A 65,570-nucleotide genomic window follows, 5' to 3' on the forward strand; every position below is an offset into this window, starting at 1 on the left:
CCACCCCCCCCCCCGCCCCCCCCCCCCCGCCTTCCCTCTGAAGTTTGATGTAACACTTCAATTTTCTATTAACAGTCACTTACAAAGGGACACTGCTGGTGAGTGGCAGGGTTGGGACGTAAATCACATTCTAAAAGCTTCTAAATCCCGTGCTCTTAATGGCACATGCACTTAAAGCAACATTCTGCGTATTCAGATACTTATAGCTATTAGGCTCCATCTAAGATCACAGAATCAATATCTCCAGGGCTGAGATATAGTTATTGGCACTTTAAAAAAACTTTCCATGGTCATTCAAATGCTGCTGTTTAAGAATTGGTATTTAGAGACCAGTCATGTAGGCTACATATTCACATAACTTGGAGTTGGGCCTATATTGTTGTTGCTTTTTTTGTCATCATGTATTCATCCATTCAATATTAATAGAATACCTACTGTGTCTAAGACTCTACACCAGATGTTAAAAGGTCATAGAAAACAATTTAGTTCAAGAGCTTTATAGATAATAGTGAAGGTCTTTTATGTAAATAAATAATTTAGATAGGAAGTGATAAAAAGAAGGTTTATTAATGCAAATGAAGTGCTGTGGGTCTTCAGTGGAAGAAGATATTATTTCCAGGGGTAGGACATTAGTGGGAAACAAATGTTGAGGTGGAAAAACTTCAGGGAGAGAGTGATGTTTGAAGTTCTGGTAAGATCTGGGAATATGAAGGGTATTTTTCACATGGTGTATATACTGATTAGTTGTCTACGGCTTTCTAACTTTGAAGAAGTAAGCTGCCATGCACAAGGGGTGATGAAGAGGGCCATGTGGCAAAGAATTGTGGATTGCCTCTAAGTGATGGGAGCAGCCCCTGCTGAGAGCCATCAGGGGGGCAGGACTCTCAGTCCTACCACTACAAGGAGATGAATTCTGACACTAACATGAGGGAGGCTGGAAGCAGGTCCACCCCAGTTGGGCCTTCAGATGAGTTCCCATCCCAATTGACACCTTGATTGTAGCATCTCAGAGGATGCAGATTCCTGCCCCATAAAACTGTAAGATAATGAGTGTGTGTGTGTGTGTGTGTGTGTGTGTGTGTGTTTTAAAGCCCCTACATTTTTGGAAATTTGTGATGCAACAATAGATACAGACTGTAGACTGGTGTAGACTGGTAACAATACAGATTTATTTTCTTATTGAGGACTATTCACTTTTTTTTGGTCTTGCCTTACTAAATAATACCATAATAAACATCTTAAATATATGTCCTTATGGACTAGAATTCTATTGTACAGATCAATTTGCAAGGCTGGAATCCTGAGTTAAAGATTATTATTATTATTTTTTTAATTTTTGCTAAAAGTATTACAAAGGGTATTACATATGTGTCCTCCCCCCCCTCCCGCCCTTGACAATCCCTTGCCCTCCCTTACCCCCCAGTGTCTTATGTCCATTGGTTATGCTTATATGCCTGCATACAAGTCCTTCGGTTGATCTCTTACCCCCCTCCCTGCTGCCCCCCAACCCTCCCTGGCCTTCCCACTGCAGTTTGACAATCAGTTTGAGGCAGCTCTGCCTCTGTATCTATTATTGTTCAAAAGTTTGTAATGGTCTTTATTATCCATGAATGAGTGAGATCATGTGGTATTTTTCCTTCATTGACTGGTAAAGATTATTTTTAAGCGGAGGTGGGAGAGGCTTCTACCACTGCCACTGTGCTCGCCAGCCATGAGCCTGGCTTATTGCGAGAAGGATGTCTGATTGTTGGCTTAGGGATCAGGCCTGAGCCAGCAGTCAGACATCTCTCAGAGGCCCCAGACTGTGAGAGAGTGCAGGCCAAGCTGAGGGACCCCTCCCACCACAGTACATGAATTTTCATGCACCAGGCCTCTAGTTATATATAATTGTATTACTAATTCACAAAATTAGCTTTTGTTATGCACACCTATACTTTGTGCATATGTTTCACTTAATAAATGAAAAGAATAATAAAAAAGATTATTTTTTAAAAAGATATTGCCAGATTCCTTCTAATGTGAAGTAACACTTCAATTTTCTATTAACAGTATGTGAGAGCATAATTTTCCTTACATCACAGCATTTAATAGGCGTTATCATTCTTTGGCAGTTTTTACCAGACATGTTGATAGAAAGCGGTTATCTCATCATGACTTTAATTTGCAGCTCAGTCTTAGTAAAAATGAGCAACTTTTCCATGTTGCTTGACTTTTTTGTTTTGATTTCTTAAAAATTAGCACTACTGGTCTTGTTGTTTCCAAGCACAGAGAATTAGAAATTGAGGATCAAACTAGAGGCACTTCTTTCCAATCCCTTTCAGAGCTTCCTTCACATCTTGGTTTCTCAGGCTGTAGATGAGCGGGTTTAACATGGGGATCACAATGCCGTAAAACACAGAAGCCATTTTTTCTTGTTCTCGAGACTCCTGGGACCCATGGTGCAGATACATGTAAGAGAGGGTCCCATAGAAAATGGTGACTGCTGTCAGGTGGGAGGCACAGGTGGAGAAGGCTTTTCTTCTCCCTGCAGCAGAAGATATCTTCAGGATGGCAGCCAGGATATATAGGTATGAAAAGATGACGACCGACACGGTGAACATCAAGTTAAACCCCACAAAGACGGTCAGGAACATGGTGTTTAAATCAATGTTGGAGCATGAGAGAGCAAGAATTGGGGGTTCATCACAGAAAAAGTGGTTAATTTTATTGGATTTGCAAAAGTTCAGTGAGAAAGTAAGACTTGTATTTATGGAGGCATTTAGGAAACCCATGAGGTATGAGCCAACTAACAGTTGAATGCAGACTCTCTGGGTCATGACTACTGGATAGTGGAGTGGGTTACAGATGGCCACATAACGGTCCACTGCCATTGCAGCAAGGATATAGCAGTCGCTTGTTGCAAAAGTACCATAGACTAGTAATTGCACCATACATCCTATGAATGAGATGGATTGTTCTGTTTCTAAAAAGTTTTGCAACATCTTGGGAGTGATAGCGGAAGTATAGCAGAGATCAACAAAGGCCAAGTGTTGGAGGAAAAAGTACATGGGGGTGTGAAGGCAGGAATTAATCTTGATGAGTAGGATCATCCCAGTATTACCCACCAGGGTGGTCACATAAATCACAAGAAATACTATGAAGAGGATATGCCAAGACGTGTGCTGCCCAGCAAATCCCAGAAGAATGAATTCAGTCACCTGAGTGCCATTGTTTTGTTCCATGACTAACAAAGACTAGGTATCACCTGAAAAGATACACAGAAGAAACGCAGAGAAAGCTAAGATCATTGTGATCCTTGAACTAATTCTATAATTGCAAATGGTATAATAATTTGGCCTCATAGTGGGGTCAGAGAATATTTTCTATGACGTAATTGACTTACATTTTAAAAGCTAAACTTTGACACCTGACTGAGATAATTTCATCTGCAGTTGGGAGAAATTGCCATGGACCAATAGCTGTATTCCCAGGGTGAAAACTGATTGGCATTTCATAAATATGTCAATTCTAGAACATACAAAACATACTTTTATTTAATTATATTTTCTTTTATGCCCTCACTATTTTTTCAATGTGCCTAAATACTAATCATTGCATCTGAGATCTTGATACACCTGTCGAGTTCCAACTTATTTCTGTAGTCTGATTTTATCTTTTTCTCCTTCTTAGTGACTCTTTTCTGCAATCAAGGGTTCATGGACACATGGAATCCTTTATGGATGTGTTTATCAAAGTTTTTATGGTAAAGGATCATTTTCTTTTTAACACTTTCTGTCTGTTTTGGACCAATATTTTGTAAAAAGCTACAAAAAGGTCTCAGCATTATTAAAAATCCTATAATAGTTTTAAATGTGCAACCTCATTTTCTATTCTTATTTCATCATAGAGTGGAAACAGAGAGTCCTAGGACTGGTGCTGGTTCATGGACCACACATTGAGTAACATGCTGTATGATGTCCATCCATTATAATTTACCTATGTGCTTTCCTAGTGATGGACAACAGATTGCCTACAACTTGTCTGCACTGCAAATACCTCAGTGTGAAAATTTTTCTATAGTATAATCCTAGAAACAAAATTTTTGGGTCTGAGGGTATGCACACATTTAACTTAACGAAGTTTTCTTAGACCATTTTCCATAATGTATGCACCAAGTATGAACTCCTACTAATCATACATGGGGGTGAGGAGGTTCCTATCTCCTAAATTCCTGTGAACATTTTCTTAAAATAATATCTCATTTTTATAAGTTTTTCTCCCTTAATTACAAGTGGACTTGACCATTATCTAGTATTCTTCTTAGAATATTGGGATTCTATTTTTTGTCAATTGCCTGTTCACATTTTTGGTCAATGTTTCTGTAAGTTGCCTCTTATTTTATTATTATATATTTTAAATTCTCACCTGATGATATTTTTTCCATTGATTTTTAGAGAGAGAGTGGAAGAGCAAGAGGGAAAGACAGAGAAATATAGATGTGAAAGAAACACATTGATTGGTTGCCTCCTGCAGGAGCCCTAACCAGGGCTGGGGCCAGGGAGGAGCCTAGCAACAGAGGTATGTGCCCTTGACCAAAACTGAACCTGGGACCCTTTGGTCCACAGGCTGACGCTATATCCACTGAGCCTAACCGGCCAGGGCTAAGTTTCTTTTTAGATGTTCTTTGTCCCAGATTTTAATCTTTATTCCAGATTTGAATTTCTTGTTACCTGTTAACGTGAGAAAGAGTTTCTTACAGTCTATCATCTGTTAATTTTGTCTATAATATGCTTTATAGAGCTGAAATCCTTAAATTTGAACTAATAATTCATCATTTTTGCTTTATTATAGATTTTTTTGAAAAAAAAATGGAATGAAGTTCATTCCATTCCCTTGTTTATTACCCCAGGAGACTAAAAAGCAATAATAAAAATTTTCCTTTCTATACTGGATTGCAGACACATTGTAATTCTTGCACTGTGAACACTTCATATCATGTACATAATTGGAAAAATATTACTATGTTTCTCAATATTTACTTTTTTTAAAAAAAGAAAGCAGGCTAACAGCACAGAGAGAGTAGTCAGTGTGTGTGTGTGTGTGTGTGTGTGTGTCTATGTTTGTGACTGTGTGTGCAAAATATTTAAATATTTTAAAAACCATTAAGTGATTTGACTTGTTATTTTAAAGCTTACTCACACAATACTTGGCTCAACTGTGCTATAGGAAAATTTTACCAAACATTTATGAAACAATTAATTCTAATATACAATCTTTTCCCATAACTGGCAAAAGAGAACATTCCCAATATATTTTGTGAGGCTAATGCAATCTTGACAACAAAGTAAAATTCGAGAAAAGAAAATGGAAACCAATGTCACTTGTGAATATAGATGCAAATAGCTTAAAAATAAACATCCACAATCAAATCCATCCCTGTATGAAAGAAATGATTGCTGGGGCCTCAAAGGAGTTTCCAGTGAACAGCTATTCACCTCTTTCTCATGATTTGAACAAGTTGAGGAATAAAGATAGTGTCTATATGGAGACCATACTATCACGTTCAGCCACTTGGGGAAAGATTTACTTAGACAAGTTCCTTGCTGTCAGTGAACAATATAACTAGACAGGCTTATTCACCTGGTTTTGGTGGCAGTGCCCGGGGGAGACCTCTTGCACATTTTGGGGAAGTGCCTCTGGAATGCAGAGTAACATCGGCTTCAGCAGGCTGGCTAATCCCAAGAGGGAAAGGGCAGAGCAGAGCATGCCAGGTTGTGCTCCAGTTTGCCAGTCTGCCATGTTACTCCACCTTGCTGGGAACTGAGGGAATAAAATGGGTAGAGGGTGCCTCAAATGACACAAATTTAGGTCCCTTTGCAAGAAAGAATCATCAGAAGCAGGAGAAAAGGTATTTTCCATCTGCAATCAAGACTAAGTTGTATACACTTTATGTTTCTTTCCAATTTAATTTATAAATTCAAGGTCATTTCAATGAAATGCTTGAAAGAATTTTATGTGCACCTTCACAAACCTACAAAGTGTATATGGAGGAGAAAAGAGCTAAAATAATTGAGAGAATTTTAAAGGAAAACAAGGTGAGAACTTGTCCTACCAGATATCGGAAGTTACCATAAAGAAGTAATGTTGATACTGTGTGGTATTAGTGTGAGGGAAGACACATTGATCAATACAACCGAGAAAAAGAAATTATAAAAAGACCCACAAATCTATAGAAGCTTAATGTCTGAACACAGTAAATGCACATCAGTGAATTATGGTCCATTAAGCTGTGGTGCTATAAATGCCTAAACATATGAAATTATAATATTGTACTCCTACTTTACATTTTACAAAAAACAATTCTAAATGGATTAATCATTTAAATTGTAAGACTTTGAGAGTAAAACAGAAGACTATATATGACTTAGATAGGCAAAAATGTTTAAACAAAACATGAATACACAAAACATAAAACACTGAAAATTCAACTATACCTAAATTTAAAACACAAACATTATATTAAAAAAAACTGGATGTTGACTGGAAATTTACTCTGGTAAATTTATTTGCAACACATATAAATGTCAATGAATCAGTAGCCAGTATATAGAAATAATTTCTATAAGTTACCCCAAGAGAAAAATTCATAAAAGATAGGATCAGGATAATTATAGAAGAGAAAACCTAAATAGTCAATAGATATGTGGAAATGTACACAACTCACTAGCAATCAGGTAATTGTATATTAATACTGTATTGAAATATAATTTTTTACTCAGTATAAAATGTAAAGTTTTGGTGAGATTGTAGGGTCACATATTAGCAGTCATGTTGGGATCAAATTTGGAATAATTAGTAAAATTAACTATATGCCTCCAGAATTTCCATTATAGGTCCATATACTAGAAAAAATTTCACCATGTAAACAATGACACATACATATAAGTATATATATGACTATAGATATACACACACAAGAATGTCCTTAGCAGCATTATTCATCATAGAAAAATATCAACAAATCACTGAAAAGTCAGTCAATTGGTGTTGTAAGATATGTGAATAAATATCACAAATGGAATGCTAAATAATAAAAATCAAGTTGCAGAAGTGAGATGAGTGGTGGTTACAGTATTTTAAGTGTGTTTTTATACACCTGAAATGTTGTGTAGTAACAGAAATTCCTCACCAAGAAAAAAACCACATCATCAGTCCATCAGTCGAGGGCTCCTTTATTCTGATGTCAGAAATGCCAGGCGGAGCAGTAGCTCCATGGACACGATGGTCAGTTTTAGAGAGGGATGTGCCTTCAGTGATGGGAAACACAGCAAATTAAACCTGTGGTTGATGTGCATAATCTGGGTCTTTCAAATATCTTGAGAAATGAACAAGAAATACCTTGTGATAATTTTGTGGTGATGAAACAAGACACATTCTGTTTAATGCAACATTTGGTGAGGGCTAAGGGCCAACGCATTTGTGCAGTTTCCTCTTCAGGACAATTTGCAAATTAAAATAGATTACATTAAGTCTTTTCAAGGAGGCTTCCATCCAGTAGGTAAAAGCACTTGTCAGAGGAAGCTAGAATTGGTCATGGGTTCACTTAAACTAGGACCTGGATAGGGTAATGATAATAAATTTGAATTGAAATAAAATGACATATTGGGATTCCTTTTTCAAGAGCTATGGAAAATCAGTACAAGGAACAACACACCACACACACACACACACACACACACAGAAGCATGCGCGCCAAGTGCCCAAGTATGTTGAACATGCTTAACTTAGCTTGAACCCGGTGCTTCTGAAGCTTTATTTATATTAAGCATTGTGCATTGGGAAGGACACAGGCTGACCTGAATTTGAATTCCGTTCCCATCACTTCATAGAAACAAAGAATGTACTTCCTTTGGCCTCAGTTCCATCCTCTATAAAATGGGATCACAGAATCACTTAGAAGGTAATGACTGTCATTGTAACACTATTTGCAATAGCAGGACTTTGTAAATAGAGTTAAATAAATCAGAGTAGGTTCTTATTATGGATCAATACATACTCCAAAAAGAATGAGATAATACTTGTACGGAAAGGAGCACATGTCATATTGTCAAATGAGCAAAGTAAGTTGCAGAATGATGCATTAAATGTGGACTCTTTTAATTGGTTAAAACTTTCACTCCCATGCTCTCTTTTTCTCATTTTCTTTATTTATCTATGAAAAAGGCCAGGAAGGGCTCACACTAAACTTTTAATGGTTATCCTTGGGGATGGGAATGGGGAGAGAATACCTTAAACTTATAAACTTCTTTGCCTTTTCTTTTAAAGTAGCTTAATTGTTTTAAAAAGGAAGAGGAAGAAGCAAAGTCTGCTTTGTAATGATATGACAAAGTGAGGTGATTTATGTAAACTTTCAGGCACAGGGCCAGGCATTGCGCGGGCACTCAAAATTGGTCATGATAACTCATGCAAATAATACACTAAAGACACATAATATCCATCCATCCATCCATCCATCCATCCATCCATCCATCCATCCATCCAATCTTTCAATCATGTGTTCATTCATATCCTTCCCAGGCAACACTCAGCCAATTTAGTTCCCTCACTCCATTTCCATTACGTCACCAGGGATAAAGTGATAATTCCTGGTCTTGTGGTGGAACTTGTTAGAACTTGGCCTCTGACCCAGTTGCTCCCCCATTTCCTGCACACCCTGGGATGACACATGGCTGCAGTTAACTTACATCAGAGTTGCCTCCAGATTCTCTTTCTGCAACTGGTGCAGGCTGACTACCCACCAAGGTCTTTCTGTGTGTTTCCTTCTAATTGGGGGAGTTTATAGCTGGGGCCTAAGGGATCAAGACTTGCTCCCTTGAGAATCTGAAGTTCCTGGGGCTGAGATGGGATTAGAATAAACAATGTTCAGTAGTTATTTTCTGCTGAAGAACATTTAAACTTCCTAGAGAGGATACATTTAATTTATGTTACTGTCATTAGGGACTGTGTGTGTGTGTTGCTTTCTTAAAGAGTAATTCCTTTTAAAATTTTCCTGGTTTTGGATCAGGTTGAGCATCTTTTGATAGGTCTAAGAATCTGTGTTTTGGTCTAGAAAATTGATCTTAGCACCATAATCAGCAAAAAGCATGCCTCTCTTAAAAAAAAGAAAAGAAATCCAAAGCTAATATAAATTTAAGGGCAGATGGTCCCTAGTGTAACAAAGAGAGTTACTACTATTTGGGCATATTTTATATTATCACTTTAACTATTGTTTATTTATTTATTTAAATAAAAAACTACTCTTGATTCTTTTTTCTAAAAATGTATATATATTTAAAAAATCATCCTTGGATAAAGACAGCTTCTTCCAGTTGTGCCTTACATTACTTTCCACATTGCACTGGAACCTTTTTAGAATGGAATAAGAGGAGAATGGACAGTGGATGAAAAAACAAGTAAGTTTTGCCACTGTTGGTGAACACACATAAGGGATGGTGTATAGATTCTTTGCCTTTCAGCTCCTGTAGGTGCTTTCTTCTCCATGTTATTCTTATTGGAATCTTTTATGATTGGTGCTATATCCGCCCCCCTCCCCCCCAGCCCCACCTTGTTTTAGACTAATATTTTCTATAAAGTCAGCCATCTTTGCTAACCTTTGATTTCAAATTTTGGTTGAAGAGTTAAGCATCTATCATAATGTCTTAGAGACAGTTGCTGGACCTAAAAAGCCCCTATAAAACATGAGCTGCTATAAGAACAGTTAGTTGAACTGGGCTGTAGCTGGTAGTTGTTTTTATTGTAGTGACCACAATCAAGTTTTCTGTGTGCATTCTCTGTTCATTCAGCAAGCATTTAATGAGGATGTAATATAGTCCTGACAATTAATAGGTGCTGATTTTACAATAATGAGCAAAATACAAATTATCATTGTGTTTGTGAAGATTAAATTTGAGAGTTTCTCATACATACACTTACAGCAGTATGAATCATATCCTGATTAGGGTGTTACTTAAAACAATTTACTCTGGGCAGGAACATGGTGTGCTCAATTATAAAAATGGCCACAAATTCTTTCCTTCAATGCATCCACACCATTATAATGTGATGTTACAGATCTTTCTGACAAGCAGTGGAGTCAATTACTCCAACTCTTTTAAACTAGGTTGGTTGTGTGACTTGCTATGGTCAATGTGATATCAGCAAATGTCACAGAACACTCACCACTTAGATACTTCTGGCACTCAGTGTTAGCAAATGATGCCCAAGCAAGACGAATTTATTCCTTATTGATTGTAGAGCTTCTTTTACTTCCTCATTTCATAGGTGGTAGATAAGAAGATTTAACATGAGAATTATAATGCCACAAAATATCGATGTTGCATTTTTCTATTCTGGAAACTCATTAGATCCATACTGTAAGTACATGAAAGAGAAGGCCTCAAAGAAAACTGAGAGCTGTTAGGCAGAAGACATCTATGGGGGAGGCCTTTTCTCTTCCTTTGTAGCACAAGGTAAGCCCAGGATGGTGGAAGATATGTTTGTACAAAAGATGAAGATCAACACAGTTGAAAATCAGTTTAACTATAGCACAGATTAACAAACATTTCCACTAAATGTATTTTCTTTTTTTTATTGCTTAAAGTATTACAAAGGGTATTACACTAAATGTATTTTCAATAAAATTGTTTATTGAGATGATTGTAACTTCATGTAAAGTTGTAAGAAATAAACTAGAGAGATCCCTTGTACACTTTTCCAAGATTCCTCCTGTGAGTAGTTCCCCCCAAATGTCCATATCCAAATCCCTGGGATCTGTGAGCATGTTAGATTGCATGGCAAAGAGGAACTAAGGTTGCTAATCAGCAGAACTTGAGATGGAGAGACCACTCTGGATTTTCCAAGAGTCCTTAGCATTAGAAGAGGAAAGCAGAAGAGTGAGGGTCACAGAGAAGTCTGATGATGCTGTGATGTTGGCTTTGAAGATAAAGAAGTAGGCTATAAACCAAGGAAGATAGGTAGCTTCTAGGAGCTAAAAAATAAAGGAAATAGATTCTTCCCTAGAACTCCCAGAAAATCAAGAGAGTAGATTTCCTCCCTAGAATTTTCCAAAGGTACATAGTCCTTCTGACATCTTGATATAGAGACCCTTTTTGGATGCTGTCTTCCAGAACTGTAAGATAACAGATTCGTGTTGTTTTAAGCTACTAAATTTGTTACAGCAGCAATGGAAAGTGAATACACCCCCAATGATAACATTTTGCAAAAGTATAGTATGATATCACAAACAGGATATTGACATTAATGCAATCTATTGATATTACTCAGGTTTCTCCAGCTTTACTTATATACTCATTTGTGTGTGTGTTTGTGTTAAGTTCTATAAAATTTTACCACCTGTGTAGGTTCCTGTGTTCATGACCACAGTAAAAATACTGAACAGCTCCCACCACCAAAACTATAGGAGTATCTTGTATTGCCATTTTATAACCATCCCAACCACATCCTTTTCCTCCTCCACCCCTCATCCCTACCTCACTCCATACCTAAACTCAGGTAATCATTGAGCAACCCTCCATTTCTAAAATATCATCATTTCAAACATGTTGTATAAATGAAATCATACAATATATAACTTTTGGGATTGGCATTTTTCACTCAGCATACTTCCCTGGGTATTTATTCAACTTGTTTGTTATGAGTATCAATAGTTTATTCATTTTTATTCTTGAGTGATTTTACTTTTTAGAAGGGTGTCCTCTTGATGGTTGAGCTTTGGGCTTCAACCATCATGGATATTTGCTTGGTCTTTATACTATGTTGGCCTCTAGCTACTCTTCCAGTTGCTTCTCTCAGACATCTGGGCTGCTATTCTGAGCTGGGAATGATCCTACATCTATATCCTTTTCTTTCCTTGGGAAAAAGGCCTCCCCTTTTTTGGGGGTGGGGGTTAGATGCCTCCTAAATCTTGTGCTAGAGATGGTATCTGATTGAGTTGTAGCTGTCCAGTGATTCTATAAATGTTTGAATTTGCAAATAAATAAATAAATAAATAAATAAATAAATAAATAAATGTGCGAAGTGCTCATTCAGCCAAGAATAGGGTCCATATCTCCCTGTTCTCGTCAGTCTAAGTTGGGCTCAAACAGCCTAAACCAGTGGTCGGCAAACTCATTAGTCAACAGAGCGGAATATCAACAGTATAACGATTGAAATTTCTTTTGAGAGCCAAATTTTTTAAACTTAAACTATATAGGCAGGCACATTGTTATTAACTTAATTAGGGTCCTCCTAAGCTGGCCTTTGCTAAAAACCTCCTCAATCTGATTGAGGTACATTCGCTGAGGTCGACCCCTTCCAACTCTCCCATCCTCAACTCGTGCATGATTCTTCAAAATAGACTCGCCCAGGCTGAAAACCAACTTCTGCGCATGGGCCACGAAGTTTCAATTGCACTGTAGGTGCGTGCCCACACGTGGTATTTTGTGAAAGAGCCACACTCAAGGGGCCAAAGAGCTGCTTGTGGCTCGTGAGCCGGGGTTTGCCTACCACTGGCCTAAACTGTAGCTGTTGATTTATGAAACAATGTACGATTATGCAACATCAGGCCGTTACTTCTCTCTATGATGTCAGAAAGGAAGATTGTCTCTTGCAGACATGATAACAAACCCAAATCATCCGTTTCTTCCTTCACATATGTCTCAGAAATGTCACTCCTTTTGTCCATTTGTCACAGAGTTTATTTCCTTTTGGGATTTCTTTCATCTCAGTATTGAATGCGGAATACTAATGTGACACTCCACTTTGTGCCCTATTTCCAATTAGCCAGATAGAGTTCCTAACTTGTACTAAATTTTTCTCTGTTTTATTATCTTTCCTCTCTGGCTATGAGATACAATTGACAAAATTTATATATCTTTAAGGTATACAAGTTGATGTTTAGATATAAGTATACATTGTGGAATGATCACCACATTGAAGCTCATTAACATATCCCTCACCTTACAGAGTCACCATTTCCTTCCTTCCTTCCTTCCTTCCTTCCTTCCTTCCTTCCTTCCTTCCTTCCTTCCTTCCTTCCTTCCTTTCTTTATGGTGACAGTGCTTAAAATTTACCCTTTGAGCAAATTTCAAACATATGATATAGAGTTTCAACTATAGTCACCATTAGTCTCCAATTTCTCCCTCTAGGGCCTCAGGATATCCTCTGTCTACCTTATGATGACCCCCCAGCTATAGTCCCTGGGCCTGATCTTTGAGATAATTGGACCTTCCTTGGACAGAAGATATCTTCCTTTAGAAAGAGAGTCTTTGCTGGGGAGATTCTGGTAATCTTACACTGACTTCAAATTATTTATCTTCTCTTAGAATTTAAGTAGGATAGCATATTTGAAAAAACGTATCTTCATCTCTTGCCCAATTCTCCTATGCTGTTATTTAACAGTACATTTTTCTCATCAGTGCATTACACTGGCTGGTGTTATTTAAACTGAAGCTTTCTCTTTCATCTTGCTAGCATGGCATCTCGAGATTCATGTGGGAGTTTCCATCATTTACCTTCAACCTATCAACTAAGGCTTTGTTTTTTTTTAAAATCAAGTCTATCTTCCTGATTCAATGGGCTCTTTGCTTCCCTTCAACTTTTCATTAAATTCCTATCGTTTAAAGTTATTCATTTGGACTAAAATGATCAGGCATGCCTTTCATAAATGAATGACCATTGTTTACATTTTTAGAACTATTTACGTTCTAGATTTTTTTAAAAATATATTTTTATTGATTTCAGTGAGGAAGAGAGAGATAGAAACATCAGTGATGGGAGGGAATCATTGATTGGCTGCCTCCTGCAAGCCCCCTACTGGGGATTGAGCCTGAAATCTGGGCATGTGCCTTTGACCGGAATTGAACCCTAGACCCTTCAGTCCATAGGCCGATGCTCTATCCACTGAGCCAAACCAGCTAGGGCCATTCTAGATTTTCTACCTCTAATGGAGACAGATATCAAAAGTGTTTCTAGAAGTTTCCTACTTTATGCAAGAAAGAGATACATTAAGAATAAAGTGGGTAACTAATATAAAAAAATAAATCATAACATCATATAAAAATGTGTTTTTAAGTACTAGAGAATGTAACTAATAGGGGATTATTAGGTAGAAAGCATAATAGCCTAACACATATGGTGTTTTCAAATCAGTTTATTTTATATTTGGATTTATGCAACAATTAGAACAGAACATATGTGAAGCCTCTTTGTAGACAAGTTAGAGAACTTGTTAAAATGAATGGGGAATAATGAAATTGAGTTTTAAAATTAATTATATACAACATTGGAGTTTTCTGGTCTTTAAGAACATAGCCAAAATATTTGAAACAACTAAGTATTTTGCAAAGTCCATACACACTTCTTAATATTTTAAATAATTTAAATAAAGCCCTTCTTCATGGGTAGTATGAAATATGTTTCTCAAACTATACTTAAGGGAAAATTAGTCTCATGAGATGTTTAGATATTTTCCATATTCTAAGAACTTATCTATTGAAAGAGGTAGCATTTTTTTAAGTTGTGAATGTGTTTCCAATTTCAGAAACATTACATGGTGGTCAAACATCTTTACTGGATGCCTTGATGTGCTGAATTGGGGTCTAATCTAGAGGATCTTTTCCCCCATCACTTTTAGAGCTTCCTTTACTTCCTTATTCCTCAAACTATAGATCAGGGGGTTCAACATGGGAATCATAATGCCATAACATATAGAAGCCACTTTCATATTCTCCTGGAAATTGCTAGAATGAGGCTGTAGGTACATGTATGATAGAGTCCCATAGAAAATGGTGACTGTTGTCAGGTGGGAGGCACACGTGGAGAAGGCTTTTTTCCTCCCTGTGGTAGAAGACATCTTTAGGATGGCAACCATGATAGAGATGTAGGAAAAGATGACAACCAGCACAGTGGACATCAAGTTAAATCCCACAAAGACAGCAAGTAGCCTAATGTTGATGTCAGTGTTGGAGCATGAAAGGGCGAGGATTGGTGGAACATCACAAAAGAAGTGATTGATGGCATTGGACTTGCAGAAGGACAATGAAAATGTAAAACCTGTGTGCACAGAGGCATTTAGGGAGCCCATGACGTATGAGCCAGCTACCAAATGGATGCAGACTCTTCGGGACATGACAATGGGATAGTGAAGTGGGTTACAGATGGCCACATAACGGTCCACTGCCATAGCCGCCAGGAGGTAACAGTCACTGGTCGCGAATGTTGCGTAAACCAGTAATTGCATAACACAGCCCCTGAATGATATTGATATATTTCCTACTATGAAGTTCTGCAGCATCTTGGGAGTGATAGCAGAGGTATAGCAGATATCAACGAAAGCCAAATGTTGTAGGAAGAAGTACATGGGTGTTCGAAGTCTGGAATCTGTCTTGATGAGCAGAATCATTCCGATATTACCCACCATAGAGGTCACATAGATGACCAGAAATACAACGAAGAGAGCATACCGAAACTTGTGTTGGGCACCAAATCCTAGAAGAAAGAACTCAGTCGCTTCAGTGCTATTTTCTTGTGTCATGGCTAGAAAGGACCCAGAGGAGAATAAAGAAAAGAAGGGAAATGTTTAGGACTTATTGAAAGAAGAAAGCCTCTTGCATTTCATGTCACATTTTTTTTTGTATTGGATTTTCAGGCAAACATTCACAATAGGATTTATTGCTTAGTAAACACTTCCTCTATTTTCTCAAGAATGAACCACCCCAATAAAAGTGATATCTGAGCCATGCATTCATTTTCTAAAGATTTCATAGAAGACGGACCTCTAATATGTGTGATTCTAAGAAACATAGATTAAAACATGTTTTTACCAAATTAAACAGATATATACATTTAATATTGTAAAGCAATGCTAAAATAGGACTTGAACCCTTTCAACAACCTATAGTTTTTCTCAGTCATTTATCAGTTTAATCCTGGTTCAAACTCTTGAAATTTGTCCATGTGGAGATAAAGCAAAATGAACAGAAAAAGAATTGGTTAATCTAGGTGAAGTGTATACCAGAATTCCTTGTACTATATTTATAATTGTTATGAAGGTTTTATATTTAAAAATCTAATGAAAAACATAGATTATAAAGATGTTTTCATACAAGACAATGAAGAGAGTTTACCATCAAGAGTTGTGCACTGAAGATGCTTCTAAAGACTGTTATTCAGAAAAGAGGAATACACTCTGAAGGAAGTCTCAGAAGCAAAAAGAAATGAGTGCAGACATTGGGAAACATATGGAAAAACAGGAATAAATAGAGTACAAAATAATAATATTGTCCATGGGGAAGTGATAAACTAAACATATCAGCAAAAACTAATATGTTAGGTTGGAGGGTTCATTAGGTTTATCGAGTTCTAAAATTCTTGTCCTTAGACTTTTACTTATATGTATATATTTTCAATAATTACAAAAGATAAAACTGAATTTTTTAGGTTTAGAAGAATAAATGAAATTTTAAAGTCAACCAATCCAGATTAACACAGTAGGGGAGAGGAAACAAATAATAGAAAATATCAAGATAAATAGAAATCACCTAAGAAGGCATAAATAAATCCAAATAAATTAGTAAGGAAAATAAATATAAATGGACTAAACTCATCATTAAAATTCAAAGATTGTCAAATTGGATTTTAAAATGATAAATTGAGCCATGTGGTTACATACTAGACAAAAATTGAAAAGAAATTAAACAACTAATGGTTAAATAAATAATGGTATAGAAAACAATAGAATATTATGCATTAGGAAAAATAAATTACAAGAACTACATTTCTTAGCCCAAAACTTAGAAACATAATGCTGAGGAAAAGAGCTATTGACTGACTGACGACATTACATATAATACCAGGACTTCAATGGTATTAGTGGCATTTTATATCTATAGCTATTTGTTGCATGTGTTTATTTATATTTCTGTGCCTTTTTATAATTGTTAACTATTTTTGTATGTATTTTACACCCTTAGATTGTTGTTAAGCACAAGTTACAGCATATCATCTCTCAGCAAGTCAAATTGCTGCCAGTTTTATTAACTCGAAGCCTTACCTTCTTGATAAGACATTAAAGAAACAAGAGTAGTACTATTTTAGGTTCTAAAGAGGTAAATTAAGTCCAAAGGGGAAAAATAAATTGAGCATCTCAGGTGTTAAAAACAATGTTCACAGACTTATGGTCTAAAATAGTGAATTAGTTATACCCACAGTCTTCAAGTTCAATTGTTATAGTGATTCTCTGTGACAAAGTCAGAGTGAATAGTGTCCAAAAGGAGATACAGATCAAATGCTGTTTGGCTTTAGAGGAAAGATCTCATATTGTTAGAAGGACCTTGCCAGAGAAACCTTCCTTGAAATAAGTAATGTTAAAATTGGGTCTAGGAATATGCTTGGGATTATATAAATTGGAGATCTATATAGCCAGGGAAGGCAACTCCAAGCAGAGAAAGTACTTTGAACGAGGTAAGGGAAAGACACAATAGGGACTTACATTATATATACTTAGGGAGTGTTGCTCTAATTAGCAGCATTTTCTCTATTAAATCACAACAGACTTTTCCTATGTCTCTTTCAGATATATTCTATTTCCCCCCAGCTTTCATATTGAGATGTAAGTGACATATAACATTGTGTAAGTATAAGGTGTGCAATGTGATAATTTGATACATGGATCTATTGCAAAATGTTTACCATGTTAAAGTTTGTTATTACAACCTTCACCTAACACAGTTGTTGTTATGATAAGAACATTTAAACTCTACTCTTACAGCAACTTTCAAGTACACAATACAGTGTTGTTAATTATAGTCACCATGCTGTACATTAGATCCCAGAACTTATACATCTTATTATTGGAAGTTTGTATCCTTTGACCAATATCTTCTTATTTTCCTCACCCTCTGACCCCTGGCCACCACTGGTCTGTCTACTCAAAGATATTCTTAAGCAAAGTAAATCCTGAGTCTAGACCTGACTTCTCCCTTTCCCAAAGTGTTAGCTGGTAACTGAGATGAATACTTTAAGTTGCAAAACCTTTACTGAGCATTGGCAATATCTGAGACATTGTTTTAGGACAGTGGTCGGCAAACTGTGGCCCCTTGAGTGTGGCTCTTCCACAAAATACCACGTGCGGGCACGCACATACAGTGCGATTGAAACTTCGTGGCCATACTCGAGGGACCAAAGAGCCGCATGTGGCTCGTGAGTCGCAGTTTGCCGACCACTGTTTTAGGACATTGTTGAATGTCCAAAGTGCTCTCCACTCACCCTTCAGCAGCTCCTGCTACTGTTTCCACTTTTGAGTTTCTGGAGGAGGATTTTCTGAAGTCTGCAAAGAACCAAAAATAAAATTCCTGGTGTATTTTCCAACTTCCAGGCATGGATTGTCTTTCCAGACACTATAGTGAATGTCTGCTTAGAAAAATATACCAAGAGTTACATTTCTAACAAAGTAATATTTATGGTATAATATCTCTTTCTACATTTGCTTCAAGGTGATGTTTTTGTTTTGGCTATAAATGAGGGATTTATTTTTGAGGGCTGTGGGATTAAGACCTATTCCCTTGAGAATCTCAGACACTGGGGCTGAGCTGAGTGTGCAGTATTGAGTGTCCCAGTTGAGACCATTAGCAAAAACAATTTTTTTTCAAGTTTCTGTCCTTTAGGGACATTTTGCCTTGTTTAATTCCACAAGCTTAGGGACCATATCGCCAACCAGGGGCAGATCTTAGATTTTGCACACTGGATCTTCCGCTTACTCCAAACCTCGGTTTCTTCATTTTATAATAGGGCTAATGAACCAGACATGGCTGCCTCAGTGGTATTGTAGACCAAATGCATATGCATGTACTCATCCTTTGACTTTTGGTTCAGAGAAATGGGCATCATTCTCTCCCCACCCCCTGTGACTTAGATCTTTTCCCTTTTCTTCCCATAGCCTATGGGCATATGTCTATCCATTATCCCATGGTCTAATACGAATTTGAATCACTTGTTTGCTTGGCATGGTGAGCTCCTTGAAGGCAAGCATACTTATTAGTATTTGTGTAGGTAGGCCATGCCTCGCATGGTGTCCGGAATTAGTTCGCATCCAAATCTTCATGGAATAAATAAATGAATGTATGTAAATGAAAGGCATGATCTCTGATAGAGAAATCTACCCCTTCTACTTTACAGTGATGACTACTCAGAGTACAAAACCAGCATCAGTAATAGTAATAATGTTTATTGAGGGTTTGCCATTCCAAGGCATTGGGCTGATAGGTTTTACATGTATTGATTGTCTTGTTTAATCTACACACAACCCGATGGAGTAAGTACTGTTAGTGTGTGAATTTTATAGAGAAAGGAGCTGAGGCTCAGAGATGTGAAGTGAGTCAGGCATGACTACATGCATAGTACAACATGGAATTCAAATAAGTCAATTTGAATACAGAATTGGAGATCTCATTCATCAGGCTGAGCCAGACCCAAAGTTTAAAAAGAACCAGAATCTTCTGTCTTCTTAAGAAAACACATAAATTCAGCGATTCTATGTTAAATGTTTTATGTCAAGGCAATAGATATTATTAGCATCTACTATGTGCCAGGCACTGTTCTAGGCACTTGAGACACATAGGAATCAAGAACATATGGACATGACTCATGGAATTTGCATCTTTGTGTGTGTGGAGAACACACTGCAAACAAAGAATTCACTAATAAGCAAGACAATTTCTGCTATAAAGAAAATACAATACTGTGAAGTGAAGGTGCCTGAGAGGAGACCACCTCAGCCAGGAAAAGCCTCCTTAAGGGATGATACAGTGGGGAAAGCAAACCCTACTGAGGGTAAAGATGGCAATTAGCTTGAGCTTGCTTGTGTGATGCCAAGGACAAGAAAGCAGCCTGGAGGGACTGAAGGGGAACCTGTTACATACACATTGGATCAGAGACCCAGCAAGGATCTTATCATATAAGGCCTCGGGGTATGATAGGAAGTCATTGTAGCTTAAGCAGAGGAAGTGACATTAGATCATTGCACTGGACAGATTGCTCTTGCTGCTGCCTGGAGTATAGATTAAAAGAGCAAGAATGAAAATCAAGAGCCCATATATGAGACTCTGTGGTTTTTTGATTGAAGGATAATAGTGGCTTGACTAGAGTAATATAAGGGAAATGGAGACAATGGTACTTTAATTATGCTATTTTGAGAAGGCAGCCTTTAAAGGAATTGATTTTGGTTTGAATTTAGGAAGTAAAAGAAAGAGAGAAATGAAGTCTGACTCCTAAATTTTGGATCTGATCAATTGTGTGAATGGTGGTGCCATTTAACTGTGATAGAGAAGACTGAATAGGTTAAAATGAAGTGCAGATAAATCAGATAAGACATTCCCCAAACCAACAGAAACAATCCTCAGTGTAATTGAAACATAAACATAAAACGAGTTTCAAAGGCATAAAGAACCTTGTCAAAACTGAAAATGCTGAAAAGCTGCTAACAGGGGTACAGAGGAGCCTAAGGAGACAAAGACTGGATTTCTTGGGCCTCTTTAGAGAACTTTTCAATAGCTGATAACACAGTAAACAATCCCATGGAGCCCCCTCAGCAGCATGGGGCACATGGTAATGCAGGGAGCTTGCTGCAAAGGCAAATGGAAACCAAACCACCACAGCTCACATTCCTTGTATTTCACTCATCATCAATGAATAAAGGGGATAATTTCTAGAGAGGAAAGGACAATCTCATGATCACATGGTTAGTTGGAAGTAGATGTGTAACTATTAAAACCCAAGTTCAGGGCTCTAGAAACACCCCACTGTGGCTTAGGGCAGCCTCACTTTCTTGTCTCTTCAGCTCTGCCCAGTTCTTTCCCCAATAAATCATGTATCAGAATGCACGTACTAGAATTCTCTTGGTGTGAGTCAATGTTTGGGTCTGTCCCAATGAGAAGGGGATCCAAATTGCTCTTGGGCAACCTTTTTCAATTGCCTGAGCAAAGGGTTTCAAGTTACAGGCCTTAACAATTCCATCCACTTAGGCATTTTTCTGGTCCCCATACTGAACAGAGAGCATCAGAATGACACTTGGCTTCTGGGCAGCAATTACCAAAAATTTTTGGAATGCTTGTCATGAGGAGGAAGATTATTTACTGTTTTCATTACTAGGTAGTGACATTTTGTGATTTCTGTTGTTGCTCTTAATTGGGAGATTTTGTAGGCCACATTGAAATCATCAAACTCAAATCAGCTGAGGCCTAGAGGTTAAATATTATTTTGTCTTTTGTAAATAAGCTGCTTTATCATTACACTGAACAGGACTTAAAAGATATAAAAAAGTCCAGCCAATGTGGCTCAGTGGTTGAGTGTCGATCTATGAAGCAGGAGGTCACGGTTCAATTCCTGGTCAGGCCAGATGCCGCGTTGTGGGCTTGATCCCCAGTAGGGGGCATGCAGGAGGTAGCCGAACAATGATTCTCTCATCATTGATGTTTCTATCTCTCGCTCCCTCTCCCTTCCTCTCTGAAATCAATAAAAAACAATTTTTAAAAAATAGGTATGAAAAAGTACCCCCTACCTACCAACCCAATTATCCCCATTCTGAGGCAGTGAAGAGGTGTGTCCTGGCAGAGGGGCTGGGCATCAGGGGGACAGGAACCTAAGGAAGAAGGTAGTGGTTATTTACTAACTGATATGGTGGATTCGTCTTTTAGTAAATGTTATAGCTGAAGTGGTTGGTTACTGTCTCTGGCTGTAGGACTAGTCTCCAGACATGTCCCTTGAGGTGGGGTAGACCAGAACTTTCCAACCTGTCTTCTGGGACATCCTGTCATGCTGAATATTGATTCCCTCATTTTTCAGTTTAGCTGGATGGGGCTTGGGCAGCCATAGTTCTGGGTGGGTCATCTTGTGGGATGAGCATCCTGTTCCATTTACCCTTACCCTTATATTTCATATAAACATTCTCATTTATGTTTGTGTCATTACAGAAATTTTTTCATGGAATTGAAATATGAAGTCTTTCTCTCTGTTTATTAAAATGATGACAAATTTTCAAACATTAGCAATAGAATGTTTTTAGAAGATGGTGATGACATGTCCAGTACATATACTCCAGCCTGGATGTTTAGTTCCTTCTTGAGATGAACCCAATTCAACTTTTGCAAACCAAACAAAGCAAAATTAAATAGACTTTGTTCCATAATGCCTTCTCTCCATACTTGACTTTGCTCATTATCCACTTTTCTAAACCTTCTCCTCTCCCACCTTCTGCCTCATATCTTCTCTTCTATTTTTTGCTAGGACTCAGCTAATCATTATTTTTTCTGGCTCACTTTCTCCCCCTACTCTACATTGGGAACATTTTTAAAATTCTCTGTCAAATCAAGTCTCTCCCTCTACTTTCTTTCTTTGTTATCTCTCTGGAGAGTATGTCCAAGTTAGTATAATTTTTCCTTTATTTCCTTTACAAGGTCCAGAAGGGATTTTCTCCAATTACTTGTTTGGCATCTCCACTTAGGTTTTCTTTCAATACTATAAACTCAAGATGTTTAAAAGCAACTCTTCCCTTTTGTTCCATCTTCTACTTTTCTGTCCTTAGTTAATGTCACCGCCTATAATATGTAAACTTTGCATTATCTTTAGGTTTCTTACAATAAAGAAAAGAAAAACACTTACCTTGAGTTACTTACCATGTTCCATAGATCCAGGCTCCACACCTGTCTCCATCTATTTCTTTCTGTTTCTTTCTATTTCTTCCAGGTTCTCATGATCTCTTACCCAGGTTGTTGCAACAGTCACCTTGCTGGTCTCCCACCTCCATGCCACCCACTTTTCAAAACTTTCTTTTGTATGATTTCAAGATGGTTCTTTCCAGAGCCCAATTCCAATCCCCCCCTCTCTCCAGCTTGAAATTCTCTGTGAACCCATCTAGTCTACTAACCAAGCATATACTTTCCAATCTAGCATTGCAGATTTGTTTTCAATATAAACCCCATTTAACTTTCCAAGCCTACCTACCATTATTCTAACTAATTAATTATTTATTAAAACATCTGTTGGACACTTACTTAATGATAAGCAATGGACTGCTTCTGGTGGTAAAATGTTGAATAACAGCATCAAGGTCATAGTCCTCATGGAGTTTTCAGTCTAGTGGGTGTGCAGGCAGAAATAAATAAAATTTGTGAGGTGCACAGGCCATAAGAGCTTATAAATGGAGAATTAACCTGTTCATTTAAATCTGAGAAGACTTCCCAGAGAAAACAATGCTCACACAAATAAGAGAAAATTACTTTTGATTGCTGCTGAAAAGCCATGGCAAAACACACTTATGAAGAAATGATGTTAATTGACAGTGAGGGAAAAACCTGCTCCTTGCAAGTTTTCCTAGTAATAAACACCTACTATTCTGTTCTTAGCACAGAATCTTGTTCCTGCCTCAGGACTTTGCTTCTAATGATCTTGCTCATCAGGATCTCAGAGCAGGCTTCTTCACATTCTTCTCAAGTTCACCTTCCCCAGATCCCTTTACCCAAACTAGTTCTCTGCTTATTATTCTCTCACAATATCATTTTATTTTCTTTACTAGAGGCCCAGTGCACGAAATTCATGCACACAGGGGGGATCCCTCAGCCCGTCCTGCACCCTCTCGCAGTCTGGGAGCCCTTGGGGGATGTCCAACTGATGGCTTAGGCAGTTGGACATCCTTAGCGCTGCCACAGAGGCAGGAGAGGCTGAGCAACGCTCCCCCTGTGGGAGCACACTGACCACCAAGGGGCAGCTTCTGCATTGAGCGTCTGCCCCCTGGTGGTCAGTGCACATCATAGCAATCATTCTGCTGTTTGGTCGATTTGCATATTAGCCTTTTATTATATAGGATATATAATAACCTTGATTTTTGTTCTATTTACTTGTTTATTGACTGTCTTCTCCATTGAAATGTAAGCTTCAAGAGGCTGGCTCCTGTCCCTCTTGTTCACATCACCAGTGTCTGACACCTGGTAAGTGCTCAATAAATGTTGCTAGATGAAAGAGAATAATGAAGATAAATATTTATATGCATAAATAAAAGATGATGAAAGATAAATGTATATATGAGAAGGTTTATTCTATTTTGAGTTAATAATTGATTTTGCAGAAAGTTAACTATGTTTTAGTCCCATAATGAAGCAAAATTTCCTAAAAATTCCCTCAAAGATGAAGCTGCTACACAATTTTCACCAATTCTTTATTGAAGAGAAGAGATATATTTTGTTGTTTGCATAATCTGAGGTTTATTTTTAAAAGTCAGCTCCTAGAAATTTATTTTCAAATGCATAAAAAATAAGGGAATTAATAAGTGGATGGATAGATAGTAAATGAAAAAAAGTTTGCTAAGGTGTTCAAGTTGAAATTTAGGCGATGGCTATACTGATGCTCACTGTAAAATTCTTTCAACATTGCTGTCTGCTTACAAACTTTCATAAATAATGTTGAGAAAGGAAAAATACCTGAGCATATTCGTGCCCTCAGTAGAGTTTAGGTTCAAGCTCCTATATTTTCTGCATCTTTAGAGTTGATGATTAGGTGATTAGCAGGGAGATAGTCAAGAAAGTTTTTTAGCCAGAACCGGTTTGGCTCAGTGGATAGAGCGTCGGCCTGCGGACTGAAAGGTCCCAGGTTCGATTCCGGTCAAGGGCATGTACCTGGGTTGCGGGCACATCCCCAGTGGGGGGTGTGCAGGAGGCAGCTGATCGATGTTTCTCTCTCATCGATGTTTCTAACTCTCTATCTCTCTCCCTTCCTCTCTGTAAAAAATCAATAAAATATATTTAAAAAAAAAAAAAGAAAGTTTTTTATAATATACTGATTATGCAATACTTATTGCTTCATTTGTATACTTATATTTGGCATAATTTCCAACCAGGATAATTGTGTACTCACTTGGTTAATCAAACGTTTGGCAACTAGAACCTTTGGCTCTCTCCTCTTCCTCCAGCCTGTGCTCTCAAAGCTGGGCCCAGGGGAGTGAATACAGTCAGACCTTGAGGGTGACTCCTGAGTCTTAGTTGTTGCAACCAGAGGAATCATTTTCTCGATTGTGACTAATGAGCCTCTCATCTGGGGAAAGTCTGTCATCCTTTCATTTTAAAAATGATTCACTACCTCTCCATCTTGTGTTTCTGTGTGACTCTAAGGCTTCTCTTGCATTGGGTGGGTCTAGGATGGGAGGAACCCTCACTATAATAACAATAACCAGTATCAGATGGGATGGGTGTTCCTGGCTTGTGAAACGATCCCATTTGCCTTGCTTCATTTGATTGTTCTGACTATGCTGTGATACATGTAGGCCAGGTAATATGCACCACACCTATTTTACACATTGAAGTATGGAGTATATACATGACCTGGCCAATTTCATTGTAGAGTATTAAAGAGATAAAATAAGAATCTAGGTCCCTGACCTCTAATGCAGTCACTCTTACTTAATGCCTAACTGAAAACACATGCAATTTCTCAGAGGTGAATTTCGCCAGGAGGAATACAGTTTTAAAGGAAATAGGATTCAGGTAAGGCCACATAAAGACAGCCACAGAGAAGGTGAATTTTCCTTGGGTTGAAATCATGCTAAGTCATCACAAAATCCCAAATCCATGTCTTTATCCTGTTCTTCCATGTTTAATGCAGTTAAAGGTTAAATCTCAGCTTGACTACGTCCAAGTGAAACTTGTCTGAGCTGAGTACTCTTTTAGGATTGGTGAGTAGAAGTTTGTCAACAGGAACTCTTTCCAAGTGGCCACTGTGCCTTTCATGTGCCCCTCCCGCCTTCCCTTTCCCAGGTATGTGCTCTTGCTGAGGTAGAAATGTTTATTTCATTAGCTTCTGGGAAGCTATTAGAGACATTCCAGGAACACCAACTGCCATATCTTCTAATGCCACTTAATTCCCCATTACTTTGAATTTTCTGGCATGGAAATTAATGAGCATTGACTATGGAGTCAGACATCTCTGAGTCTGAAACTCTACTCCACCACTTTCTACCTTGTGACATTAGGCAAGTTGCTTGGCCTCTCTAGGCCCCAACTTTTTCTTTTATAAAATAAGATTAATTATAGGGCTGTGTCATGGGACCATTAGAAGGGTTAAATAAAATAATGCCAACGAGAGGTACAGTTCAGTACTAAGTGGCTGGTAGATACTCTTAAGTATTGGTAATAATTTTAATGATTCAGAGTTAGAATATGGAAGTGCTTTTCCTATATTAGAAAAAATTTACCTTCCTATGTAGTTAGAAAGAATTACATTTACATACATCCTTTCTTTCCTTCCTCCCTCTTTTTTCCTTTCTCCCTTCCTTCCCCCCTTCCTTCTTTCTTCCCTTTCCTTCCTTCCTTCCTCCCTTCCTTCCTTCCTTCCTTCCTTCCTTCCTTCCTTCCTTCCTTCCTTCCCTCCATACATCTTTACTGATTCTGCAAGCTAGGGTGGAATAAAAATTAATTAAGGAATCACACAAATGATTGTAAAATTATACCTGTAGTAATTGCTATAGAGCATATCACAGTGGAGAAGCTTCCCTGGGATGTGCAGGTGAGAGACAGCTAACCAGATGAGAAGGCGTGAGAGCAGGGAGAGTGACAGAAAGGTTCAGACACTGGGTTCAGGAGCAAAGACCCTGTCGCAGAAGAAATTGTGAGGACTCAAAAGAAGCCATTGGGGCTGCAGCAGAGAGAGCACATGCCAGAGTGTTATAAGGTGGGGCAAGGTACACGGGGAAGGGACAGTGCAGGCAAAGTCTGTAGGCATTTTTCCAGGTTGTTCTTTATTCAAAGAGCCATGGGAATCCATTCAAGTGTTTCAGGTAGGACTGTATTATAACAATCAGGAGTCATTAGAAACCTACATTATGAAGGGCAGAAATGGAATGCCCTGCAGGCTGGATCATCTAAATTCCAAATCAGTGCTCAGAGATCTGGGAAACTGTCAAAGTAACAGGCCTTGGTTCTCCTCCTCTGGGAAATTTATTGAACAAGTAATATAAATATAGTCATGTGTCTCCCCAGATGCAAATAACAGTCACTGCAGGGTGAGATAGAGAAATCAATTGAGAGACTGAATTCAGAAAAAGGACTATTTTATTGACTAGCACTAGTAAGTTAAAATGTATTCCATTATAAACTTTTGTTCTTACCTAGCACCTGTTTTGAACTGTAAGTGAGAGCAGGGAGAGTGACAGAGAGGTTCAGTAACTAGTATAGTGTGTCTGTGCTCTTGCTCATATATTCATGCGGGAAGGGGGGTTGGGGAGGGGGAGCAGCTTACAGATGACCTCGGCTGCAGGGAGAGAAAGCAAAGGGCATGACCTCCATTTAGTTTTCCCGTTTCCCGTACATCATCTGTCTAAATCTCCCAGATTTGTTCCGTTTCACAGTAACCAACTCCATTTGGGGAACTGCAACATGGGCTAGTTTTCACCTTGAGGAAGGAAGGTCTTGAGGTAGTAAGTGTGTCCAGGGAGAGGTCTGGTTGCTATTTCTAGTGACTAGGAGGACAAATCATACTTGAACTTCTCTGGGAGTTGGGCAACCACTGTGCTCCATTCCTACTTGCAACTTGCAACCCTGATTTCAGGCAGGAGTAATCTGTAGATCCACTGGCATACATTATGAAGAATTATGAAGTCAACAAAACTTTTTGAAGAATTATGAAGTCAACAAAACTTTTCTCCCTTTTAATTCCCTATCCAACTTCCCAATTGAATATTACTAGTATTTAAGTGCCCAGTCCTCCCAGACTACCCGTTCTCATTTTCTTAGCTTTGGCATGCATGGCTTACCCTTAGGACATGTGAGTAATTTAATGTATTTTCCTTCATTGCCCCTCTATGGCCCCTGCTTCCTCTGCTTCAACCCCAGTGGCTTCTTTCAAGTCTCCACACTTTTTTTTTTTTTCTGCCACAGGGTCTTTGCTTCACAACCCAGGGGTTAAATTAAGAAAGAAAGAAACAAACAAACAAAAAAAAACCCCAAATATTTTGCAGAGTTTGGAAGAAGGGGATGAAATGCTTCCTGGTAGAATGTCAGACAACAGATAAACCCCTAACGCTGGGGATGGAAGACGTCCATTTGTTTTCTTTCCCTGCAGACAAGGTCATGTGTAAACTGCCTCCTCCCATTCCACCCCCCACCCCATGACTAGATGAGCAAAAGCACAGACATATTAAACATCACTATATTAGCTACTGAGAGTGTCAACCCATCCTTCTAATATTGAAACTCTTTCGTCCTAAGACATGCTTCAGCAGGGGGTTTTGTAACAGATGAAAATGCCTTGACATAGCCTATGATCTAGTTTATAGAAAACATATCCCTCTCTTGCAGTAGGGTCACCTAATAATGAGGTTTGGCAGTTCTGTTTTGGTGGGTAGGGATTAGGCAAACAAATCTTATAGTTAGGGAGAGTCTATTCTTACTTTACCAGTTGCTGTTGGGACTAAAGGTAGGGAGCACTTTTAAGAAATGTTACAACTTGGATATATATATATATATATATATATATATATATATATATGCCAATTACACATGTGCAGTACAATAATGAAAATCTGAAATGAATATTTAAATATTTAGAGATTTTAATGTTAATTATACTCAACATTTAAAGAAAAAGAAGTTCAAGTGTTTAAAAAAGGAAAAAGCAAAAAATTTGTGCTTTACCAGGAACTTCTTAAATGTACAATTCTCTTCAAAGAGCAATTGCCCCGTTTTTCAAAAAGTGCTCTATCTGAAGTCTCTCCTTGACCCTCTTCTCATTGACCCTTGACATTGTCAGTGAGACTTTTACATGGCTCTTGTACTTATGCCCAGGAACCGAGATGATTTGAATAAGGCCTGTTGGTAGGACTAAGTTAAAGATCTTTTGGAAAAAATAATAACATTGGACTCCACTTCCCATTTGAAACTCTGGTCAAAGCCATCTTGTGTTCCCTCTGCTTCTTATTTGCAGAGGAAACCTTCACGGAAAGTTATCATGTATCCTTAGAGTTCACACTCCTGGCACACTCCGGTATGCCAATGGCACTGACAGGTAAGCAGGAAGTTCTTACACATTCACCAGCCTCCTTGAGAGATGCAATTACGTGCACATCAAGGCTGGGATCTGCATCATGTTTCATAGTATGCATCCATCCAGAGGGCTGCGGATTTCTTCAAGGACCTGTGGGAAGAGTGAACGAGATTATCAGGAGGTGAGACTCTAAGATAAAAGCTGCTACTCCATGGAACATATGCTCTTTTACTTGGTTCAGGGTCATGTTGTCATTTTCAGTTATATGTGAAAAATATCTTCTTCTGTTGCCCAGTGGAGGGAGTCAAATACACTGACTTGTGTTTTTAGCAGGTGAGGTCACCTTTCCTTTAGGGAAGAGATTGTTCTTCTTTCAATTACTCTCTTCTGTATCCCAAACCATCACCTACCCTTTTCTCTCGTTTTTTTAAAACTCTTTTGAGATTCTTTAAGATAAAGCATGCAACTGTATAACAATCCATCCAATATACATCTACCCATCTTATTTTATAATGTGAAAGATACTGTTCTCGGCTCTGGGGATGCAACAGTGCATAGGAGAGAGGTAAGTCCTGTCCACATGGAGTTTCTGTTCTAGTGGGAGACACATATTAAAGAATTTGTTACCTAATTTGTTGTTTAGTCATGATTATGACACAAGTCACGAATGAAGAGAGCCAGGTGCTGCAAGAGCATGTGACTTAGTCATAGGCATCAGGGAAGACTGAGGAGGAAAAGGCATTTGAGATGAGCCTTGAAGAGTGAATGAAAATTGACAAGGTGATAAGGACAGGTTGGAAGAACATTCTAGGCAGAAGAAAAGGTGACAAAGGAAGTGAAATGGCAAGGGCAGGGGGTTATGTAACAGATGAAGCGAGGCCAGGTATCTGGAGGGCAGAGAAGGAGGAGGAGAGGGGTAGAGTCTGACACTGGAGCACTAGGCAGGATTGGATCAGAATAGGACTGGCCTTGTTGGCTTCTTTCAAGATACTGTTGTGGTTTTATTTGCTTGTTTTTCCCCCCAATCCTAAAAGGAAGTTATTGAACCCAGATCACTGGCTGTTAGTCTGACCAGCACAATGCTTTCTAGGGACCTGAATGCTTCAGGATGGATATGAATTTTCAGTTCCCTCAGGGCTTGCCATTCTTGGTCAGTTACCCCTGGGGTCAGTCTATAGAGGATCAGACATCCCTGCCCGATTCACACATTTATGTCCTGCTGGACCCTGCAAGCATCTTCGTTTGCAACCCTGGAGCAGAATTTTTGAGGGTTCCTCCCACCACTTAAGTTGTCAAGCATGCAAAGGCTCTATAGGGGACACAAAGGCAAATAGTACACAGCCCTGGTTTTAAGAAGCTTGAACTTAAGTGGAGCAGAAAGGCATTTCCACTAAGAAGTACCTAGAAGGCAGAAGGTACATGGTAAAATTATTATTATTATTATCAAATCTGCAGTTGATGCTGTCCATGTCCATACCGGGCATACAGGAGCCTCTTAATAAATGGTTTTTGGGTGAATGAATCACAATCCAGTGAATAGTCTGGGGACATGAAGAAAAATGAGAGCTGAATTGAGGAGACTCTGTTATTACCTGACAATATCTCCAAATGCCTTCAATATGGGCTTATTCACATACTGCAATCCATGCTTGGCACACAGGGACCTCACCAGAGGTGCCACCTTCTGATAATTGTGGCGGGGCATAGTGGGAAACAGACTAGGGAAACAGAAACAGGAGATACAAAACTTAGACCTACAGAGCAAGTGGAAAGAGGTTCTTTCCCACATTACTAAATAAAATTATGTCAGCAATGCAGACCCAACCTTGACTTTGCACAATACTGCTGCAGGAAGTTAAAAAACACTCTTGCCAAACACTCTTATCTTATCTCTTAAACTTCTGTGAGCCCTGTGGTTGGCAAAGTTTGGGAAGAGCTAAGAAAATAAATATTAGCACCATAAAAAATATTTATATTTGGCAGCTCAAATGAAAGTATGGTTTGTTTGTTTTTTTATTTTTTTTTTTTTTTTTTTTTTTTTTTTTACCATTCTAAATTATCTAGAGAGCTGGAGATATTCACCTTCCATCTCTGTCTGTCTGTCTGTCTGTCTGTTTCTCTATCCATCTAACTCTTGCATCATGAATAGATAAGGTCTAGTAATGGCATATGGGGAAAAATTCTAGGATAGGAGTAAGAAGTGAGGAAAGATGGGCTTTCATCCAAGGCTTTAACTAATCAGCCAGATGACTTTCTTGGGTTTTTATCTCCTCTTTGATAAAATATAAATAATAATTATTTCTTGTTTTGCTGGGATTTTAATATGAAAGAAAGGATAAAAAAATCCTATGAATAGGTATAAGATCTCTTCCTTCACTATCACAGAAATGGCTTAGATAAAGAGGTTATGGAAAGTCTCTCCTCTGAATATTGTGGGGAGATTAATTCAAAGGATTATCATTTACTCTTTCTTTAGGGCATGTTTGCCTAACTGACCCATTGGTAAAGTATTTCCAGATACCATTTGGAAATTGCAGCAGAGACTGGATTTCATTGTTGATTATTTTGTAACCTCAGTCTAAAGATATAGAGAGATAGGCATTTAAATTAAATTGCAATTAAGTTTCAACAAACTTGGTTACCCAGGTGTCATGTTTTTTCTTGGGTTTTGCCAACAAACCGAATGCAAAGAAAACAACAATTTCTAAATCCATGGGAATCTGGAAACCAAATTACTGGTGGTTTCTAAGATTTCATTCTATTTACTCACTATTGTTCTACTTCCTTCTTTTCTTTTTTATCCTTAATGTTAGTCGAAAGATAGCAGTCTTTAACGAATTCTGGTTCATTTTTTTCCTCTGTGATCCCAACCCTACGGCTCTGCTCTGGACTGTATGGAGGCTATTATAAGTCAGAGCCCATTCCCCTATCATGGGCTGTTTCTATCACTTACTGGTGCTCGATTTGGAAGTTCAGGTGCCCAGTGAACCAGTCATTGAAAAAAGACTGTTCAACATTACAGGTGGCCAAGACCTGCAAAGAAAAAGTTTACATTAGATAAAATAAGCTCAAGTGTCAAACAGAGAAAATGTTTAGTTCCCTCCCCCACCCCCCTCCCCTTTGGTAGGCAATCATTCAATAAGTGCTCATTGATTACCGCTTTTGTGTAAGAAACTATGAGGAATAAAAAAGATAGGTGGTCCCAGGTAAATAGCTTACAACTTAAAACAAATAAGACATTTTGCTAAGAAGTATATATAAGGCAATAGATATAAAAAAGTGCATAGAATTTGAGGGGGCTAAGTCACCATCAGCTCTTGGATACAAAAGACTAAGCTGTCACCAATGAGGACCTTGGCAGATGAAAGTGAGAATAGAGGATTTTGGGAGAGATTGTAGGGGTTAGAGTCCATTTCCATAGAATGGAATTGAAGGGCTTCTCAATGGGGAATAAGGCATTAAAGGATTTTAACCAAGGGTTCTGTGCTTAGAAGTACATTCAATGTAAAGATTTTCCTTTGTAATCTAATGTATTTTATTTTATGCATTGAAAAGTATTATCATGAGGAGTTTGTAGGCTTCTTCAGACTGCAAAGATTAAGATCCTTTGTGAATGTTATTTTACTCAATACCTTTCTAAGGTTTAATTCCAGTTGAGTTGACATTTTGAATATTATTTTTGTGGTTGTTCTATGTCAGCATTTCTCAAAGCATTCTTCAGAAAACCTTGGGGTTCCCTAGGACTTTTTTCAGGGGAGCTGCAAGGTCAAAATTACTTCTGTAATACTTCTAAGACTTTTTTTTCATTTTCATTCTCATGCTTGTACAGTAGATTTTCCCAGAGACTACAATATAGGATGGCACCATCACTCTGAGGTATTGCTTTGATTCTTATATTAATTAATAATGAATTAATAATGAATTCATAAATGTTTGAAAGTGTTTTAATTTCAACTATAGTAAATATCCATGAATATAAATAACTGATAGAAACACAAGCTCTTTCAGGTCTGCAGTGACCTTCATGAGTGTCAATGGTTCTGTAACCAAAAAATATGAGAACCACTACTTGATGCCCTATGGAAGGGTCCACTGAACTTGGAAGTGAGTTTGAAGAAGTAAGTAGAATTATGACTGGATTCTCCAGTCAATCGTGGCACAGCAGGTGGAAGGCTGAGACGGTAGGGCTGCTCTGCACTGGTTAAAACTCTGAATCATTCACAGATGCTTGGAGAGCATGTCATGTCTCCTCACTGAGCCTCTCTACCTGTACAAAGAAATGAGGTACATTCCAGTGTCCTTTTGGATGTTAAATTCATTCTGTAATTGAAAGGCTGTGTCACGTGGTCAGCAAATCTTTTCTATAAAGTATCGAACTGCAGATATTTTAATTCTCTGTCAGACCTACTTAATTCTGCTGTTGTAGCATGAAAGCATTCATAGATAATATAAAAATGTATGAATATGGTTGTGTTCTGAGAAAACTTTATTTACAGAAATAGAAAGTGGGTCAGATTTGGCCCTTGAACTGTAGTTTACTGACCCTTGGTTTAGAGCAGAGGCTCTGAAATCAAACTGCCTGTGTTTAAAACCTGTTGGTAACACCTATTAACTATGGGATCTTATGCAAGTTACCCAACTTCTTCATGCCTCAATTTTATCATTTGCAATGTGGGAGTAATCATAGCACCTATCTCATGTAGTTTGATGCACGGTAGTTGACAGTGCTAGGTCTCTGGCAAGCATTGGATAAGAATGAATTCATATTATTGGAGATAACCAGACTCTAAATCATTATGCTTTGAAGGATCCTCTCCCAGGAACTTCATTACTACCTGAGTACTGAGCCAGTCTCTGTTCTCCTCTCTGCTCATTTTCATTGGTATGTGGCTCATCTGCGTAACACATGCAATCCAAGGACTTTCAAGAAACCTTTTGGAGAATAAAAGGAGGAATTGATGACTCCTTGAGGTGTTACAGTTCCAATCACTGGGCTTACATAATTGCTGACAGAGTTGGCTGAGTATTGGAGGAAGTAAAAGTGACTCCAAGGTTCCAGTAAAATAGTGGTCATTTATTTTCCTCTTTAAATCTAGAAATGACACAGTAGGCATTTGGTCATAATACCTACCTTGCTGCCTAATGTGCAGAAGCAGTGCCCCAAAGTTTGCTGTAGCATTGGTGCAAGGATAAAAAAATACCTAACTTAAGGGCATACACAGCCTAGGCTTTGTCGTCAGATAGAGCTGGGTTCAAGGTCTGGTTTGGTACTGCATTGGACCTTACTAGCTCTGTAGCCTTGGGCAAGTGATTAAATCTTTCTGAGCTTCAGCTTCCTTAGCAGAAAATAAAATAATACTATCCACAATACAGGGTCGTGCGAGGACTGCAGCAAATGAGAGAATGCCTATTAAGTCTTTAGTGCCTAATGCAGAGTAGCTATTATTATCTTTATTATTATGTAGGATTTAGAATAATAAAGTAAAATAATGGGGGGGGGGTAAATTGGGAAGTTGAAGAGGGCTATTCAGTGGGAAGTCATTTTGGTTTTGGGAAAATTCTTAGTCATAAAGACATGTGTTAGACAATACTCATGTGAATGGGCCAAAAACAAAACAAAACTCGAGGACTGTTTATTTTAATTTCTGTTCTGTGGAAAGTGTAAAGCATTCCAACAAAGGGTTTTAATGTAGTTGGTTGGGTTTTTTTTTTTTTTGCACCAATGCTGTTAATTGCTAAATGTAATGGTCTGATTATGATGCTGAATAAATGTGTCTTTTAAAAAAATTTCTTCTCTTCCATTATCTTTGGAAGGATTATGATGTCCAACTGGATTACAGTTTTAAAAGATTTTGGGGTCAGGTGAAATACTTAATTGGGAATTAAGCAAATGGGAACAAAAAGAGAACATCAGGCCAATATTTTTTTCTAAGGAGTACTTCTTACTCAAATATTTCAACTTTTTTTTTCTTCAGTTACAGAGAATGGGGCATGATGTCATAATCTTATGCTAATCACAAATGGATTAGATAAGGAAGATAAGAGAATTATCTAGGGAATAAGTGGATATTCTTGCTTTCTTACTTGACCAAATATATGAGCAATACTGTTCCGAAGATTCCATAGAAAGGGCCAAATGTGATGAAATAGCGGATGTAAAAACTGCTGACCCAGACAATGTCCTGCAGAGAGAAGTGCCTGAAAGTTAGATGTTCTGAACACAATCTCATTTCCCCTTCACTGGGCTAGGGTCCCTTCATGTACTGGCTAAATCTTACGTCTCGCTATTCAAAAAGCTCTATCTGGAAGAGACTAAGCATTTTCATTTCCCATTTTCTACTTGATTTAGCTTCAGAGAATGAGTTGTTACTCACCTTCCAATATCTTCCGAGGTACATCACTTGCATGGATTGCAGGTTGAAATATACTGGCATGAGGAGGGGAAGCCCAACTGAAAACAACAGTAATAACAAAAAACATGTTGAATAAATGAGTAGAATGTGTCCTCAGTGCAAGTCAGCAGGGCTCTATCTCCTTACCATGCCACCCTGCAATGTTGCCTCTGAGAAAGACAGCAAGCTTGAGATCCAAAATGGGATTTTTTTATTCTACCAGGCTGAACCAGGAATTTGGTTCAAGCTCCCTCAAGAAGACCAGGGAAGCTTTCAAGATTTGAGTCATTCTTGATGGGGGCATCCTAAGAGAGCTTTTGCTGTGAGCTTTCAAGTTATCTCAAGGTCTATGGAAACCTTCCATCCTTCACAATCCTCAGGCTAGGGCCTGGTCACAATATGTCAAGGTAGCAGAAATAAAGAAGCTGTACTCCTTTCTTGGCTTAAGAATCATTTACCTGCCTTTCCCCCAGGATCAGTGAGGCCAGAGCACAAACTAGTCTTATGGAGAACCTTTGGGTTTTGACAGACTCTCTCCTTGACCACACTTTAGTCAGGTCCTCTGAGTCCTCTTCTAGACTAGGCTGTGTCCGCCTGCAAACTCTCAAACTATATAACCTCTCAGCACAAATGATTTCTTCCATCCCACATACTAAGAAACTTGAAGAAATACTAGCATAGTTTCTAACAGCTCAGGGCCACATCCCTGGGATGCCTTTCTTTTCTTAGAGCATTTATGTTAGAAATCTTACAATTGTAAATGCTTTCTCTGTCGCTCTGAGATGTATCTTCTATGACCCAGAAATGGCTTCCTTAAGGACTTTATTCTTTTCTTCTTGTAGGTGTTTAGTCTTTCCACAATTAGAGTCCTAGATTCAAGACTCTTTGATTGGCATCCTGTCTTCCATCCTTATCAGAGCATTTCTTTCCCTACCCAATATCCAGAGTGATGAAATGCCTATTAAAGATTCCTATTTGCTTCTCCATTTTTCCTTTTCAGTTTTCCACACCAGTAAGTCTAAAAGAAGGCATTCTGCTTTTCTCAGTTATAAGATAACATGGGCTGGTCTCTCTGTGAGAGCACACCAGTCATGTCTTCTAGCTTGACTACTGCTTGCTTTAAGGAAATGGAATGATAAGGAATTTGGCTCCAAGGAGACTCACCCATGTAGAAGTAAAGGTGCTGCTTTTCATAGTCAATGTATTTGATTTTCTTCTTGCCATACTGAATGGAGAGAGAATAAAACTTAAATAAGCGACAATACTTCTGGCCATTACACTCGAGGACATCTGTGTGTTTGTGAGTGTCTAAATCTCTACAGAAAGAGCCATCTGATCAGAGTTCATTGGTTGTTGAACTTAAGGCACTAGAAGAAGCAGAGGTGGAGTGGGGAGAAATATTGTGGCATTTTGCCTTAATTAATTATGAACAATTCTTATATAGATGGTTTATTCTATTTGACTATGTGGATTATGATCATTTTTTAAAAAATTTTATTACCATAGAAGCCATTTTGAGACTTTTTTGGTCCTTCTGTGGAGTGGTGATTGAAAAGGCACATTTCTCATGAATTTTTCTAGCTCTTCTTTGACAGTGGTGTTTACAATTCTGCTTGAAGCTCAGTCTCTATCTACATTCATTCAATAGATACCATGTGATAAAAGATACAGGCATAGCGTCTCCTATCTGTTCCATCTTTCCTCATTTGTGTTCTGATCATGGATCTCATGCTGTAATTTCCTATTTGTAAAGCACAGTGATATTATATATATCAGTGCTGGAAATTTGATTTATTTTCTATGGGTCTCCTTCATTCATTTAATCTTTTCTCACTGCATGAAGACAGAAAATACCTCGAGAGGAGGAATAAAAGTAATGGTTATATCTTCAATAACTAGCAGGCACTCAATAAATATTTAATTGAATGAATGAATGGTAAGTCACATCCTGCTGTATATTTTATCTGTATATTCACTCAGTTACACTATGGGCAAGGTTTGACTCTTGCTTTCCCCATTCTTTTAATACTTTCCCACCTATATACAGATTTCTTCTCTTATTTGGAAAGTAGGTCTGATCCTTTCTTCTCATATTGTTATAAATGAAAAGAAATATCATGGTGATGACATAATAACAGCTATTTGCAGTTACTCTCAAACTTCCAAATATTTAAGTAGTAGGGAAATGGAAAAGGAAATACATGAAGAAAGTTTGGGAGTTAGCAAAGCTAGGAGAAAGGCTGTTTTTAAAAATATATATATATTTTATTGATTTTTTACAGAGAGGAAGGGAAAGTGGTAGTCAGAAACATCGATGAGAGAGAAACATCTATCAGCTGCCTCCTGCACACCCCCCAACTGGGGATGTGCCCGCAACCAAGGTACATGCCCTTGACCGGAATCGAACCTGGGACCCTTCAGTCCGCAGGCCAACGCTCTATCCACTGAGCCAAATCGGTTAGGGCGAAAGGCTCATTTTGAGTGTCATTCCAAAGGAGGATGTTAAGTCTTCCAGGAGCATAGGAACTGGCACATAGAAGATTTAATTAATGCTTGTTGAAAGAATGAATGTTTGAAGAAAGTGATAGAAATATTGACAATAAAATGTGAGAATGCAAATATTCTAGACTCATCAGAACTATTTTTGACGTGAAACAACTGAATTTTAGAGTATAAATAATTTTAAGTAATGTTTTGTGCAGTAGCTTTGAAACTATGTTATATAGATCCCTAAGATGCTAGGGATATGTCCCAAGAGCAACTGTAAAACTTGGGGAGGTGGCCCCAATAATTTGTGAAGCTCTAGAGAAGCCCCTTCGGAAGAAGGTCAAGCTGCTTCATGAACTTCAGTGAGACAAATCTGTCTTTGTCAGGGGGGATGATAAATCAAATGTCACAATTTTAGTGATGACCATGAAGTTCACAAACATCAGAGAGGTCCAATTTGTTTGTGGAGCCATGGTCAAAAGCAACTGATTCACAATCACAGCCATGGCTTTTGTTTTTCAAAATATAGGCAAGAGAATTTGTTTCCTAATTCAGTTGGAAAAGAGAGTACTACAAGACCCAGACAGCAACTGACTAAGCTAGATTCTTATTTTTCTAAAACTCCAGAATAGTCATAGTCCTAGGAACATAGCAGATTCTTCCTAAGTACCCAACTCCCAGGATCCCTGTCCTCAGACCTCCTCTATTCAATGAAGACTTCAAAGAAACTTGTTGATTGTCCTTTACATGATGACATTAAGTGAGGTTTTTAAAAATATCAACCATTGAGAAATTCTGGAGTTGACTTTTTCCTTCCTTTTTCTATATTTTAAAAAAATATAAATTACAGGTATGGTCTCTAAGTATCTTAAGAAGCATTTGGGCTGTGGTTCATGTGTAAATGTAGCAAAATAAACACAAACTAAAAAGAATAGCATTGTTTCTTCTAACTGAGCTAGAATTAGTTGAAATAATTAGAGATTTAGATGTTTGTACTTTAGTGCTTATTGAATGTACTGACCTGTTTCCCTGAGTGAATGTCTCCATATTCTTGGAGAGTCATTGCTGACCTCACATCACCCGGTTTTACTACCTAACATTAGCATATGTTGCTTCAAAGCTAGTGACAGGAAGTGGGCAGGTATCTGCTTGTCATGAGGATTGCTCAAGCAGAGTGATATGAGCTATATTTCTTACACTAGGAGGTTGTACGGAATGACTTTTAAGGACATAAGAGTCATGCACTCCACACCTCCTAATTTTACAATCCCAGGTTCAGTTATTTCAAATCCACATCCTGGACTTAAAAAGAGAGATTTTTCAGAACACGTGTGAAGTTGGAAGCTTTAGCTTGATCTTTCCAAAACAAGGCAATAGGCCTTTCTAAGAACATCATCTAGAAACTTCTAGAAACCACTTCTAGGAACTTCTGTTAGCCAGGACTTCTAAACGTACCTTGATAGGTTGCAAATCTCCAACCAGGAAAAGTGGACCCACATCAATATCTGGGTCTTTTGGGTAAATGTTTGGTTTTGTGTGATGTTGGAAATGTCGGTGATTCCACCATTTCACTGACAGGCCCTGAGGAGAAGAGAGGATTCATTAGTGGTGGCAAGATTTCTCTTTTGAAATGCCCTTCAGATTAGAATTTTTTACATACATCTCCAAAGTTAAAACAAGATATTTGAGCTTCTCAAACTTGCTCCCACTGCTGGGTCACAGAATGATTCACTGGACAGGCACTCTCAAAGCCTACAGACAAATACTCATCTGAGTCAGGAACATAAATTCAGGCTCAAACAACACCTGATGGTGAAAAATTATAAGAATCTGGTGAAATGAAACAATTTCCTATCTTTCTATTTTGATTCCCATTAAAAAAAATTCTGGCTCTAGGTGGTTTGGCTCAGTGGATAGAACATTGTCCTGCAGACTGAAGGGTCCTGGGTTTGATTCTGGTCAAAGGCAGTTACCTTGGTTGCACCGGGCCCTGGTTGGAGCTTGTGCAGGAGGCAACCAATCAATGTGTTTCTCTCACATCGCTATTTCTCTCTGTCTTTTGCTCTCTCTTCCACTCTCTCTCTCTCTCAAAAAAAAAAAAAGGAAAAATATTCTTGGGTGAGTATTAAAAAAAATTCTTATAAAAAAAATTCTGGATGTAGGTGGGGCAGAGAGTAGTTTTTCTATTTAAAAATCTAAAAGGAAACCTCAGCTCTAAGACTTTAATTAGTTGTGGAGAAAAAAATGGCCCCAGGAATTCTACTTCAAATAATATTTCAAAGAATATGGATTTGAAGTGATCTCCTGGGGAGGTTGGCTCAGATCATTGCATGTCCAGGCTTCAATGCTCTCATCCTATCTAATAAAGAGGGAATATGCAAATTGACCATCACTCTGCCACAAAGAGGGAAGCACCCATAGCCACAAGATGGCAGTGCCCAGTCCCCGCCACAGTCCCTCAGTCCTTTCGGCCCAGCAGGGTGGTGGTGGTGGGGGGGATGGAGTGGCAGGTGCACAGTGCGGCCGGACCCACTCTCAGCCCCCCAGCCTCCCAGGGCCGGCCCGAGGTGCAGGCAAACCTCGGATGTTGGCTTGCCTGCACCTCAGGCCGGCCCTGGGCAGCTGGGGGGCTGAGGGCGGGTCCAGTTGCACCATGATCCTGCTGACCCCCCAGCTGGGCTGAAAGGACTGTGGGACTTTGGTGGGGCTGAAGGGACTGGGTGCCGCCATTTTGTGGCTATAGGCGCCGCCATCTTTGTGATGGAGTGATGGTCAATTTGCATATCCCCTCTTTATTAGATAGGATTTGACATCTCTCAATAACTGGCCAATACATGTTTTAGATCTTCACTAGCCAATACAGTACCCATAGCCATATGTGGCTATTGAATATTTGAAATGTGACCAAATTAAGATGGATTGTAAGTGTATAATACATACTGAATTTTGAAGATTCAAGATAAAAAAAATACAAATATTTTAATTTTTAGACTGATTACCTATTGAAATGATGATATTTGAATACATGGAGTAATAAAATTACCTTTTAAAATGTGGTTATTAGAAAATATAAAGTGACATACCGGGAACACACTATACAACTATGGTAAAAGAGATGGCTTTGTTTTAAAAATCTGTTAGCATTGCCTTCCCATAGTCTTCACTGCAGTTTTCTCTTAGCAATCCAAGCCCTCAATCATCAGGAGCAGTATTCTCTTCTCACTTCTAACATTCCCTAATGTCCTTCCAGTGGAATCTCTCTCCAGTCCAGTGCTCTCTCCTGAATCTCATGCTTGAATGGGAGATCACTTTCAAAACATTTCCTTTGGATGTCTCATGACATCTCAAACTCAACATGGAGTCATCAGTTTCTGTTGCCCCTTTTGGGGCTCCAATGAACTCTGCATTTCTCCTATCAAATTGTACACCACCCATTCACTCTTACAATTGTGTATTCACTCATTTATTCACCCACTCATTATGTACTTTGAAGTTTGTCCCATGTATCAGATACTGAAGTAGGCAATATTTAGAATATAAAGATAGACATGATAAGATGGGATTCCCACATTCATGAAACATATAATTTAATAAGTGCAGGAGACAACTAAACAAGGACACTGTGATAAGCAATGGTTCTCTCTTTCAATTAAATCCTCTGATAGCCAATATCTTGGCCTCTTCTACCAGCTTACTATACCCTTCAGCCAACAACTATCTATGGAAATTGGTAATATGAGAGACAGGGTTTGATTCACGAAGGTCAGAGAGTGTCTGCTCAAGGTTGTGGAACTTAGAACAGTGGTCAGAGTGGTGTGGGTGTGATCTAAAACAGCTGGCTCCTCCCTGGCTCCTCTGTCTGGAAGCTACAATTTCTGGAGATAAGGGAGAGAGTGATCCCGGGGAAGTAAGGATTACCAACTTCGTGCAAAACAGGCTACCGGGCACCTAGTTCCATACAGGAACCACCCTAAGTCTTTCTTCATTTTCACATTATGTACTTTCTTAGGACAGTAGCCAGGGTTTGGACTGAAACCATCCTGAATCTAAAGTCCTGCTACTAGGTGTGTGCCCTTGACCAATTTCATCATCTGTAAAATGGATGAGGTTACCAGAAGGATTACAGGAAATACCATGCTTGACACTCTTCCTCCCAAAATGTTTTAGGATGTAGTCATGGAAACAACATAAGCCAGATTTTTAAGGAAGATTTTAATTTCAACTATTCTGCTTCTTTAACTCTATAATAACACTTGATTCTTATAGTTTGCAAAATATGCATATGGGAGTGAGGGGTGAAAATATGCTACAGGGAGTCCATTTTGATTTTCACATTGCACAGAAGTCCAAAATGTATGCAGACATTTCGTGGTTTATTTTCAGAAACACTATTTTCTTATGCGAGCATGGCAAAGACCAAAATGTATTTATTTTTGCACAGCTGGTGGATGAGAATTCCAAAGAATTTCAATATCTGTGCCTTTTCCAGGTGGGAGGAGGGTAAATTAATGTGAAATCAAGCTTTGAAATTTAAAATTGTCATACATGTACAAAGCAGAGATGTTTGCTGTTTATGGGATAATTTTCTTTGTCCCCCTCAACACCCCCCCCCCCAGCCCACCTTTCTTCCCCACAGGTAACTCTCTCCTGTGCATAGTTGAAGCCTATATTAGTTTTGCTCAGAAATCACTAGTTTTGCCCGAGTGCACTTGATTTGCTTTTATTTACTTTTAAAATCTTTATTGTTGAAAGTATTACAGATGTCTCCCTTTTCCCCCATTGATCCATTATAGACCACTCTTGATTTGCTTTTAGAGCCATTTACCATTTATTTACTCTGGTCATGAGTCATCAAGATTATATCCAAAATTGTTTCTGGAGACACAATTTATAACAAGAGAGCTGTGTACAAATTTGGATCAATGGGAAAGCAGTAGTTTTTTTTAAAAGTACCAGCAAGGGTGGAGTTGATTGAAATATTCCATTCACTGGCACCAAATCAATTGTCAATTATCTCCAGAGAAGATGAGTCTCATTTTTCCTCTGACTACCTCATAGTAGGGGAGGTAGGCTGAGAGGGTACACTACCTGAATCCCACAATGCCAGAAAGAACCACCTCTGCTTTATTTCTGTGTTAAAGATTTCTGAGTAAATCCCAAAAACACTTCATCTAACACTAGTGGATAAAGGGCCGAATAGTATACTTACAGGAATTTTCCCATCAAAATTGTTACATAAAATGACAATATATTATTCCTTCTAACCATGTGGGGGAACAGATATTTCTGACCTTAATCCTGACTCAATTCTCTGTTATTTTAAGGTATTTAAGCCTCATTTTGCTCAACTGAAAACAGGGTAGGATTAGATGATGATTCTAACCAAGTATCTTCCAATTCAATATGAAGTCACTTCAATAAGAAAAAACAAAGAGGCTCTGAAGCAGAGCTTATGAGTTTCTCCTACGAGGGTCTGGTTTGAATGGAAGGATCTGGCTTAGTGAAAGGCTCAGAGGCATTTCCTATCTTCCTGAGCCAGAGCACATAGTCATCAAATCCTAGAATGTCATAGAAAAGCAAATTCAAATTTATCTCCTAATATTACAGATGACAACACTTGAGGGACGCCCTCAAGGTCACACAGTGAACTTTATCAGAGTCAAGACTAAGAGCCATTCTTAGCAGTCCTTGGTTGGCTTCATTCATTAATTCATTCATTCATTCAATCATTAATTAATAAATAATTAATTCATCCATCCATCCATTCATCCACTCATTCAACAAATGCTCATTGTGCTGGACACTTTTCTGGGTGCTGCATTGCAATGGTGCATAGGACACTGTGGCTGCCCTTCTGGAGCTTATGTTAGTGAGGATAAGACCAACTGCCATCATGGGTACCTGCTTTTTTCAGCAGACTGGGTTTTGCAACCTTCAACTCTTGACCAAAGCCATCTGAGCTTCCTTGCCCACTCACTCTTCCTCTTTCTCTTCATTTTTATCTATTCTTCTGCACCGTTTCCTTTATTTCTTCACAGCCACACCCTTTTGGGACTATTCAGGTTTGCTGGCTTTCCCTAGCTTCCCAGCAGTAAATGTTCAGAGCCCTCCTAAAAATATTCCTATTCGTGAATTTATAGGACACATCTTCATTTTTAAAGGCACAACCCTTCTTCTGTGAGGAGTTCCTTAACCGGGTGCCAGGGATTGGGTCAAAAAGCTTACTTGGGTAAGAAAAAATGTTACAGCTTCTTAAATAAAAATAAATCCTTATAAAAATTTAAAATTATATTTTCAGCATATATATTATAATGTAATCTTACATATTTGCATATATGCATAGTATCTACACTGCTAGTATATTTATATTTATTTTCAGGGTGTGCACAAACATTTTTTAACGATCTGAGTGCACAAGCAAATTTGGAAACCACTGCCTTAGGAAATGACCTTTGAGAATTTCCTCCTACTCCTTGAACATCCTGTACCTTGAGATGACACATCACAAATCTGTGCATCAGGTGGTTCCACTTGGACTTCTTAAATATGGAAAGATGACCTGTGTCATGCTGCAAAAATGAACTCTGGGCCTAGAAGAGATAAAGTTGTTAGAGGAGCTGAGAAGGGAAGAAAAATTAACAAATGAGTCCACTAGTTGATTCAGGAGTCCTTTTGGGAAGAAGAGTAGGTGATTTCGTCTGACCTCAAGGCAAATGTACCTTCTGTTTCCCACACATAACACATTCTTTCCCACCTCTGTGCCTTTGTGCAGGTGGTTTCCTCAGCCTAGAATGCTCTCTTTGCCACCACCATCAAAATCTTCCAGTGTGGAGTGGAAAGAGCATGGCCTTTGGAGTCAGGAAGATTTGGGTTCTAAACCGTTCTTCACCACTTTTGAGCTGCAGGATTCTTGGCAAGTTATCAATAGCTCTGAAACTCGTCCTTCATCTGATAAGCAGGGATAATAGTACTTTACTCTTTGGGCTGCTGTACAACATAAATACATGTAAAGTTCGTGGCCAAAGTTTGCTTCTTTTCTTGCTTCTAAAGTTGCTTTTTAAGGAATCGTGCAATGTGGCTTTTAAGAAAAAAGTTAACCTAAAATATTCTGGAATTAACATTGATGTTAATTCCCCATAAAACCTTCCCCATTTGTCCCATTCAGAATTAAATGCCTCTTTCTGCTCCAACAACACATGCTTGTCCCTCTCCTTGGCATCAATGTCATTCTGTCATGTAATATGTTTAGATACTTCAATGGCAATCTTCCTCACTGGATGATTCATTTCCAAGGGCAGGGATCAGGTGCATTTCCCTTTGTGTCCAAAACTCAGTGTTGTGCTCATAGAAGGCTATGTTCAAAGATTCATACTTTAGTCAGCAAAGATTTATCGAGTCTACATGCCAGGTGTTGGTTGTCATTTATGGCAGAATCTCTATGTTCTTATTCTCAGACTAGAGGCCCGGTGAATGGATTTCTGCACCGGTGGGGCCCCTCAGCTTGGCCTGTGGGGATCCAGCCAAAACTGGCTCTCCAAAATCCCCCAAAGGGTCCCAGATTGAGAGAGGGCAGTTCCGGGTGATGCACCCCAGAATCAGGCTCCCTCCGCTCTGGTTCTGGGTGCGTCACCCGAGAACTGCAGTTGCCAAGTCACAGAAGCTTGGCAGCTCCTGAGTTGAGTGTCTGCCCCCTGGTGTTCAGTGCATGTCATAGCTACCAGTCAGATGGTCTAATGGTCGGCCAGTCACTTAGGCTTTTATATATATAGATAAGATGTATTCTCTGCTCTTGAAGAATTCATGGTCTATGCATTGATAAATGTTGGTTGGTTAATGAATGAAAAATAAAGATAAATGTTACTTGACTGAAAACTGAACTTCTGTGGACAAAATTGGGTAAGGAGTAGCAACTGTCATAAATTATATATTTGCATTATGCCAGTGATTGTGCTAGGTGTTGTTCACATTAACTTGATTAGTCCTCCTCAGAAGACTTTTATAAAAAAATTGTTATCCCCCCATTTTACAGGCAAGAGAACTTGGGCCCAGCAAGGTTTGATAATCTGCTGGGTCCGACTCCAATGAGTAGCTTGCCAAGAAGTATCCAGCAGCAGCTGACACCAATCTAAAGAGAGAAGAAGAAATTCTGAACCTTTCCCAAAGCTATTGTCTGGGCTTAGGATACCTGCTTACCTGAGAAATTGTGAGAAGAAAGGAAATACATATTGTAATTGGCCAGCCATTGCCAAAATGCCACAGCATTAGCCAAGCCAGCGCTTCCAAAATCAAGATCTGGATGAGGTGAAGGGAAAAGAACCCCAGGTTGGCACTGAACATGTTCATAGCCTCTAATGTCCTCCGCAGTTCTTGGAAATCTTCCACCAACTGGGCCTGTGAAATATTCAAGGAGGAAATTAGTTCTTTCAGGAGAAAGAAAGCTCAAATGATCATAATTACTAATATATTTTATTAACTTATTAATACCTTGATTTTATAAATAGAAATTTATTAGTATTAATACATTTAATAGGGCAGAATTAAAAACAAAAAACAATGAGCAAAAAAAATCCTTTGAAAAATGTTATGATAATTTTTTTTCTCTAGAAAGGAGAAGATGAGTAGTTGTTTGTCAACTGTCCTCAAGCTGCATGAAACTTAGAATTAATGTCTTTTTTTGAGGGGCAGTGGTGGTCAGTAAAGATATACAAAAGTCAGCCTGGTCAGCGTGGCTCAGTGGTTGAATGTTGACCTATAAACCAGGAAGTCACGGTTCAATTCTCCGTCAGGGCACAGGTGGGCTCGATCCCTGTGGGGGGCGTGCAGGAGGCAACTGATCAATGATACTCTCTCATCATGCTTCTATCTCTCTCTCCCTCTCCCTTCCTCTCTGAAATCAATAAAAATATATTTTAAAAAAAGATATACAAAGTCTAACAGTTGTTTTTGAAACAATCAGTATTATTTCAGGTGTTGACTGATTTCTGGTTATGCTTTGGAGAACTTTGTTGTCTGTATGGATCTATGTTACCATAGATACTGGTACAGTTTACAAGTGATATTTTACAGTTTTAAAAAGTATTTTTATTGTTGACAGTATTACAGTTATCCCCCATTTCTGCCCCTTTGTCCCCTCCACCTGGCCCCTGCCCCACCTCAGGCTTTCACTTCACTGTTATCTATCCATAGGTTATGCATATATGCATATAAATTCTTTGGTTAATCTCTTCCTGCCCTCCCACCCTCCTTCCCTCTGAGATCTGTCAGTCTGTTACACTGTCAATTGTTTATATTATCAAAGGGCTGGTACATAGACAATGATGAAGATAAACAGATATAGGTCATTTAGATTAGCTCAATGGATAAATTCCTTGTGAGCTGCTCAATAGATCCCCAGAAACAAGACAGATCTCTAGTGGCATTAGAGGGTCTGCTTGTTGGAAAGGTCCTGGTTCTGTGCACATGCACCCGGCATATGTGCATGTGTGTGTATGTACAATGCTAGCCTCCATTGTCACATCATACTAGAGAGCCAGTGCAAAGACTGGGCAGAAATATCTCTTAGCTTAATGACTATTATGGGGTTGAAACCAGGCCTATTGGGAAAGTGACCAGAGTATAAGAAAGAACAGGATTGTTCCGATGTAAGAAAGAAATTTGAAATAAAAAAGAGCTAGGAACATAATTTTAGAAGTCAAACAACTTCATTGAAAAATTCATTTGCCTGGGAAAAGTCTGGATGGGCTCATCAATGAGGCCCCCATCAACCCTGGAATCTGGAGGCCATACATAATTTTAATAGGTCATCTCTAGAGTGCCTCAGAGCTTGGTCATGTTTTCCAACCTATTTATTTACAGAGACAGGGTTGCCAAAGCCCAGAAGAGTGATTGGTCTGAAACCATCAGCAAGTCAGTGACAGATGCTGGATTTAAACGTATGCTTCCTGACACCCAGTTTTGTGCTTAAACACTAATTGTCTACATATATATCTCTGGGTAAATACAAGATAATCATTCATTGTCTAAAAGAGTGTTGATCTCTGGGGGTAACCCTAAATTTTCTTTAGTTTTATATCTATCTGTACTTACATATGTATCTTCACATAGATGCACTAAAGAAAATTTATGGTAGATCGTTACCTCCAGAGACCAACACTCTTTTAAAAAATGAACACTTATAGCTCTTAGCCATTAGTGGGAGTTTCATTTCCCTAGAGAATATTTTTGGGAAAAACAAGCTTTGCATTATCTTCCTCTTTTAACTCAGAGCCTCCTGCCCTAAGTGATATTGAGTTCATGATAATGATAGCATATAAAATTTATTGAGCATTTACTGTGTTCCCGACACTGGTCTGAGCATTTAAATGCCTTTAACTCTTTCCATAATATCCCAATAACGCTGATAATGTTGGTTTCATTGTTGCCATTTTACAGAGAGAGAAGCTGAGCTGCAGAGAGTTTTGGTAACTGGTCTAAACTCATACAAATTATGGCAGGGGTAGGTTGTGAGTCTAAGCTGTCTACTCTCAGAGCCCACCCTTCTGAACGCAGAGCCATGCTTCTTGACACACACAGCCTTGTGGGATGCACATGGATCTAAGCAGTGGTTCTCAACCTTCCTAATGCCGCGACCCTTTAATACAGTTCCTCATGTTGTGGTGACCCCCAACCATAAAATTATTTTTGTTGCTACTCCATAACTGCAATTTTGTTACTGTTATGAATCGTACTGTAAATATCTGATATGCAGGATGTATTTAAGCGACCCCTGTGAAAGGGTCATTCGACCCCCAAAGGGGTCGTGACCCACAGGTTGAGAACCACTGAGTGAGCTGAAGTGTTTGTCTCAGGTCTACACATAACCAGTTCTATATCTTCAGATTCTCCCTGGACCTCTGTGAGTTTGATTCCTCATTTCTTAAAGTGGAAATATAATCCTTATTCTACCTGCCTCACAGTGATAGATGGGGTCAGCACTTTGCACAAATTATTTCCAAAGAATTATAAAGTGCAAGCTGTTTATTAGCTGAAATCCCTTTAAGCTTTATGTAAAATCATCCTGGTGAATTTTAATCTTATAGAGACCCTGTCCTTTGGAAGACAATGCTCAGGTAGCCAAAGTATTGGAGGAAGAAAGAGTGATGTCCTTCCTTGGGAAACCCTAATGGATAGAGTTCAGAAAAGAGTGACTTGAAGTCTCGGTACTTCAACACACCAGCTGTGGGACATTCAGAAAGGAATTCATTTTCCCTGGACTATAATTTCCCCAAACCTCAAAAGGGCAGTAGTCAGAATATAGTCACATCTTTGATGCAACAGCTATTTATGTAGTTTCTATTATATGTCTGATCCTGTGCAGATGAGTCCTGAGGACATAAGCCACATAGACACAATCTCTTCTCTCATGGAACACAGTGTATCAGGGAGCATAGACATAGACATTAAACTAATAATTACAAGCAGTCACTGGCAAAAATTATATGTATAAATTACCTGGCATGGAGTAGGTGTTTAGAGACATGGAATTACTGTTTGGCACAGGACCAAAAATTCTATTCCTTTGTTTCACAGAGGTTTCAGAGTTCTGAGTGGGAGGAGAACATTGTTTGGAAATATGTGGCATCCACTTATTCACACTACTGCAGGTCCACCCAGGCATGATGGCTGGGTGCTCACAGAAAATGATAAGTTGAACCTGAAATATACCTTGGCCCCATCCCTCCACATATTCTTGAGGCCTGAGACATCACTCACGTTTTTGTTTCTCTCCTGGCTGGGCTCTCCTGGGGCAAGCTCTCCAATGAGCAGTGGCTTAAGGTACAATCGTGCAATGTCAAGCTCCAGGTGCATGGCTCTGAAGACATCCTGGAGACCAGAGGGAATTGTTAGAGGCTAGAAGAGACATGCTTATCTACAGATTAGTTCCCTTCCTGACCTCACCCTGTGCCCATCTTGAGAACCAGACAGACTCCGTTGTAGAGAATTTGCATACAATTCCTGGCTGATGCTTTAAGTGGACTGAACAAAATTACCCTTGGAAATATTTGATGAAAGCTGGAGATCCACCTACTGAATGCACTGATTCACTAGGCAAGTCCAATGCAGCCAGATTTTCCCCAAGAATTGGAAGAGACCTCTATTTATTTTACTGAGAACCAGAAGAAATAGTGGCTTGAGTTTATGGGCCATCATAAATCTTTCAAGTCCAACATCATGCTTGGGGTTGAAGTTGCTTACACTAGCTAAGCCATGCAGCAATCAAGACTGGCTATGCAGATCATGTCTTCCATCCAAGTCTGCCTCTGGGTTCTTAGCCAAGGACCAGAGGAATGGGGTTCTTGAATTAAGTTATTTAAAAAACAAAAACAAAAACCACAAAGTTGATAATGGTTAAGAAAAATATGGAAGAAAGTGTGGGAGTATAGCCCTTGAGCTCTGGGTTATCTGGAGTAGCACACTCCTGGCTAAGTTTGTCACTGATCCTAAAAACATGAGGCAGTATCTGCAGGGGCTTGTGGCAGCCAGACACAGAATTGAGTTGATCAATTCTACTTTTCCATCTCAGGTCCCTTGCTAAGTAAAGATTTCAAATGGCTATGAGAAGCAGCAGTGGTTCCTATATCATGCTTATATTTGGAAGTGAGAGACATCCTCTTCCTTTGGGGATTTAAAGTTGTGGAGGGAGGGAGATTTTCTAAGAGGAAGATGCTGGACTTTCTGCTATTATGGCTTTGGGGATGAGGGTGATTAAAAATGAAGAAATATAAACAAGGTTGTGACTTGAATACTTGGAAACCATACACATTACTCTGAGTTATGTTGTTGCATAGTACTAATTAAGTAGACACAGGAGCAACCTTCCTATATATAAATCCTACTTTGCCACCTACTAGCTGTGTAGTTGTGGACAAGTCTCTTGACCTAGTTGTACTTCTCTTTTCTCTAACATGAAAGTGATGATAATAGCTGCTCAAGTCAGAAAAGAATTATATGTATTAAGTGAATTAATTAGAATATGGTTGGCAGATAGACAATTCTCAATATATGTTAGTTATCTTTCTTGTATATCTCTAGTGATAAGAACTTACTACTTATCTTCTCTGCATGCAGCAATTCAGATATTTTATTCCGATATTCCAATTTCTAATGTGTTGTGAGCTCTCAATTATTTTGCTAAATATGATAAACTCACCATCTTTAAATCATAGAGCAACTTTAGACATAGCCAAGAACTACATACCCTACTTATATAAAGGTGCTTATATAATGAATAAGGTTAATTGGAAATCTGCAATATCAACTCTGGATTTATTTCACCTAGAGTCACTGATGTGAAAAGAGATTTGTATCTGCTAAAAGCAGTCTAAGCTCGACTGTCCATTCTGCTTCTGCACACCTCCTCTAACCCCCTTGGAAAATGCCAAACTATATGATTTGAAAGGTGTTTTTTATTGTCACATTCAATGATTCTGAAACTTAGTTCCCCTAACCATGAAGAGAATCATTTAGTGATTAAGAAGGTGATTAAAGTATTTCCTGATGATCCAGACTGAAAAATCATGGTCTGCTTGCTGTTTGGGAGCAGATTAGAATGCAAAGCATTCTGATTGATATAGATCAGAGTGTAAAGGAGAGGTAAGCTATTGAAATTTCATCTTAGTCTGAGCAGTCATCCAAAGTCCTGGAACAGTGTGCTGACAAGCACATTCCTCTGGGTTCAGTATTTCTTCTGACCCCCTGCAAGGTTCAGTACTGTGATAGCAGGTACTGAAGACCTACACATTGTTCCAGAACAGTATGCATTGCCCTGCTCTGAGGAATTCTTTTCATTGTATTGATGGGCAGTACAATAAAAAAGTTTAGCTAGTCTTAGAATACTTGATGTAGAAGAATTTCCTAATAGAGACTGAATGTTGAGTCAGTTGTGAAATCCCCTCTTGAAAGACCTGCAAAAACGAGTTCTGTTACCAACATTCTTGGGCAAGTATGTTCCTGCTGAAGGAAGGAGAGGGGATAAAATGAAGGGGAAAAGAGATACTGCCAATATTTATTGAATGTGTCCTATGTACAAGGTACTCAATGGGCCAATTCACAATCATCATCTTAGTGCTGTGGGGTTTCATTGATTCTATTGTAAAGGTAAAGAAACCATGTCTCAGAGGGGAGAAATGTCTGGCCCCAAATGCCAGAGTGAATAGTAGAGTCAGGATTTGAATTCAGGGCTTTGTGACTTTAAAGCCACGAAGCTGTAAAGCTCCATTCCAGCCTTAACATGAACATATATTTTTGAAAGACCTCTCAAGAGAGGAGCAACATCATGACACTTAGTTCCTAGAACTTTTCAGGTTATATTGTAAACAACCTGTGTCTCCACCCCTTCTCCAGTGATCTTTGAGTTTTTTGAAGATTGGGACCATGTACTATTGATTACATTATACATACCATCTATCAGTATGCCTGGAGTATGGCATGTGATCATGTATGTCTAATGGATAAGGGAAATGAATGAATGAATAAATGAATATAGGGTTTTTCTTTTTTTCTTTTTAATCCTCACCCGAGGATATTTTTCCATTGATTTTTAGAGAGCATGGAAGAGAAAGAGAGAAACATTGATGTGAAGGAAACACATTGATTGGTTGCCTCCTGCACATGTTCCGACCAGGGCCCTGGCTGAGGAGCCTGCAATGGAGGTACAAGCCTTTGGAGGTCAAACCCAGGACCCCTTGGTCCACAGGCTCATACTCTATCCGCTGAACCAAACCGGCTAGGGCTGAATATAGAGTTTTTATAACAAGTAGAAATTTGGGATCATCAAAGTGTCGAACTCAGAGGATATAGTTCTTAAGCATTACTGTCTCCTTCCTATCCACTGTATCTCTCATTTTCTGACCTTTCTGCTGCTTTAGCCTCTCCATTTTCATCTGTTAGCCTTTTGAATTTCTTCTCAACCATCATCTGTACTCCTAAACCTATTCATAAATTTATATCAAAATTTATTATTTTCAAAACAGTATACACACAGGAAAAATGTGATTTTCACAACTAGCTTGGAAATCCTGATAATTTTTTGCTGCTTTTTAATGGGGGACAACAAGATGTGCTTTACTATAAAAGCAGTATGATTCCTAGTGGAAGAGAAAAGTATGTAATGCCAGAGACAAAATCTTGCCTTTACAATTCAAGTACTGTATCCAGGTTGTGCCCTGCATTAAGGCACCCAGCCAGGAGGGAATGTATGGGCTGAAATTCAGCCAGCACTCTGCTTGCCAACTCTTCAGCTGCAACCACCCACAGTCACAGTGCAGGCTAGTAGGGGAGCAGGCTGGTTTATATTGGGAAGATTACTTAGTTTTTTAAACCTTCGTCTTTTTTCTAAATGTGGATAATACTACTACTTAGTCTGCCCCATAGTTTCATTAATTCCTATGATCATTTATTCAGTCATTCCAAAACCGGTTGAGAATCTAGATAGGTGGTTAAATTTTGGAATCAGACATCATTAAATGACTGCATTTTTGTATTATTTAATTCATCTGAGGTGGGTTAAAATTTCCCAAAATTCAGGAAAGAAAAAACTGATGACAAATGTATGCATGAATCGCAAAACAAAATCACTAGAACCTTGATTTACTCACTTCAGAAAAGCTCATCAGAATATTCAATGCCCAACCACAGACACCCATTACCACCTCTTCGAGTAATTTCTTCTCTGCTCACCCTTTTCAGATTTCATCTGCTCCAAAGCAATGGTTAGAACAAGTTTGCCTCATATTTTGGGTAGAGCATGAGTTGTGAGAAGGCCGATTTGTGAGGAGAATGCAATTTTTACTATTTTCTTGGGAGAGAACCAATTTTGAGTAGAGAATGTCACATGAACTCACCCAGATTTCTTTTCGTCCTCGGGGATAAGCAGAGAGTTATTTTTCTCACTGCAACTCATTCTATTTCTTGAGAACTTTCAATATTTGAAAACTCTTCCTTATACTAAGATATTTTTTCTATGATACTTTCAGCTGAGCTCCAGCCCAAACTCTCTCTCTCTTTCCACTCTCCCTACGAACCGGCTCCCCTGTCCCGTAATAGATATCACCACCTAGTTACCTAAGCCAGGTATCCATAAGTCAGTTTAGAGTCCTTCATCCTATTTACTTATGCAGTCACTCATAAGTGAATGAATGTCCTTTTATAAGGAGGATGAAGGCTTGGGGAAGAGTCGCTGTGTCAATAAATTTTAAAAAAGGTGCGTACTCTGGACAGGTGTAGTCATGAGTCCAGGGGCAACACAAAGAGACTATTTTTGGGTCCACATTTTCCTTTCAGGGCATAACCTACAAAGACCTCTCAAGTCATAGAGTATTGGACATCAAGGCCTCTGACTTTGTTCTGCCCTCTTTCCCTAGAGAGCATGGTGCCCTCCACCTTGTACCCTCTGTTTCCAATAGATGGCATCCAATAGAATCAGGATTTCTAAGCTGGTAGTAAACAGAAAGTAATAATCACACCCCGGAGGCTATGGATGTCGGAGATATGAATAGTTGTAGCTACAATGGAATGGAACTTTATTAAAGTGTCCGACATTGTTCTGAACACTTTACAAGCATCAGTCCCATTTACCATAGACCAGTTAGATGGGTAATGCCGATGGTGAAGCTGAGGTGCAGAGCATTCCAATAACTTTTCCCGGTTCATTGAAGGACCCCAAATCCCAGGCTCTCCATTCACTGAGTAGTCACAGCATGTTGTGGGTGTCAGAATTTCCCCAGCACCCTCCCAAACTTCTTGAGCCACCTTCCCTTGGAGAATCTTTTCTCTGAACATTTTTAGATTCACTTTCCTAATATCTGAGGTCCATGACTGAACATGCTCAGGATTTTCATTCTCAGGATATGAATCCTAAGGTGGCATGAGTATTTTCCCCTGGGGTTCTGATAGTTTCTATTTTATTAATCAATTCTCCTTGTTGGCTAGAATTAGATCAGAATCACGTCTTTTCCTAACTTCTGGGAGGTAAAAATGATCAGCAAATTAGAGATTTATCATCTGAGCTGCCTCTAGCTTGGAATTTATCCATGATTTTCATGGTGGCTGAGACCCACGTCTTTGCCAACACATCCTCTGAGTTCATTCTATGACTTGAGTTAGGAAAGCAACAACCATATTTTCTCTGAGTTGTGGGAATGCGGGAAGGGATACTTAGGAATCTGTAGTATTTTTTATTCCATTTTGTTTTTGTTACTTTCTCTTTCTATTCTTGCACACATTCTTTCCACCTCACTTCTATCCTCAGCTCTCTGGATTCCTACCCATCATTTATCTTCCTGATACAAAAGTACTCCCATCCCTTGCTACAAGCACATGCTCATTTTCTCAATAAAAGGTTGAACTTTGTTTAAAAAAAATGTCTGATGGAAATGTTGGGGAAGTAGCAAGGTATGTTCAGAAATGTATTTGCCTGACTGTAGAATCAAGATATGAAGATGGTGGAAGAAGAACCTGCTCCACATATTAATTTTCTGATTTTGGCTTAGTTAGAACTTTTTCTAATATGTTTTTATTGATTGATTGAGAGAGAGAGAGAGAGAGAGAGAGATAGAGAGATAGAAACATGAATGAGAAATATCATGGAACATCTGCCTCCTGCACTCCCTCTAGTGGGGATTGAGCCCACAACCTGGGCATGTATCCTGATTGGGAATTGAATGGTAACCTCTTGATTCCTTGGCAGACACTCAACTGCTGAGCCATTCTGGCTGGACAAGGTTAGTTATATCTTTTTACTCTCATTTCTTCAAATGTGTAATGTGGGCAATAAAATTTCTAATTGGCAAAAAATAATCTTCCTTATTGAATATTTTAAAAGGGCTTCCTAAATGCATCTAAGGATTCAAAAGACCTTCCTATTAAATGTTAAATGGAAATTTTATTTGTAAGGACTCAGCTACAAAGGCTTTTATGGTAAAACACCTCCCTGATTTCAAAATTTGGCAATATTACTTGGTGGCTGTGTGCATTATTTGCCTCTTTGAACATTAATTATCTGTAATATGGAGATGGTATCCACCTTCCCCATGGTGAGGTTTAAGTGAGGTGATGCATTTGAATGTGTCTAAGGTATTCTAGGCATCCAATAAATGTTACACTATTTTATTTCCTTTGCTGCTTTGGTGTGGGAGGGTGATGAGAAGTAGTGAAGAAAAGTGGAAGATTGGAAGCTAAGAAAGATAAGTTTTTGAATCTGAGCTCTGTTGTTAGGTGACCTTGGGCCAATCAGTTATCTTCTCTGATTTTAATTTCTTCTTCCATAAAAGTGAGTTGTATTACCTCTTTGACACTGAATGAACTGCAGGACACAAAAGAGCTCTGCAAAGCCTAAAAGCCTATGTAATTGTAGGCTTTCACCATTGTTATTAACAACATTTTTACTAGTATGCTTAATAGATGAGTCACTGACTTTCTTTTAAACACTCCAAATTAAAGAGCCTGAGAAATTTATACTTGGGTACATTTCCCCCCCTCTCCCCCCCCCAGATTTTACTCACCTATTTGTAACTTTCTTCTTACAAAACAGCAACTCCATTTCAAAGCAAAACACCAAGAACAAAACGAAAACCAGAAGGCACAAATATAGTACCCACTGTCAACATCTGAGCTCATCCCAAACCTGATTCACATAATAGCTAGACCTTGAGGCTTACGTTGCTTCCGAATCCTTGCCGGATAGGAATCCTGAAAAATTAGTTTGGGAGGAGATGAGCTGTTGTGGAGCGTGAGCACCTACTTGACATGCTTTTGGGAAGAGAGTTAAGGTCCCACCCAGCCAGCAGCTGGAACAGAGAGAGGATAGAACTTGGCGTTCCTTACCGTGGCATCTTCCCCCGCATAGTGGTTGAGAACCCGCCGGCCACCTGGATGTCGGTCTGCCCAGCTAGTAACATCGTAGACCTTGCGATTGATCACCAGCCACTGGTCGGTCTCCTGATTGTGTCTCTGGATCTCCTGCCAACTGTACAAGTTGAGGCTCTTTCTAGGTGTGTCACCTTTCCCATCTGCCTCCTGCTTTGGGGAGACCTTTGCTTTCCCGTTTGCTTCTGGTTTGTCGTTTGCCTGATGCTTCTCCTCCAGGGGCAGCTGACTCTTTCCTACAAGGCTCCCATTGCCTGCATGCTTTTCTTCAACCTTCGTCATCACAGAAACCCTGAGATTTCTGGGTTGACTCCTGAAACTTCTAATCCTCACCTCTGATTGGTTCATAAACTAATCCCTCTTTCCCTTTTATTCCATTTGTAGTATGATGCCTGCACAGAACACTTCTTTTTAGCTTAATTTTCTCTTCCCAAACTTGATGGTGAACATATCCCCAGCCTCTCACTTCTGTCTGTCCTGAATCTTTTCTCCCCAGATGGAGGCCGAACCACCTTTCTCTCCTCACTTCTCTCCCTGCTGGCTGGTCTCTTAGCAGCATCTGTCACCATTAAGTCCTTAAGTAAAGAGTTGTGACCAATGGTAGTCCAGCACAATGTTGTTGCCTGCCCCCACCCCCACCCCCAGGAGGAGGGGCTAGGGCTCTGTTAAGTAACTTTCTGCTCTGCATCAAGGTGGGTTGGGTTCCTAGCTCTCTGAATGAAAACATTCAGATTTCTTAATTCAACATGTGAGCAGAAGTTTTCAAAATCTCCAGGATGACATGAATGCTTCATGGACTTGACAGCTATTTCTTTCCAGGGCTTTTAAACTTTTTAAAAATACTTCTTGTAAAGGTTTATATTTACCAAAAGAGCATGTCAACAGTAAACCAGTTTCTCTCTTTTATTTCCCTTTGAAAGCTGTCCAAATCTGTCCACACACCTGAAAGTAACAGCCACAGCTGTTTGCTAGAACACATGATTTATTTACAAAACCCTGGTCATGTGCTTTATCTGGTTGTATCCTCACATTAACCTTTTGAGGGAGGTGCTGTTAGTGTCTCATGTTCCAGGTGAGAAAACACTGGCTGAAGACCTCAGGTAAGATGAGCCACAATCACCTTATCAGTGAGAAGTAAATCCAGATTTTCTGATTCCAAGTCCCGAACTCTTTCCATTCAGTTCTCTGAATCTAGGGTCTAGACATAACTTGACTCGGTGGTTTAGAAATGAGGTGAAGAAGAGATTACAGGGTGATGGTGGTGGTGGTGTCTTAATGTTAAAAAGAAATAATAGAAAAAGACCATTTTCATATTTAGAAATTGATACTGAGTAAATCATCAGTGTTTCAGCCCAAGATTTATGTACTCAGGGATTTATTCCAGTATGATTTACGATTTATAAATGCTAAAAATCAGCAATGGCTTAAATGTCCAACTATAAACAAGGCTGTTTTTTATGTATAAATGGAATATATATATATATATGATATTTAATTATATATATAATATTTAATTACATGGACTAATGTTTGCAAAATAAGAAGTAAAAAATTAGTAAATAATATTCTGCTCATGATTGGAGAAAAAAATGCTAAAATATTGGCATTAGTTCTCCCTGTTATTAAAGTTTTTTTCTCTTTTTTTATTCTGTGTGGTCCTTTAAATTTTTTTTTTTTTTTTGCAAATGAAGACATGTTACTTTTATAATTTAGATAAAGCAGGATTTTGTTTTCTTAAATAGGGAACCCAAGAAAGAAAGAAAATGCATAGATTTTGGAGCTAGAAGAATCTGGGACCATATTTGAGCTCTTCTACTTATTAGCTGTACAACATGATGTGAATTACTTTACTTCTTTGGTTTTTCATTTTTCCATCTGTAAAGTGAAAAAATAAACACAATTCTCAGAACTACATTAAATTAACGTGTTATGGTATTTACAGAAACCCTCAGTAATTTCCATAATTTCTGTATGGGAGTTTTATAAATCCAACATAAATACATTTGGTATTCAGAAGCTACATATATAAGTCCAGGATAGCTCTGGAATTTCAGTATAAGTGAGGTTTGAAGACTACAACCTGGTTGGAAGTTTGTGGGAGAGGGAGTTCAGGGAGTTGTGCCTTCGATATCAAATAGACTTATAAAGACAGCTCCTCATTTCTTTAAAACATTTGTACTTGTTTTGTACAGTCTCTCTGAAGGCCAGGAGACTGTTTACAATCCTGGAAATAACAAACTTTGGAGCCAGAAATATCTCAGCTGAATATTCTTACACAAGATTCTTATGATCTCTGTGCCTCAGTTTTGTTAGTTTATAAAATGGGGTGAACAGAAACTACACTCATAAGTTTGCAAGAGAGATTAAATTCTATTATGTACTAGAGGCTTGCAGTCCGGGAGCCCTCGGGGGATGTCTGCCTGCTGGCTTAGGCCTGCTCCCTCTCACAGTCCGGGACCCATCACTCCTTACCACCCACCTGCAGTGGAGGTGGGAGAGGTTGTGAGCCCAGCTTCTGGCTGAGTGGTGCTCCCCCTGTGGGAGTGCACTGACCACCAGGGGGAAGCTCCTGCATTGAGCATCTGCTCTCTGGTGGTCAGTGCATGTCATAGCAACCAGTCGTTCTGTCATTCAGTCGATTTGCATATTAGGGTTTTATTATATAGGAAGGGAAGAGATTAGCATAGTACCTAATACCTAGAGGTTGCAATAGATGAAGCAGCTGTTATTATTGTTATTGTAGATATTTTTATTTTTGCTTTGGAAAGTAGTCACCTGTGTTTGTTATTCTTTCAGACTCTCAAGCCTCACATAATTTTATTTGTTTTAAAAGAAATATTATAGAAAACACCTTCATTATTAAGGCCCAGGAAAAGAGACCAGAGGTGTTTGATTATGGAAGGTGAAACTCTTTTGATTCTGCCTTTTGTCCACCCCAAAATAAAGGGGACATCTGGGACTTTTTAGGCTAGGAGTTCTGTTCTATCTTCTCTCAGGAGGGACTGACTCCCCATAATTTCATTCTTATTTTACTCAATTCTGTGGAATAAAGAGAGAAACAGGGTAGTGGAAGAGAAATGGATAAATGTGAATGAAATTATATCCTACCCAGCTGGTGCAGAGGGGTTAAGAACTAGGAGAAAGCCTATGTAGTTACCTAAATATTTAGCTATGCTTGTTTGATTGATTGATTCCTAAAGGTGCATGCCTGAGATGTTTTCCTTCAAGATAAGAAAAGCCGTTAGCCCAGCTGGTGTGGCTCAGTCAGCCTGTGAACCAGGAGGTCATGGTTTGATTCCCAGTCAGAGCACATGTCTGAGTTGTGGGCTTGATCCCCAGTAGGGGGCATGCAGGAGGAAGCTGATAAAGATTCTCTTTCATCATTAATATTTCTATCTCTCCCTCTCCCTCTTCTCTGAAATCAATATATTAAAACAAATTCTATAAAAAGAAACAAGAAAAGCTGCTAGAAAACCTCCAGAGATCAGTTGAAATGGATCAGAGAACACTTCGATGGGCTCAATTGGAATTTCTTTCATTACTCCCTCATAGTAATACTAAAATCTCCCCCAGGTGAGGGCTTACCTGCTGTTTTCTGTGCACGTGATGCATATCTAGCCATGTCCATTTACTGTGCATGCTCACCCAAAACATACCTCAACATGCTATGATGTAAGCAACAGCCCTATAAAACCATCTGGTCTTTTGTTCTTGGCGAGAAACTGCTCAGGGAATGACCCCCAGTGCACTCCTTGTTTGCTGGCCAGCAATAAACTTTCTTGGAATGTGTTTTTGGCTGACCTCTACCAAGTGGCTGGACCCCATTCCAGTCAATATCAAAATGAGATTTAAAAAAAGGGAGCAGATAAGAAAGAAGGAAGTGGTATGGAGTAAAGAAAGGAAGTGCCTATTATAGTGGTAAAAACTGACTAGGTGACGAGGATGCTGGTTACAGGGTGACCCCCAACTAACTGCTTGCCTTGTGCCTTCACTGAGACTGAGTTTCCTTATATGTAACATGGGAAGTTGAAATGGACAGGGCTCCAACGATGCTTTGAGTTTAATAGTCTATGAAAAGATGAGCGAACCTTCCTAACCTCATTTTATAAGGAAGTGTAACAATGGGCTTCTGTGTAGCTTTTGTGTACTAGTAAATAGCTGTAGAGTGCTGCTGGCCAACAGGAATGAACCTGCCCTTCCCAGAGGGACCTCTGTGGTTTTGGAGCAGCCTAGAGCTAGTTCCTCCACTGGCCTTGTCACAGACGGAGAGCACACGACCTTTGCTTGCTGAGGGCCAGTCTCTCCCTTCTCATGCAAGGCCCAGAAAGTATTGGTACTGGAGGTTTTCTTAGCAAAAGTCCTCAGCACACTGGGCTCCCAATAAACATTCCTTTTCAGAATAGATGCAAGTTGGTCAGAACCTGGGTATTGTTGGTTGTGTGCAAATCGTTCCCAGATCAGCCTTCTGGAGATCTGATTCCCCCCAAGTAACTCATCTTCCCAATGATGATCTAACTCTGGGGGAAATGAGGTAAGTGCCTCGTCTCAGAGGTAATGCTGAAGATTTTCTATAAGGGTAGGATTCTGGAATATCAATTCCACACGTAGCTTTTTGAGAAGCTAGCATCTTTCACCAGTGGAGTCATTCGTTTATTTACAGATCAGTCTGAGCCTGTTATTGAGTAGCTTCCAGAGGGCTGGCATAGTGCTCTAGGGCTTCATTGGCTTTTAAAAAAAAAGGTGAGTGTTTCTGACCTCATTTTTTTTTCATGGAAGTCAGAGTAGGGGTTAACCACGACTTGAATATATGTATTCACTTACTCAGGAGATTTGAGGTAGTATCCTTGGTCCAGACAGGTTAGACCAGGGCCTTCGGAATCTCAGCACCCTACCTCTCAGCCTGAAGCTTGTCAGACGCATATAGTAGTTTCTCCTGACATTAAGGACCTTTACAGAATTTATCAAAGCTTTACAAAGAATTTATCATTTTCTATTTGCCATGCTAAATAGCCTGGAGATGAGAGGTGAATAAAACTTCCTTTTCTCTGGAGAGCATTTAGTTTCTTTTAGAGAGGCAGACTTCCAGAGTTCACATCCAGGACTATTGCTTCTAGCTCTGTGAACTTAGACAAGTGTCTCAACCTCAGATTTTTATAAAATGGGGATGATGCTCATAATACTGAATACCTCATGGAATTTTTTTTGTGAAGATTAAATGTGTTAATTCATGTAAAGGGCTTAGCATGTATTAAGTTCTCTGTAAGTGCTAGCTACTAGTACTCTGAGTCAGCATATTATTCAACTGTAGCAAATATTTGATGAGCACTTGCTATGGCTATGTAGGGCATCTTTACAATAATTCTGTTTTCTTCTTCTTCTTCTTCTTCTTCTTCTTCTTCTTCTTCTTCTTCTTCTTCTTCTTCTTCTTCTTTTCAATTACAGTTGACATTCAATATTATTCTGTATTAGTTTCAGATGTACAGCAAAGTGGTTAGAAAATCTAGTACTTTATGAAGTGGTCCCCCCTGGCTTTAAGTACCCACTACATAGTTATCTCGATATTGTTGACTGTATTCCATATGCTGTAATCTACATGTCTGTGGCTATTTTGCAACTAATAATTTGTATTGCTTAATCTATTCGCCTTCTCACCCAGTCCCCCAACCTCCCTCCCCTCTGACAGCTGTCGGTCTGTTTTCTGTATCTATGAGTTTGTTTCTTTTTTGCTTGTTTGTTTATTTTGTCCATTAGATTCCACATAGAAGGAAAATCATATGGTACTTGTATATCTCTGACTGGTTTATTTCACTTAGCATAGTATCCTCTGTTTTCTTAAAGGAAGTAGGAAGACAGTCAAGTGGGGAAGAAAAAGAGACAAGTGTGTATCAGTTTGGTAACTGAAGTAGCGAAAAAAAAAGGCATCCAAGTACAAACCACAGACTGAAGAAGCAGGTTGAGTTTTCCTCCTCACAGTGTTATGGGCTTGGTTCTCTGAATCATCTCCTACCTCTTGGAGTCTCGTCTCCAGGCTCCTTGTCTCCTTTCAAATCAATACATGAACATTCTCCAACTCTGCGATGTCATAAACCAACACAAAAGGCCCATGTTATGCACAATCCTATAGTCATGTCCTCAAAATCAGAGCATTCTCTTTTAGGTAAAAAATGAAAACATTTAAAAAGAAATTCTACAACAGTCTATGCCACTTTTTGGTCCTGAGGATTCAAATTCTACTAATAAAGAAAAACTTTGAAAACAGCACAGAGATTGAGAAAGCTCTGATTTTGGCATCAGCAGGACTAATTATGCTTTTCTTCTTAAAAGCTGAGAACATTTATTGAAGTCACTTATTCTCTCTGAACCTCCGTTTCCTTCTCCATTAAATTGGGTATAATGATTCATATTCTGCCTATATTTTAAAGTGTTGTGAGGCTCCAAAGAGATAATAGAGATGGAAATACAGTTATAAAGCAGAAATTTGTTACAATAATTGTGATTTTACAGGAAGTGCAAGATTTCCCAAGGTCTCCATGAGAACTCTTCCAACTGGATCCATTTTGCCCCAGATAGAAAAATATAATTGCTCTCCTTAATAACAGAATCATGAAGAATGTGGGACTGAGTGTAAGGGGATTTGATTCTTCTGTTGACTCGGTATGATTAGTCGCTATCTACCTACCTATAATAAAGTGCTCTGAGCTCCGTGAGGACTGACATTATTCATACAAGTGCCTGTGAACATACCCATTCTTATCACTGGCTGATCGGCTTTCCAGAGGGTTCCTTTGGCTTGGGACACACCCTGGCTCTGTGTGAATGGAACGACTGCATGAACTACACGCCCAGTTTTCCCAGGGCAACTGCTCTGGGTGCTGCTTTATCAGTCAACAAAGTTTGTTTAAAAAACACCCCAATTACCTCCGGATGCTTTGGCTTGAAGAGTCTCATTATCTCAATGTGGACATTCAGGCAGGACTGCTTGAGTCACAGACGCTCCCAGCACTCACCTGGTCCCCTGTCAACTGGCAACTGGCTGGCCCAGGCCCTGCCATGGGCAGGATCCAGGTGGGGCAGCATAGCCTTATATTCTCACACACTCAACACAACCACATTCTTGTGGTGTCAGCTACTGCCTTATTTCATAGAGAGATAAAAGAAATGAAGACCTATTTCTGAAAAATAAGCATGGATACCCAAGACTTTGTGTTCACCTAGTCAAAGAAGAGATGAGGAAAGCTAGACGACAGAGTAGGAAATTACACTGTAAGGTCCAGAAGAGCAGAATTTTTGATTGTTTGGTTCATCACTCTATTTATAGAGTCTGACCTAGGATCAGCTCCTCACTAAATATTTGTTATAAACAAGTGAATAAGTGCATGAATGAATGAGCAGAGGAATGGGACTGAGTTTCAGGTTTGCCAGTGACTTTGTTATTGTTGTTGTTATTATTATTAATGTAGTAAAACAATGTTTTTCTTTTTATTGTTATTATTAGTTTGTTTTTTAGTGCCATTTCTCAGGCAGGGGATATTAGATTCAGAGAGATTAAATAGCTCAGAGGGATTAGATAGCTCAAAAATGGTGAAGTTGAAAATCACTCCTTAAACTTTTTTCTCCTAAAGACTCTAATATTCAAGGAAAACAAATAAATGCCTGGTGGTCAAGCTTCAAGTGGCTTCAAGTGACTGGTTAAAAAAGATTTATTTTAAAACTTCATGGAAACTTTGCTTTTTGTTCAGTTATATCCAGTATCTCATCTCAATTTTGGAAAATCCTGTAAGTTTACCATGTGATTTCATGAGACCATTGACCCATGAAACCCAGATTTGGTGAACCTTAAGGAATGCCATTTGGCCTCTGGGACATGGAAGCCACATTTAGAGGTGTTTATATACCCTTTCTACATACCCTATAGATGCATGGGGTCAAGTGTGTGGGCAAATATTACTGTAATATGTTGATATATTGAAACGGACTCCCTCCCACAACTGATGTCTTAATCTTTCTTCTCTCCTTTTCCTTCTCTTCTTCACTTTGCCATATCCTCTTCTTTTCTTCCTCTTTTCTTTATTCCCTATATTTTCCTTTCTTTCTTGGACCTCTCAGAGATTAATAAAGTATGTCTCTTCAAGAGAAAAGATAGATAACATTGTGTTTTTCAAGATCTCAATTGTTCTTTCTCTAAGTCATGTTTGTGAGTCTCTGTCTCTGTCTTTGTCTCTCTTTCACATTGAAGAAAGAAGATTTAACTGGCCAGAATAAGCTCCTCTGCAAGCAAAATCTAAACAGGTCCCTGTGAAGGTAGCAATCCACTATGGTTCTCTATCCATAACACCTGCACAGTGACTGGCAGATTTAGTAGGAAGAGCATTATTTGTACAGAAGAAGCAAGCCTGAAAAGGCCAAGCCAGGAGAAAATGTAAATAGAATTAGCAAAGGATATGGTTCTGGGGTGAGTGTTCAGTTCAAATGTTACTGTCCCCATTGTTGGTATTTGATTGAAGAGATAGAGAAATGAGAGGAAGAAATAGAAAGAATTCTTTAATTCCTACCCAACTCTAAGGGGGGTGGGGTGGCACCGATCACATCCCTTGAACCAAAGTCCTAAGAATATGTAAGAAATTGTTCCAAAGTTGAAATTTAGCTGTCCACTTGATATGGTGCTATTTTTTCAAGACTAGTTCATGCTTCGGAACATTTCTCTGGAAAAATGTGGTTGGATTCTGGTTCACAGTCTCCATGGTAGGGTA

The 65,570-nt window shown here is 38.9% G+C and overlaps 3 protein-coding genes across 13 annotated transcripts; all 3 read right to left on the bottom strand.

Moving 5' to 3' along the window:
- Positions 1-1,668: 1,668 nt before the first annotated feature.
- On the bottom strand, positions 1,669-3,410 carry LOC102421175 (olfactory receptor 5AK2-like). Its single transcript, XM_006092041.2, has one exon. The coding sequence runs from the start codon at positions 3,219-3,221 to the stop codon at positions 2,292-2,294; it is 930 nt and encodes a 309-aa protein (XP_006092103.1). The 5' UTR covers positions 3,222-3,410; the 3' UTR covers positions 1,669-2,291.
- Positions 3,411-14,153: 10,743 nt separating this feature from the next.
- LOC102421478 (putative olfactory receptor 5AK3) lies at positions 14,154-27,626 on the bottom strand. 6 transcript variants are annotated; one of them, XM_014458539.2, is made up of 4 exons: positions 26,508-27,626; positions 23,065-23,146; positions 21,577-21,653; positions 14,154-15,553 (listed from the first exon to the last, which is right to left on the bottom strand). In XM_014458539.2, the coding sequence occupies exon 4, from the start codon at positions 15,549-15,551 to the stop codon at positions 14,622-14,624; it is 930 nt and encodes a 309-aa protein (XP_014314025.1). In that variant the 5' UTR covers positions 15,552-15,553; positions 21,577-21,653; positions 23,065-23,146; positions 26,508-27,626; the 3' UTR covers positions 14,154-14,621. The 6 variants fall into 6 exon arrangements, with proteins under 6 accessions (XP_014314025.1, XP_023612357.1, XP_023612356.1 ...); XM_023756589.1 differs by lacking the exon at positions 21,577-21,653 and adding an exon at positions 23,908-23,994; XM_023756588.1 differs by lacking the exon at positions 21,577-21,653 and adding an exon at positions 23,908-24,290.
- Positions 27,627-28,587: 961 nt separating this feature from the next.
- On the bottom strand, positions 28,588-57,384 carry LOC102421776 (fatty acid desaturase 2-like protein FADS2P1). Of its 6 annotated transcripts, XM_006092043.3 has the most exons (12): positions 56,779-57,383; positions 49,669-49,779; positions 46,111-46,308; positions 44,406-44,507; positions 39,373-39,498; positions 36,595-36,655; positions 35,413-35,489; positions 35,123-35,220; positions 33,874-33,970; positions 31,992-32,071; positions 30,631-30,756; positions 28,588-29,188 (listed from the first exon to the last, which is right to left on the bottom strand). In XM_006092043.3, exons 1-12 carry the CDS (start codon positions 57,166-57,168, stop codon positions 29,137-29,139), a joined length of 1,518 nt encoding a protein of 505 aa, XP_006092105.2. In that variant the 5' UTR covers positions 57,169-57,383; the 3' UTR covers positions 28,588-29,136. The 6 variants fall into 6 exon arrangements, with proteins under 6 accessions (XP_006092105.2, XP_023612352.1, XP_023612353.1 ...); XM_023756584.1 differs by lacking the exon at positions 44,406-44,507; XM_023756585.1 differs by lacking the exon at positions 30,631-30,756.
- Positions 57,385-65,570: the final 8,186 nt, after the last annotated feature.

Source organism: Myotis lucifugus, unplaced genomic scaffold (genome assembly GCF_000147115.1).
Source record: "Myotis lucifugus unplaced genomic scaffold, Myoluc2.0 scaffold_97, whole genome shotgun sequence".
Lineage (NCBI taxonomy): Eukaryota > Metazoa > Chordata > Mammalia > Chiroptera > Vespertilionidae > Myotis > Myotis lucifugus.

Coding starts and splice junctions, on each gene's coding strand:
- LOC102421776 (XM_006092043.3), bottom strand. CDS start 57,168: ATGAACCAATCAGAGGTGAGGATTAGAAGTTTCAGGAGTCAACCCAGA. Junction 44,508..46,110: donor TTCTTCTCACAATTTCTCAG/GTAAGCAGGTAT, acceptor TATCTCTTCTAG/GCCCAGAGTTCATTTTTGCA. Junction 35,490..36,594: donor GCACCTTTACTTCTACATGG/GTGAGTCTCCTT, acceptor TGTTGTTTTCAG/TTGGGCTTCCCCTCCTCATG.
- LOC102421478 (XM_023756589.1), bottom strand. CDS start 23,931: ATGGAGAAGACAGTCAATAAACAA. Junction 23,147..23,907: donor AGAAGACAGTCAATAAACAA/GTAAATAGAACA, acceptor CACACCCACTAG/ACTGAAAACTCCATGAGGAC. Junction 15,554..23,064: donor AGTCCATTGCTTATCATTAA/GTAAGTGTCCAA, acceptor GGTCCTTTCTAG/CCATGACACAAGAAAATAGC.
- LOC102421175 (XM_006092041.2), bottom strand. CDS start 3,221: ATGGAACAAAACAATGGCACTCAGGTGACTGAATTCATTCTTCTGGGA.